We start from the raw sequence: 72,089 nt of genomic DNA, 5'->3' as shown, positions 1-72,089 counted from the left end.
ATTGTGCTTGATCCTAGAGCAGTTGCACAGTGGAGTAAGGTGCAAGAAGTCTTTCTCCCTTCATGTATCCTATGCAAGGAGAAAGTAAATTAATAGTCTCAGGCAAGCACAGGGGTTGATTTCTCCTTGAACCCAAAGGGATGCATATTACACACAAGGGAGCAGCGAAGCTGGGCCATGGCCCCAGTCCCCCTCATCTGAGACCACCCAGTATGTGCATGCTCCCCACGCACCAGGAAACAAAGAGAGAGAGATTGTGTCTCCTGAAGCATGATCCCTCCCTGAACTCTCATGGTGCATCGTGGCTCTGATCATCCCTAGCCTTGTCTGTGCCTATCTGGCAGAATCTGATCCTTTATGAGTATGCTGATTCCCCTTCTCTTTCTTTAATCACATTCTAAGAAACAGTGCAGGGAGCTGACCTTCTGAGTCATGCAAATGTTAAACATAAAATGTTTAGTTATATACCACAGAAAAGAGCACTCAGCCATGTGTGTGTATGTGTGTGTCTAAGTTATACCTTGCTGCCACAGTGAGGGCCCTTATCCAGCAAGGCAAAGGAGATTTACCCCAACTAAGGGCAGACTGTGTTTCCACAACAGAAACAAGGTGTAATAATGTTTTACAAATGAGAAATCTTTCCCTCTTTTCATTTGAAGTACACACAAAAGATTGAGTATACATCCCTGTATTAACATGAGCAAATGAACAGACAGGCTTTAAAGGGCTTAATCTGACAATAAAATGCTCTGGTTAATTCCAAAATGGGTTTAACTGTTTGATTTGCTGCACTTCAACCCGCCCCCCCCCCCCCCGCCCTGGAAATTACATCGTCATGCATCATGACATCACTGTCCAGGATCACATTATATATTTGTAGGAGATAAACATTTTTAATCTTGGCCCATCTTAAATTGTTTCATTTGGTATAAAAAATCGTAGGTGTAAGAATTTTTAGTCAAAAGTTAGCTCTGGATATGAGGATATGCTTCATTTTATATTTGAGCCTGAATACCCTTGAAAATGTTTTTTTCTCCTGAGCTGTCAGAGAAAAATATCAATCCTATTTGTAATAGGATCAGAATAAGTATAAAATACAAGCAACGACCCCTGTGTTCTACCACTTTTGAGCTGGAGTCCTTTGAAACCTTGCGTTTCCCTATTATCCAAGAAGAGCTAATCAAACATTTGTTGGGCCCTTACAACCCAGACCAAATGTTATTACAGAATGTCTCATGTTCCCTACTTTGCTACCTCTCATTGGCTGACCCAGAAGACATTGACTATGGACCAAATTCAGACCAAATGTACATGTTCAAGAGAGCTGTAACCTGCTTACATGAGGGCTGGATTTTGCCCTAAAATTCCAAGACAATTTACCTGATTAGATTTCAGCCACAGTCCACTTATTTGGCGAGAAAAAGGTGGAAACGTGGGCCTGGTCTACATTTAAAACTTATCTTGGCATATCTACATCCGTCATAAGTGTGACCCAGTGACATATCTATGCCAACAAAACTCCCAGGAGAGATGCATCTGTGGAGACAGAAGAGGGCTTCTGGTGGCAAAGCTAATGTTGTCTGGGGAGCTGGTGTTCCTATACTGGCAGGAAAAACTCATGGTAGTATACACTGCATGTATGCTGGGAGACACAGGCTCTGTCATGTAGACATAGCCTTGGAAGGTGATGAAATGACAGCTCCAGGAGTATGAACTACAGGGCACTACACAAGAGCTTCGCTTGCTTTTATACTTTCCTTTAGGCTCCAGCTGTTCAAGACCCCAGTGAGGGAGTGAGCAATGGGCTATGCAGGAGCTGCAGAAAATATTCCTGATGTCTTAGGAGATAGTGTGAAATCTCTTCATAGAAGGTTTCATTTATTTATTTCAAACTTTTTGTTCTGGGCCCATAAATCCCCAAATAGGCCACTCAAGAAGTCAAAGTGTTGAGGTATAGGTACACTGTCCAGATACCAGACTCAGACTGGTGGGACAAGGGCACTCCCGGAGAATGGCTTTAAAGAATTTTTCTCCATCTGATCCTTATGAGGGGTCAGATTATGTATCTAAACACATCCAGATTCTGTATCAAAAATCTAATGACAAATATTAACCTCAGTGTGTAGCCCTCGTCTGACCTTACCAAAGGTAATGAGGATCAGATATCTCAAAAAAGCCCAACTCATCTGGCTATTTGTCATTTCATATTATTCATGGTTCCATTGAGAATTGGCTCTTCTGGCTGTTATGCTTTGACTGGCTAATACCATGATGAAGTCCAGGTCTGTTGCTTGGCCTCAGGTTGGGCATTATCTGGCCCACCAGGTGACAGGCAATCTTGTGGAGGGGGAAGAATTTGTCATATCCCAACAAATGTCTATTTTATAACAGAGAAAAACTAGTTGGAAAAAAAAATAGTAAGGGAGAGAGAAAACAATTTTTGCTGCCCCACTCTCCTACTCACTGTCCATTTCTCTCTCTCTCTCTCTCCAGTTGTATCTTTTTTTTTTAATAAGCTCAGTTCTTTGGAGTAGGGACCGTCTTTGATGTGAAGTGCCTGGAACAACAAATCTCAGGCCCTCTTGAGGCCTCTAGGCACTGCTTGTAATATACATAATAAATAATATTTCCCTTCATGAATGGCTGTGAAGTAGTTTGAGATCCTTGCATGCTATTTAAGTTAATAGGCTTCTGCCTTAATTATTAGGCTTCTGCACCCTTGTTTTAAGCATGAAGAACTAGCCTTATTTAGAGTAACTAAAATTGTCCAGCTTTGCTAATATTACCATTTTGTGCTTGTGTGGTCATGTTCAAGGGTAAATGTACGGTATTTATATTGTGTGTGGGAGGGGTGACTGGGTGGAATATAACTTATCCCAGCTCCTTTATGAACTTATTTTGGTAAAGTATATCATATCCTGATACAGAAAGTTGCTCATTAACCAGACTTGTGACTACAAGGTACTTTAATTGCTTTTATTAGGCTTTCTTTATAGCCAGAGGCCTTTTCTTTGTATTAATAAACATTACATTAATTTTCCATTGTTCCTGGCCTAAACATACCATTGGTCAAGCTAGAGTTTCATTGATCCCACTGGAAAACAAGACCAAACAAAAATGCCATGTCTCATCGGGAAGTGACGACAGCAGCTGGAGTTTTGCTTCCAAACTTCTATGTTTAACTTGACTTGTGAAGCTGTTTTCCTGTGTGAACCCATAGGCGTGATGCTTGTGCGAATGACTGAGGACAAACATCTTGCAGTTTTACTGACTATCAATGCATCATTCTTTGACAGACTATTAACAATCTGTTGACCTACGTAAAAATTGGAGTTTCAGGGAAAAAGAAAGCATCCCATGTCTGCTTATCGATAAAATGCTCACGCTGCATAGATACATGAGTATATTGGATTGAGCTGCTCGTGGTTAACACATTCAAGAGCCAACTTATTGTCAATATCTGACCCAAAACCAATGATTCATGTTCCAAAGAAAATGCTGCTTTTATATTTTTCCACCAGCCCAGTCTCCCACCACAGACCCGAGTTATTCCCCCAACTACTGCTCTACATCTGGGTGACATGAGAGATAATTGCAGGACGCTTACAGTCCTGATAAACTATGGTTTCCCCTGCTCTGCAGTCCTTTGAAGTTTCAGACAGTTTCATGATAATTGATAATCTAATCTCTTCCCAGCCTGTGTTTGGAGGGTTGTTTTTTTAAAGGCTGCTCTGAAACAGCAAGAAGGGGAAATATTACAGCATAAGTATTGATTGCTGCATGCAGAGGTCACTGTGTGGGGATTACACTTTTATCACAAGGTTCTTGTGAAAGGTGAAGTGTTGGCAAGATCCTAATAATAACTACAGAGTGCTTGTTAAATATGGGTAGGAGGGGTGGGGGGGGGAAAGGAAAACAATTTTTTATTCTTAGTACCTCAAGGGTATACATGGCAATTACTATTGTGGAGGCAATAAAGAAGTTGTTAATTACAGTTTTTATACCCGTGTAGCCCAAAGTAGGAACGAAAGGACTAAAGGTTACAAAGTGGTCCTGAAGAAAAGAAAGAAAGAAAGAAAGAAAGAAAGAAAGAAAGAAAGAAAGAAAGAAAGAAAAAGAAATTTTTTTGTGTGTGTGTCTGGTGGTGTTTTTTCTCTGTAGTGGAACAAGATACTGCAGTACAGGCGGTTTTGGCCTGATGAATGAAAACATGTATGAAATCTTGCTTAGAGAAATTAAACAGATCCACAGCCTATCATTTGCCTTATGTTCTGTAAGGAGTCACCATATTTTGGTTTTAATTAAAATTATCATCTGACAGCCTCTAGACTCACTAATACTGTCCTCTGGGACAAAGTTGTTGCATTATGACATCATATGAGATTTATTTTGTAATGTTGCCACAGTGTGGTGTGTGCCAGCCCTAAATATGTTTTGGAATTGTTTTAATGTCCTATATGCTGTACAATGGTCTTGCCAAAAGCATGGACTTTCCCTTGAAATACAGCCATGGTGATGACCCTACCAAATGTGCCTTGCAAGCAAGATGTACAATGATAATCAAACACAATTATATATATATATATATATATACACACACACACACACACTATTTTATATATATAATTTAGCAGAGGTAATTTGTTTGAAAATACCCCTTTGTTGGAAAGGGCCAGAAGTTCTTTCCTTGGTGATAAGTGATATTCACAAGACTTTATAGCACTGTCCAATGTGTTAACTAAGGGGCATATAATTGTCTGTCACCTGACAAGGAGAAATACACACACACACAAAAAACCCCCTCACACATACTTAATGAGCGCATAATTAAAGTCTTTTGAAATGATGCTGATTAAAACTCAACAGACCCATACAACTATGAGTTTAATTCAACTGTCTCGTAAAACACCTTCAGGATTGAGTCTTTAAAAAGGCAGTAGAAGGAATATACACACCAGTTTCTCACTACCAACATTTAGAAACACCGGGCTAAATACTCAGATGTGTCAGATTAGAATTTAGTGCAGCTGGTGAGGGGGAGGTAACGACCCTAATACACCTTTCCTCCCCCGCCTTTTCTATCCTGAGTGGGAGCCAGTGCAAATTAGAGCACCCTAAAGACCACTCTAACTTGCGCCAGATTATAATGCCATTACTCTGGGAAGGCTTGCCAGATTGCAATGAATTCTGACCCCAGCCTTTCCCATCCCAGCAAGATCTCTACACTTGGGAGTTGAGCCAGAAGGGGCTAGCATAGAACTGGCTACACTGGCTTTATATCAGCTGAGGATTCCCCTTCACTAAATCTTTTACTGTCCATTGGGGATTTAGGCCATTATTTTCAATATGGATGTTTACAAAATGTGATGTACCCTTTCTCTTTATGTTTATTTGCAAAAGTCGCATGCATCATCTCAAATCTAAGGCCAGATCTATACTTAAAATTTTGCTGGTGTAGTAATATCAGCTATAATAATATCAGCATGATTTTAATGACATTTTTACAACACCCTACAATAGATGCATTTTTACCAACATAAAAGTGCTTTTGGTGATCTAGAGAATTTGTTTGTGGAACTAGTACAAACTGCATCAATAGGGGGCGTTTGCTAGTATAAGCTGGTTCGTCTCTAGGAGGGCTTGGCACTATACCTAGATGAGGCCACAGTTTAATGGAGATTGGTACCCCTGGGGAAGCCATCCCTGTAAATTTTCTTGGAAAGCAGATACAATTGGGAACTACTTCCCTTTAGTTCCTCTTTCTGTGTTCTCTTCTTCCTCTCCTCTTCAACATCCATCAGTTTGGCCTGCTACAGGAGATTAGTTGATTTGAGCCTTTCATGCCCACTGTTTTTGCACCTCAAAATGAGCTTTTCTGAAAACAGCACTTCCAGCCTGTAACTGGGGAGAGGTGCTGATTTTGATAGAGTAAAGAACATTTATAATTCTTATCTATTGCAGGCTCATCCCAATGGTTTCTAATCACCTCACCATGGTATTCCTCCCCTCCGCTTTCAGTTTTGACATCATCTTGATTTCCCTTGCTGCTTCTTCCCACTGATTCCACCTTTGTTTTGTTCTCTGGTTTTCTTTCACTTTCTCATCCCTTTTATTCTTCTGCTGGCTGCACCCTCTTAGGATTGTCAGCCATCCCAAATGACATGGCAGCTCTGATTTTAGTGGGCTGCTGACATGTTATATTATGCAAGGGCAGGTGGAAGAATGCAACAAATTCTTAAAATAGATGAGGGAAGAAATTTCTGCCTGATGATGCAATATCATGGTAAACCACGAGGTCACTTTTTTTGTAACACAGGATAATTTTCTCCTCTGCTGCACTGAACTCTCTCACTCGTCCTTCCTCTTGCTCACCTCTTTTCCCTCTGTGTAGTCTTCTACTGTCCCACCACACTTTTTCTTCTCTTCTTCCTCCCTCATCCCAAATCTAAAACATAGCTTTCGTGCAAGGATAAACATAATAACAAAGTGGGCTTGCTGATTGACCCCTATTAGCCACTAAAAACACATCACTGCAGTGCCTCCTGCTGCAGAGATAGGTGTTACCATGGAAGTTGGAGACACTTCTGTGGCCAAGGTCAATGATGGGTCAGGAAGCATGTTCAAGCTTTATATAGATATTATATAGATTAAAACCTTAAGTACTTCTACATGTAAGAGATTGTTTTCCCAAGGCAAGTTGGTAGGAGAAGGATTCCCTATGCCAGAGACTGAAGATGTTGCAGGTCTTCCTGGGATTATCTGATTTTTCATATTTTGCCTTATGGGGGAGAAATCAATAACATTTGAATTGGAAATCCCATACACTAGTAATATTAGCACACAGTTTTCCCCATCAAATTGAGTTTTTGTTCTTACAGTTTTTCTGCTTGTCTGTGCTCAGTTGTGGCCTTTGACTATACCCGGGTGGGTGAAGAGGTACACTGCATTCAGTTATTTATTTGGCATATGAAATCCAGGCAAGCCAAGCCACATTGTTCTTATCAATGCTGTTCAAGGCACTGTATTCAGTAAGGCACACATAATAGGAGTCTCTATAAGATAAGAGGCAGAGGGAATTGTTTTTTTCCCACCCCCTCCCACCTCTTTCAAGATGAACCTATGGATGCTTTTATTGCTGGGAGGGACTTCTTAATTTATTGTGCAGTTGATTCCTGATTTTTCAGCACAGTTCTGCTTTTGCGTTCTGTGTTTCTCATAATTATTGCCTTCTTCACTGGCTTGTTTATTTTTCCCAGTTGCGGTTCTGTGTCCGCCCATAAGCAAAAGAGTTCCTTCTGATGGGCTCTGGTTCTTTTGTGACATCTGCATATATGTGTGACAGTGCCTTTTATTTTATCATTTTTGCAGGCAAATAAGGTAATGTTATTTACCAGGACAGGAGGATTCTTTTGAATTTCCTCTGCTTTTCTGAAGAAGTTTGATGCCACTTCCCCCACTATGTAATCTGTTAACATTTTCTGTAGATTTCCTTTAGTCTCAGACAGATGTACAAGGTTACAGTTTCACCTGGGCTGAGACCTGGACTTACTTTTGGAGGGTACAAATTGCAACCACATTTTAAATCTGCATTTTGGTGTCTGTAAAATGAATTACATGCAGAAATCTGAGAAGAGTTACCTACTAACTAACCTGAGTTGTGGATGTTAATCACATAAGGGTGTAACCAGTGTCAGATTTGTACTCACAACTGAACTTTGGGTTCAAAAGCATAGTGAGTGAATGTTTTGCTGGCACAAAATAATGCCACCCTTTTGAAAATTTGACCCATAGTGTGGCTGGAATATGTCTAATTACAGGTCCATAAAATGCATGTTAGATATTTGTAGGTCAATCTATTTTAAAACAGCTGTGTTAAAGTAATATTAAAGATCTGGTATGAACTGACAAAGGAAAAAGAATTCACAGTCCAAGCTAACATTCTGTACTTAACTAATCCTTTTGTGTCTAGGTATTACAGCTCATATGGTGTGGAAGATCTGAGACCCCAGCAACAGTTAGGGCATAACAGGATGAGCTGTCTCAGTAATGCTGCTGATTCAATACTGCTGATTTCTTCTCTTTTGGTTTAAATCAAATCCTTACCACCAAATGACATCCCTACCTACCTACTTGTAACACCCGTGGGCTTCAATGGGAATTGCGTGCATATAAAGGCAGAACTTTATTTTAAACAGAGTTTAAAGTACCGAATAGTTACATAACCCCCTATATTTTTAAATTAAAAGTACTCACTTAAAAATTATTCCATTGGGATCACTGGCTGAGGTCACGGAGTGCAAATGATAGAGGCACTTCAAGCTCCTTTCACATCATTTTTGCACTCTACCAGAGCAGCTTTCTCATATCCGGGCTGTAGCTCATTCAAGTGTAAAAAGAGGCTGCTTGCTGATGAGGTTGGAGTATATTTCCAGATACTGTAGTTTAAATGAACGATTATGCACCCAATTTGCCCGGACAATTACTGCTTATGCAGGCACATGCAGCAAATTAGCTATTTTCCCAAGCAATTGCCTACTTTGTATGGAGGAACATGCAAATGGATTATGCATTTTGCAATGCACATGCATGCTTAAATTGTCTGAATTGGGTACTTTTGTACATGCCAGAAAAATAGGCACGGTTTTGTAGGCAAGGAAGTGTGGACTCCTAGTCAGACAACTTTCTGCTCATATTCCCACATCAGTCATCATGGCTGTCCTGTACATTCTTTTCGTGTAGCTGCTCTGCTGGCAAAGCTGTTGTGGAAAACTTTCTGTGGTCTTAGATGAAGTTTGATGTTACTGTGGGGTTTTCTGTGTGTTTTTTGTTTGTTTGTTTGTTGAGTATGCACATTCACATTCATGCTCAGAGACTGTTGTGATAACAGGCACCTTAGAAATATCAGAGAGAGAGAGAGAGAGAGAGAGAGGGAGAAGAGAGAGAGAGAGAGAGAGAATTTGGCTCATTCTCTAATTCTATAGGTGAATTCATCTGGGTCAAAACCAATTTCCTAACTCGCATCACTCCTAAATCAGGGCTTCTCAAACTTAAAAATATATTAAAAGATTGATAATGTTGTAGATTACCCAAACTCCTGTTCTTGATCACACAGCCTTCTCCCGAGCCCATCACAACATACCTGTAGCAGCAATTGCTGTTGTTAACACAGAAGAGTATTGCCAGGAACAGATTTGTATTTAACTGCCTAACAACACAAGTGTTCTGTCCTTTTTGAATGTGTTGATCACAGTGATTGTCTTAATTCTTCATGACATTTTCCCCATCCCATCTATTCCAATCTTTTCTCTTACCCTTCTCCCTTGCCCATGTTTCTGCTCCTTCTCCCATGCATGCCTATATTGAAGGCAGATAGGCTGGCATCCCAGGGATCCAGACTCTTCTTTGTAATGAAAGTCTGGATGTTTGCAGAAAGTGGAGGAAGAGGAGCCAGCCCCTGTAGGAACAGTTCTCTGCAGCAAGTGCACTGTGGCCAATAGCTTGAGAATGAGTGTCCTAAACTGTTACTCGTATACCAAATTATTTTTAGATTATATCTTGTCTCTTAAATAAATAGTTAAGACTTGATGCCATTTAAAAGGCAGATTATTAGTTAAGAATGATCTACTTATAGACACATTCTTTAAACAAAATTGTATTTTGTTCATTAGGTACAGTACAAATCAATTCGGGGGAACACGGACCTCCTGGTTTTTTCGCTCTCTGTCACCAAGGCGAATCTTAAGATAGGTGTGTAATATATACATATATCAATCAATTTGTAACCATGCTAGATTGAAAGCAACATAGGCTGCAGTCTTCTGCCTCTCTACCGAACACATACAGCTTGGGCAACAGTAATGCAGGGCCACAATGCTGACCTGGACGTTAGTGAGGAGTGGTTCATTCTTTAGAGCCCTTCAGTCCTAAGCATCTTTGCTGCCCCTTCTGCCCACAAGTGGGTACCAAATGTGACTGTGGCTTTTGTGTTGTGGACACTTGTCTCCGAGGAACTGGGCCAAATCCATCAGTTAGTTTCAAACAGAAAACAAAGCTTGATCAGCATTAAACCAGATATATTTTTATTAGGCAGGCACTGACAATGTTTTTTGGGGTGCACATGATTCAAAATAAGCCCTGGTGCTTGAGGAGTTCACAATCTGAAAGGCAGACATGGATCAGCTAACGATGCACTGGATGCCCAGAGGATAGCAACTTAGAAACTTTTAGGTATATCAGGGAGAGTATTTTGTATTGATGGGGGTTAGAGTTTTAAGGACTAATGTGAGAAGAGTGTTTTCAAGCAGGATTTGAATGAAGAGAGGATGGGAATCTGCTATTCTGAGATAGAGGGAGCATGAAGAAAAGAATGGGAGAAGGAAATAAAAGAAGTGATGGTACTGGTCTGTCCTTGGCAAAGCAAAGGGGATGAAATAGGACATGAGAGGTAGGCCAATGTGGCATTTTGCAGGCTCTACAAGATGGGGACAAGAATCTTAAGCTTGATTCCATACATCGGGGCCAGGGCAGAGGTTAAAACACAATATTGTGGTTTGAATGGCAGATGAGATAGCTTTTGAACCAGTCACACAGAAGTGGAAAACTTTGTATCATATTACAAATTGAATGTCCTGAGACGCTGCCGGGTACTACGGTTGACATGTTTCTGGCTACCAAAAGTATGGATATTTTAATATTAATCTATTTTTTTACTAGAAATGTATATTCAAAAGTGCAAACATCCTAGAATACAGAGATGATGGATGGCTCAGGGGACTGGTGATGTAATACACAGTTTTTCACTTCCAGGTCACCAGTGTGAATCCAGTCCAGGTCAGTAGTGACCAAAAGTTTTTACCATCTGATGGTTTTTGTGTGGCTTTCATGAAATGAGTTTGGTGGGCTCAGTCCAGTTCTTAGTAGATGCAGATAGCCACATCACTAAAAATCCCAATCCCACAGTTAGCACTTAGTGCATCTCTGTGAACAATCTCAGCACAGGGGCCTGACCCTCTCTATGAGCATGGAGACCAAACTCTTCTCTCACTACTGATACACTCTGTCTTCTGCACTTTTGGTTGGATAGTGTATGGAAGTCTGAAAAACTGCTGACTGTACTGTGCCTCTGTGGATAAACAGAAGACTTTAGAGCCATCAATCCAGCAATTCACCAGCATTGTTTTAAATAAGAAGCAGAATATAAGAATTCTGACACCTACTATTGGCATTGGAGTCACAAGCAAATACTTGTGATCACAGTTGAGAGAGATACTGCTGGTTACTATACAGGAAGATGAACTAAACTGATATACTGAGCAGTATCAAATATCCCAAAAAAGGAAGCATTGATTATGGGGCATCAGCTCATCTTTATCTTATCTGTCAGTAGTGAAACACACAAGGCTTGCCCTTTTGTAATGTAAACAGAAAATTATGCCTCCAATACAAACCCGAGCCATTAAAAAAAAGCAGCTTTTATTCTTTCTCATAATGTTCCACAACATAAGGCAGTAGCACTGATGTGACTTCACAGCTGTTGCCAGGGGAAAGTAGGAATGTTGCCTGCCACATCTGGGGTGACATCTTTGAACAGGCTCTTAATCTGCAGTGCTGAGGTATGCTAAGCCTCTTTGCTTTTCTTTCCCAGTTCTCAAGTTAATGCTACTCCTGGAGAGCAATGCTGATTTCAAGTCAATGGGTAAGATGAAAGAACAATTAAGGACAGTGATACTCAGATGCATTGTGGAAAATATAAAGGCAGGACAATAGCCTAATTCCTTGATCAGTCCAGCAGAAGATTTGCTTTGCCACACTTTAAAGTTGTAGGATCCCTGTTTCTAAAAACAAAAACAGGATTTTTTAATCAGTGTGTATATGTGTGTGTGTGTGCATGTGCGTACATTTGTGAACTGAAGGACGTCTTAAAATAGTGGAAAAGAAAAGGTATCCGTCTGCTATTGAATCAGTGTGTTTCTATTGGATCAAAGCCATTTTTTCTCTGTAGCTCTTCAGAAACAATTTGCAACTGTTGTTAGTCAGACATTACACAGAGAGATATCAGATAAAGAAATCAAAAAGATTTAGAAAGTGAGAATGCCTTTTATGGAAATACCTGATTTCCAAGAATTGAAAGTCTTAGAAGCCAGAACTTCTTGGATATACTGCTAGAAGATTTTAAGGGGCAGATTCCAACCTCAGATGTGTATGCACAATTTCCCACTGATTTTGCAGTGTAGAGGTAGAATTTGGCCTTTTGAAAGCACAAGACAAGGCTAAGTTTTCAAATATGGGTACCTACGTAGGACTCCCAAACATTTGGATGCTCCAAGTAACATGGTGGTAGATAAAATGAGCATTTAGGTGGTTATTTTGAGCTAAATGCTCTAGTGTAGGACTAGGAGGTCGTATTAAGGTGCTAATGACTGAAAACTGGGGTACGCATTTCTAAAACAAATACTTTTTATATTGAGGAGAATATTTTCTAGTTCACTTTGAATGGGAGAGTCATCTTTAGCATTCAGTTATGAATTGTTGCAAGTTAAATCTGCAATAATAATTCACTCTGAGCTGAAATATACTGTAAGTAAGGCCTAACAGATATAGGAATTTTAGAAAAGGAAAAGTAACACACACATACACACACATTTTTCAAAAGTTTTCCCATTTTTTACCCTTAGTATGTATGTGTGACACTAATATTAAATGGGAGCCACTCGACGTACAAGTATTATTGAGAGAAATGATTGGTGAGAATTGTTTAAAAGAGTAGAGATGAATAGGATCTAAAACCCTAGACCTGAACACCTCTTAACTTTGAGGAAGTGCAGATCTGGATGCTTAATTTGTTGTATCTTAAAAAGATGTTCTAAAAAAAAATCTTTCCTGCTCATTTAACTCAAAAAAGTCATTCTTCTTAAGGCAGAAATTCTTAAGGCATTAATCCTTAATATAGTCTAGTCATTGTGCCTGTTTTGGGGGCGGAGGGTGTGAGGAAGGGGAAAGGACATGGAGACAGACAAAGAGATTGGAAATTGAAAACAAGTCACTGAAAGTGCGTGATAAATCTTGGATTGTCAACAGGGGTCAAAAGATGTTTTAATGCACATGGACACATCCATGTATTTCATGAGCACTGTTCTAACCTGGTTATTTGGAGAGGAAACATAGTGCCGTGAATGGAAGAAGTTTGGGGTTCTTTTCCCACTCTACTTCTGACTAGTTGTGTGACTTCGAGCAAGACTCCCATTGACTTCAGTGGCCTTTGGATAGGGTCTTTAGGTCTTGAGTGTAAGAAATGTTTCCACTGCCTTCAGTGATCTCCCAGCACATTTGAAAGCCAAGCTCTTAATCTCTCTGTGTCTCAGTGTCCCCATCTATAAAAGCACTGGGATCTATGGAGAAAAATGTGAAACATAATATTAATTTTAACCAGAGAATAAAAAAATGTAGCTACCAAAATCACTGAATATTATTTTTGGTCCCTCAAGTGGAAATTCCAGTAGGTTCCATTAGACACCTTTAACTAGTCTCTATTGGGTTCTGCGGGCTTGAATTGGAAGACCAAAATAACGGTGGGAACCAGCAGAACATTAGATGTATTTGTTCTGTTCAAAAATCTAGCTGGCAACTAGAAGGCATAGAAACCAACTGACATTTTTCAAGTGGATTTTCCACTAAAATTGAACGATGTTTAATTGTCATGCCAAACAATCAATACATAACATTTTTATGTGTATGGGATAGGAAAACTGCAGAGCAGGGGTTGGGAAAGGCTGCCCCAAAGACACAAATGGCTTTTGTTGGCTATGTACCAGGCCAAATCCTAGCTCCAGTCCCAGTCTGTTTGTGATAGCTAACTGTGCGTGTGGCACACTGCCACTTTAAAAATCGGTGTACAGGTGCTGTTTTTGTAGGGACAAATTCTTTTCAATAATTACCCATATTCTTTTAAAGAAAAGATTCCCAGGAGTCCCTCAGATGATAACAGAGTAGAATGAATCACACAACAACAGCATTCCCCTCCCCACAAGCAGCCATTGAGGTGAGGTGAGTGAAAGCTGGCCTAGCCACAGGTAGCATGGAGCATTCTCTTGCCTGAAGTGCAGATGTCAGAATGAATATCTGTTTTTTCCCCCACCCCTTTTTCAAACTATCATGCAATCCCACTGCTCTGTGCATGCCGGCTTGCCCAGCTATACCCTTTTATGCCTCTGATAATCAAAAATACAAAAGCTCTGTGCGCATTAGTTCTGCCTCCAAATTGTGCACATTCCCATTTAAAAAAAAAATAGATTCACAAATATCCTGACTGGCAACAAACGAGCTGTTGAGCTACAAGCAAACGCAGGGAATTACACAGGCAAAAAAGAGACTAATATCCTAAAAAGATGTGGGGGTTTGAGTTTCAGAACATTGGTACCGCTATTACTAACACAGCCAATATAATTCCATCAGCCTCAGTGGTGTTACTCTCGATTTACACTGGTATAAAGGAGATTATAAATGAGATCAGAATCTGGCCCTTTGCTTTACACTTCCTCATCCAAATGTCTGTAGACATACTGTACACACACACACACACACACACACACACACACACACACTCCTTTGATGCTCAAGGTTTCAACTTTATTAGTTCTGTGTAACAGCCATGGCCAGTAAAGCAATAAATAGCAATGTTAAATATGAGCAAACTAAAGCTAACACAACATTTTATGCCTTCCCAGAAAGACAAACAAGCCTGGAAATGTTTCTGAAAGTGCAAGTGTAAACATGACTTCGACTCCGAATAGTCACAGCATTTGCAAATGGGTCCTTAGTGACCTTTCTCACTCCAGCATGAGATTAACCACATGAGCTAAATGGCACTAAATGTAGGGTGTTCTGAAACAGATATTAAGGTAATTTCCAGCATGTTGATTCTTTTCCAGTTGTCTAATTCTTCTTCTTTTTCTTCTCAGACAAAGAGGTGTAGGACAGAGGGACAGATTACATGCTTCTCAGACATACTTTATTGGGTGGGGATGGGGGGTGAGGGAGGGAATCCTTAAAGCTTTTTTTTTATTTACACAAAGATTCTTATTTTCGCCTGGTCAAAATCTCAAATCTCCCAATAGCTGAAGCCGGTGCTCCTGAGGATAATTGCCTAAGAAGTGGTAAGATCTCAGTAATGCAAGAAAATAAAAACTAAATAAATTAAATAATTTGGCAATGAATTTCCAAATTATGGTGTCAAATTTTGTGGTGGGTAGGTGAACCAGTATTTTTGAAATGTCATCTTTGCACTCCAACCTCTGAACGATCATTAAAAGAAACAAGGCCTTTAGCCCTTATAGTTGTAAAAATAACCTCCAAATTATGAACTGATGCCTGCCAGAGTGTGCAGACAGCCTGAAATAATAATGCTGAAATAATGACTATTCACCTCAATGTGCTGTTAACCCTGAAGCTTAATAATGACCATTTACATGTAAACTAGTTCACTACTGATCCAAGTATAATGCATGATTATTCATCATGGCTCTCTGTCTCCATCTAATGGCTGGATCACGGAGAGGTTTATGGGTCTGTATAGTCTTTGAGGGAACAAGCCTTTTAATTCAGGCAGTTGAGGCTTGCTCTTTTAGATCCAGGGTCCAATCTGCGCTGCTGCTGAACAATCCAGAACATTGTGTTACATAAACATGCAAGAAATGAAAAATAATCAGCTGATGTTACTGCATACTGAACATAAAAGAACATAGAGGAACCACTAGACTGTATGATCCAATATCTCATTTTAACATCTCAAGTAGGTGGGTCTTGGCTTGTGGGCAGAAACACTCCCTCTTTTTCTCCAGTTCAACCCCTGCCTATGTGCACATGCATGTGAGAAAGCGAAAGAGAGATGTAGCCTTTTGCTACAATTAAAGGTATCCACATGGGCTAGCAGCAGTGGATTCCTGCCCCCAATCAAGAACTGCTCATTGGACCCATCACCCTCATCTCTCGGTCCAGGGATTCCATGAAGTCCTCACTTCTGGACCTCTCTTTAATTCCCCTACCCTCACCAGGTACTAAAGGCTGCTGTGATTTCTGAGGCAGGCACCAGAGTTGGAAGTTGTAGAACTGCAAAGAGTATGTGTTACTACCAGAGCCTTAAAACCTTTGACAAGTTGTCAATGTAACCCCTGGTATTATTCCCAAGGCCTACAAGGGAACATATATTAATCAAATAAAGATTGTGATCCTCCAGTGACAAGGCTTAAAAAACCCCAGTCTGTTTACAAATGTTCACAGCAAGGCCATTAACTGTTAGCAAGCAGAACAGAAGGCTGCCGTCTTACCTAAATCCCGGCTCAAATTTCAGTTAGCAATAAATAAGGCATTGTGAGTTATTTGCTTTTAACAATAAAGTAAATGTTACATTGTAGACTACCAAACCCTGAAGTAGGATGAGGGCTTGAAACAGCTATAATTCAGGAAGTGGGAGTTATCCAATGAAATAAAAACTAAAAAGATACTTTATCATGCATTTGTACTTAGAAACTGGTGAAACCAGTTGGAGAAAGTTCAGATAGCCACTTATATTGTTTGCATTTATCTGGGTATGTTTGTGCTATTTGTGCATCATTTACCAGATGCTGTCAGGTCAGGTAGGTGAACTCCCTTCAGAACCTAAGGCAACATCCTTGTAAGGGAGTAATGCTGATTCTGATAAAGGGACCAATGTTCATCTGAAGATGCCTTTTGCTCATCACTTGTCCTTATGGTGCCTGCTTTTTGCCACCATTGTCATGTCACCTTGCAGCCATTTGCGAACCATCTCGTGATTATAGTCCATTGAGTATAGATGCTCACCAGAATAAATACAAGGGGATAGCATAGAAGGACAGAATTTGGCCCCATATCTTTAATACTGCTAATTAAAAAAAGAAAAATTAGATGCACAGGTGACTTGTGGGATGAATGCACTAAAGACTCTTGTGCAACATTACAAACATTACATTTCCACCAGGCCATGTGGTGTCCACTAGTGTTTTTTTGGTAATATGCTAAATCCAGTGCAGAAACAAAAAACATGTCCATGGACAAGGAATGAAACAGGTGCATCTTGCAAGTGACACACATTAGTTCTTTGACAGTAAAATGTTTGGAACTGTGTTCTTTATGTCATGCTTTGTACTCTAGCAAGACCAACACACCGCAGACAAGGAATGATCAGCTTTTAGGACTTTTATATGCTCTCTGCATATTGTCTGCCAAGGATAAAAGAAAGTTAAGGAATCAGAGAAGTTAGTGATGGAAGAGAGCTATTAGGACTTCTGATCTTTTTCTTCTCTTTCCGTTGCAGGACCGTTCCCTACAGTATATTCTTGAGCAGGATGGTTCCCTACAGTATATTCTTGAAGACTTTGGACAATCTAGTTTTGGCTTCAGCCACTTGTCTTGGAGACTATTCCACAGTGAAATAAACTATCAGAAAATTTTCCAATATTACACAGCCTATAATATTTCCCCTTTTTGAAATTCATCCCATTATACCTAGTAAGTTGAATCATCCTAAATAATACCTCTCAGTTGCTGTGTCTCCCACTCTCTCATCTGAACAAAATAAAACTCTTCCTTTTCCTTCCCTCAGCCTTCTACCTCATGAAGTATTGGAATACAGGAATTGCCATACTGGATCAGACCAGAGGGCCATCTAGTCCACTATGCCATCTCTGATAGTGGCCAACACCGGAAGGAAGGTATAAGAACACAGAGGGTTTTTGGCTGCTGCAGTAGGCAAATGTGAAACAATGTGCCCTCTACAATAGGTCTCATCCTAGTTTGTAATAGTTAAAGATTGGCTTAAACTCTCAAGCACAAGGTTTCACATTCCTTCTAGAATTTTTGTTAACAACAATTATAACTGTGGATGTTCCTGTTATCCATATAAATGTTCATTCCCTTTGGAACTTACTAAATTCTTCGACTCAATGACTTCCTATGGCAATGAGTTCCACAGTCTGATTATACATTGTTTGAAAAAAAGGTATTTCCTTTAATTAGTTTGAAATTTGCCACCTTTCAATTTCATTGAATGTCCTGTTGTTCTTGTGTTATGAGACAGGGAGAACAGAAGCTCCTGATGGGGAGAAATATGAGCTCTTCCCTCTTGGAATGGGGCCAAGAGTCTCATGCTGCCTTCCCAGCTCCTCTCAGCCATCAGCCTTCATCCTGGCTCTCATCTATTGTCTTATCCATTTCTTACTTACCTCTGGTCTAAAATCCTCACTGTTTTACCTTCCTTCTTCTGGTTCCTGCCCTGAAAAAGAGGTTGGGAACCAGAAGAGGAGTAGAATCATTGGAGTGGAAGGGAAGTCTGCTAAGTCCAGTCCCTTGCACTCAAGGCAGGACGAAGTATTATCTAGACCATACCTGAGAGGTGTTTGTCTAGCCTGCTCTTAAAAATCTCTAATGCCAGAGATTCCACAGCCTCCCTAAGCAATTTATTCCAGTGCCTAACTACCCTGACAGGAAGTTTTTCCTAATGTCTAAACTAAATCACTCTTGCTGCAGTTGAAACCCATTGCTTCTTGTCCAGTCCTCAGAGGTTAAGAAAAACAAGTTTTCTCCCTCCTCCTTGTAACAAGCTTATGGTCATATCAGAATGCCAAAGGACAGTTGTTCCTGGCAAGAGGAGATGGGTCAGATCAGAAATGGCTGCAGCAGCCAAAAACCCTCTATCATACAGCACTCATTCGTGGCTCCCTAGTTCAGAACTGCCAATACGATGACAAGGGTCTCACCCCAAATTGATTCTCTTTAGCCTGTGACAAACCCCATGTGTTCCGGCAAAAAGTAAGGGATTTGGGCATATATTTATTCTCCATGATCTCTCTCACTCCCAAAATCTTTTTGCTATATGCTTTAAACAGAGATGGAGGCAGCACAACAAAGCAAACAAACATCTATTAAGGTGCATTTTATTGAAAATATTTATACTTTTCCCCAGTAAAAATATATTTAGTATAGAACTGCATAACAGTGTGCACCTTCTATTGTTTGAAGAGGAAACTCGGGTCCAAGGATAAAGACCTTTTAGGGTGCCGGAGGTTGTTCTTGTCAAAGAAGTTTTTTTAAATAGCCACCTTTTGGTCCATACCAATGGTGATAAAATTGGCCTTTGAAAGTATTTTATGAGTCCCAGGGAAATCATCTTTGGCAGTGATGACACTGTCCAGAATGGGGGTGCATTCCATAAAAAGCAGTGAAAACATTCCAACCTCCCATCAGTTTGGTGGCTGCATTTTAACAAAAGGCTCCTTGGAACCCCAAAAAACCTTCTGTAGCACATCAGTGGGCTCTCCACTAAATCCTGGAAACTAGCCAGTCTCCAGGTGACAAGTACTGGGTAATAATAAGTTTCTTAATGATTAAAAACTCTCATACTTCCTGCAAATACTTGACAGCGAAACCTGAAAGGTAGTGGGGCAGGATTGTGCCATCCTGTCATAATTTTCTTTGCAAACTGGACAGGAATAGCTTACACAAGAACTGGTTTCTCTGTAGAAGACAATCTTTCAATTGAAAGTATATTTTGTGAGAAGTAAAGAAAAGTAGGGTATGTGTGAACAAACTGCTGTGGCAACAAAACACCACCACACAGCTCACGACAGTTTTCTCACACAAGTCTCACACAACATTGCAAATATGTACCAGACACCCTCTAATAAAGCCCTTCCTTTTAGGAAGCAACTCAAGTACGTGGACTGCTCTTCCTCAGAAATAAAGCTAGTTCCCCTCTCTGTCCCCTAATTTGACTCAGTCACTGGGTATCTTGCTTCAAATTATCTTTTGGTAGCTGGGTAACTTCCATACTTTGGAGAGAAAAAATTGCAAAAAAAAAAAAAAAAAAAGGATTAAATACTATATCCATCAATAATCTATAATAGACTATACAAGATTATATTGGGTTTGAGGAAATGCCTTTTGAAACACTGACGAATTTAAGGCCTTAGTAAAAATTAAATCCTAGCATTGTTGCTGTTTCAGTTTGTGTGAGAACTTCCTGTTTCGTTTTGGCTGGTATGAGAGTGAGGGTGAACTGTTGATATTCCTGTTCTTCTGATAGACTATCACATGATATGTTTAAAAATAAGCTTGCCTCCTTTGTGTATGAGCAAGCCTTGGTGAACAATGTCTTGTAATGCAGCTATGTTTGTATTTGGCACAAAAAACAACCTGTTAAGGAGGTAGTGTGAAAAGAAAAGTGATTTTCATAAGCTTATTTCAAAACAGTATCCAGAAAGGATGTGGGAATCGATATAACATTGGTATCTGGTAAATAAAGTATCCTTTTAAAAATGGTATGATTGAGACTTTTCATAGTAGCTTTAAGAATAAGTGCTTCTAAGCTCATTTCAAACTGTATACCACTGTCAGGACTTTCAGTTGTGGCTCTAACACACACCATGGTGTTGTGCTACCCTTGGTTAAGCGAGACTTTGTCTTGAGTGCGCCATACATGGAAACGGTGCCCTATATCTAATTTGTGTGACTACTGTAACCTCATACTCTATGTCCTCACTTATATACCTATTGATCCCCTCCAGTCTTTTATTTAGATTGATAGATTTTTAAGGCCAGAAGGGACCATTATGATCCTTTTTGATGACCCCCTGCATTTCACCCAGTAATTCCTGCATCAAACCCATAATTTCTCACTGAGTCAGAGTGTTTCTTTTAGAACGGTACCCACACCTGATTTAAAAACTCCAAGTGATGGAAAATCCACCATGTCCCTAGGTAAATTGTTCCACTGTTAAAAATTTGCACATTATTTCTCGTCTGATTTTTTTAGCTTCCATCTGTTAGATATTGTGATGCCTTTGTCTGTTAGATTAAGGAACCCTCTCTATCAGAAATCTTCCTGGCTGTGCAAATGACAGCTGCTAAAATGCTCTTCCTTGACGATTAATCAGACCACATCACTCTCCCTGCCTACCTTAGCAAACTGAAACCTCCCTTACCTTCATGGCATTTACAGCTTGGATCTCATTTCTTATGTCCCATCCCCATCCCTTCTACCAAATACACCATTCTCAGCATATCCTCTTGTGTGATCTCCTCCCACTCCTGGCTTGATGTCTTTTTCACGCTGCTGCTATGCATGGAACATACTCCCAATCTCAGTGTGGCAAGTCTTTATTCTCTCCTCACTATACTCTTTCCCTATAGTGTCACTTCTTCTGCAAGACCCACGAATGCTAATCCAATCAGCCTACTCCCCATTCTACCACAAAGAAACTTCTTGAACTAACTCCCAGCCCTCAGTTTCTGAGAGCATCATCTCTCTTTTTTTTTAAGACTAAGTTTCATGACACAGCAGCTGTCTCTGTGTGTGCCTTGTACAGCACTGAGTGTAACATTGTAGCTGAACAAATAATAAATAAGAGTGTTTATGTCTGTACAGTGAGTGTATGAACTGTACAGCCTATGTGTACATACCAGACAGTGTGTTGAAATAGTAGGTCAGATTCTGGCCCCTGCTTTGGCCACACAAAGCAACGAGAAAACTTTCAGGCTGCTTTAGCTCAGACCAGGGACTAGACTTGTCCCTTGTCAGCCCCAGGACCCAGAGATCACAAAGGTGGCATATAACCTCATGCCTCACAGCCCCGGTGCTGCACACAACTCAGATGGAGCAGAAAATCTGGTCCAGTATTTGCAGGTAAAATTTTAGCTGCTGATCACTCAGAACACAAATGACAGAAAAGCTGAATCCAGTGAGACCTGGGAGGAACTAAAATTTGACTAAGCCAAAAAGCAAATGGAACATGTGACTTTCTCTCTCCTCATCACACAAATTGCCTCCTTAAGCACTTTCATACTGAGGGTTTTTTATATTTCTCTCTGTATACACTGAGGAAAAAAGTACATAGCCATTTTTACGAGAATGTTGACTGAGGGTGGTCACCATCTGTGCAAGCTGCCTGAAATTGTGACTTCCTCTTTGCCTTCTGCTCAGCCAAAGAGGAAACCTCACTTTACAGATAATCCAAGGAATATCAATCTCTTCCACCACCCTCCCCCAACCTCAAACGATTGGCATTTTCCAGTCAAAACAAGTTTATACCTTGCCTGACAGGGCTTCTTTAATGAAATAGATAGATATCCTGTTTAATGTTTGAGGAGGTGACAAGTTAGCACCAGCAGCTCTGGCGTGCTTGTTTGGGTTATTGGAACAGAGAGGTCTGAAAGCTGTTGTTCTTTCAGAACAGAAAAGAATTGACCTCCAAACTTTTATCCACAGAATAAAGAATCTGCAACAAAATTTAGTCCTTTCCTGTCGAATCCCAGAGAAGGAATTTAGGCCTTGACTATACAAGAAATCTTGCACTGGTTTAACTAAATATAATTTAATCAATCTAATTAAACCAGTGCAAACCTCTAATGTAAACATACTTAAATTGGTTTAGCCTTTAAATCAGTTTAGCTTATATTGTTAAAATACTGAATTAAGCTAAACCAATTTAAGCAAAGGTTAAACTGGTTTAGGTGTGTAAATTAGAGGTCTGCAGCAATTTAACTAGATCCATTTATAGTTTTCTAACACAGACAAGGCCCTGTTATATCCTGCAGATCTCTCTATTACAGTGTGTTGTCTCTGCAAGGATGTTGCAGGTTTTTGTAAGGAAGGACTTGAATTTATTTTCACTTTTTTTTGTTTTGCTAACTTCATGATGTCTTACACAGCTTTGAAAATAATGCCATCATCACTTCAGACTTTTGTGGTATCTTACATACACCCAAAAGTGCTTTACAACCATTGAACCTCACAATACCCCTAGAATGTAGGTAAGTGTGGTTATGCCCATTTTAAAGATGGATAAAATGAGGGTAAGCAACTTTCCCGACTTCACACAGCAAGTCAATGGCAGAACAGGGAAAAGGTCCACTAGAATAAACTGCCTCCCAAGAAATTTTCCCCAAGATTTCATTGAAGTTTGGGCCTTGAAAAGACGAATATAACAAGACAACATATGCAAATGACATTACATGAGAGCTGCTCAAAATGGGGAATTTCCGGGGGGGGGGGGGGAGTAGAATGTTTTGAATTTTTTTTTGGTAGAAAATAGTTCTGTCAAAATTTTGAAAATTCAAGGAATTTTGATCAACTCTAATTCACAAAGTTTTTGGGGATAGCCTCCATTAAAACAAAACAAACAGAAATATATTGTATTAAGGATTCCAAATGCTGCCATGGAATTATTGCAAGCTATTGTGTTTTAGGGCAAGGAGGCATTGCTATAAAATATTGTAATGTGTATGTACAGATACGCACACACACTTTGGAAGGCAAAGCCACAACATCTCACAGCTTAAAATCTTTGAGTCATGCCCTGCATCCCAGTGAAGTCAATGGAACAAAGATTTAATTTTTAAAGACCAAACAATGGCCTAGATTCATCCCTATACTAGCCCCTGAACAGGACTGAGAGGAGATGATTTATGCATCTCCTGTTCTGGGGCTTTGGGGGCTGGTCTGGAGCATTGTGGAAGTTAGCATAGGCCTGGAACTGCTCTAATCTGTATTCCCCATTGTTATAGTCCCCATGGAGTTCATGGCAGAGAGATACAGGTCTGTCCCAGCAATGCTTCCTCCCACCCCTGATGCACTGCCTGTCTCCTGTGACCTGTTTTCCTGCAGTCTCTGCTCTGTGTCTCGGGCTGCTGGGAACTGGCTCTGTGATGGAAGGGGTGTCTGGCCACGGTGATTTCTTTGGGGGGAGAAGAGGAAGTGTGTGGCCTTTGTGGTGTGACTATGCTTGCACAAAGTGTCTGCAACACAGTTTTGAATTCACAAGCTTGGGCATCTGCGATAAGGCCATTGTCATCCCTTGTGGTAGGAATAGCAGATTACTGATGTGTCAGCTCTTGAATTTTCTTTAAACTTTCTTATGTGCCATTAAGAAGGAGATGGGTTCTCCGCTGAGACAAGTAATTCTCTTTTTTTATTTTCAATTTTTTTCTTCTAATTTTTGCTTAGCAGTTACCAACATAGGAAGCAGTATGATCTAGTGAACAGAGCACTGGACTGGGATGCTGGAGACCTGAGTTTTAATCCTTGCTCTGCTGGTGGCTTGCTTGGTGACCTTGAGCAAGTCACTTCGCCCCCCTGTAGCCCATTTTCTCCATCTGTAAAATGGTACTTAGCTCCTTTGTAAAGCACTTTGAGACCTAAGGATGAAGAACACTAGATAAGAGCTAGGTGTTATTATGTTTTCAGTATTTAAAAAAATTTAGGTTTAAGATTCACAGGCTTAAACTATACAATAAGGTATTTGGAACAGGTGGTTGATACAGCATCTGTTGTCATCCTTATGTTCTCAACAGGTGTGAACATTTATGAAGAACTAGAAAACAAATGTGTGCACTGTAATTGCTCTCTTTCCAAGCCACCATAAGGTTTCCCTCAGTCATCTTGCTCGTGGTAAACTACAACTCGAGCACTACTGTAATAATTCCTGTCACCCCTTTTGTGGAGCATGCATCTGTTTTGATTAGGGTTAATTAGAGGCTCTTCTCACCATAGGTAAGGCTTGTAGGGAGTGCCTGTACAAAGGCTAGAAATCTAAATGCTAGGTAAACCTGAGTGCTTGGAATTAAATGAGGATATTGATAAAATAGGCATCACAGAAACTTGGTGGAACAATGATAATCAATAGGACACAGTAATAGCAGGGTACAAAATATACAGGAATCACAGAGTATGTCTTGCTTGTAGGGAGGTAGCACTATATGTGATAGAGGCAGAGTCAAATATAGTAAAAATCTTAAATGAATCAAACTATCAATCAAAATAGATATTCCATGCTTAAATAATAATAGTATGGCAGTAGGAATATGCTACCAACTGCTTTACCAGGGTGTTGACAGTTATTGTGAAATGCTCAGGGAGATTAGAGAGGCTACTAACCAGAAAACCCATTAAAATGGGGGATTTCAGCTCAGGACAAGATGCAGAGATAAAATATGTCGACACTATTAATGATTGCTTCTTGGAGCAGCTAGTTCTGGAACCCACAAATGGAGAGGCAATTCTTGATTTAGTCCTAAGCAGAACACAGGATCTGGTCCAAAAGAGGAACCACTCAGTAACAGCAACCATAATGTAATTACATTTAACATGCTTCTAGAGGGGAAAACACCAAAGAAACTAACCATTAACTTCAAAAGAGGAAACTACATAAAAATGAGGAAGCTAGTTAAACAGAAATTAAAAGGAACAGTCACAAGAGTGAAATGCCTGCAACCTGCATGGAAACTATTTTAAAACACCATAATGGAGGCTCAAACTAAAAGTATACCCCAAATGAAAAAAAAAATCAATAAGAGGACCAACAAAGTGCCACCATGGCTAACCTACAGAGTAAAAAGAGATGGTTAGAGGCAAAAAGGCATCCTTTAAAAACTGGAAGTCAAATCCTACTGAGGAAAATAGAAAGGAGCATAAACTCTTGTAAGTGAAGTGTAAAAGTATAGTAAGACAGGCCAAAAAAGAATTTGAAGAGCAACTAGCAAAAGACACAAAAACTAAAAGCAATCTTTTTAAGTACTTCAGAAGCAGGAAGCTTGACAAATAATCAGTGGGGCCCCTGGACAATCATAGAATATCAGGGTTGGAAGGGACCTCAGGAGGTCATCTAGGCCAACCCCCTGCTCAAAGCAGGACCAATCCCCAATTTTTGCCCCAGATCCCTAAACGGCCCCCTTAAGGATTGAACTCACAACCCTGGGTTTAGCAGGCCAGTGCTCAAACCACTGAGCTATCGAGGTGTAAAAGGACTACTCACGTAAGACAAAGACACTGCAGAGAAGTTAAATGAATTAAGTGAGATAACACAACTTTTGTAATAGGAAATGTTGCCTCACCAATCTATTAAAGTTCCTTGAGGGGGTCAACAAGCACATGGACAAGTGTGATTCAGTTGATATAGCATACTTGGACTTTCAGAAAGCCTTTGACAAGGTCTCGCACCAAAGGCTCTTAAGCTAACTAAGCAGTCATATGTTAAGAGGGAAGGTCCTCTTATGCATTAGTAAGTGGTTAAAAGATATGAAACAAAGGGTAGGAATAAATGATCAGTTTTCACAATAGAAACTGGTAAATAGTGGTGTCCCCCAAGGATCTGTGCTGCCACGTGAGCTGTTCAACATATTCATAAGTGATCTGGACAAAGGGGTAAGCAGTGAGGTGGCTAGTTTGCAGACAATACTAAATTACTCAAAGTAGGTAAGTCCCAAGCTGACAACAAAGAATTACAAAGGGATCTCACAGAACCTGGTGACTGGGAAGCAAAATGGGAGACGAAAAGAAGTGGACAGAATGTTAGGAACCACTAGGAAAAGGATAGATAATAAGACAGAAAATATAATGCCACTATATAAATCCATGCTATCCCTACATCTCGAATATTGCATGCAGTTCTGATTGCCCCATCTCAAAAAAGATAAGTCAGAACTGGAAAAGGTACAGTTTCTATTTTTAAGGTCAGGCTTGACAAAGCCCTGGCTGGGATGATTTAGTTGGGGATTGGTCCTGCTTTGAGGAGGGGGTTGGACTAGATGACCTCCTGAGGTCCCTTCCAACCCTAAGATTCTATGATTCTACAGAGAGAGACAGCAAAAATGATTAGGGGTATGGAACAGCTTCCATATAAGAAAAGATTAAAAATACTGGGACTGTACAGCTTGGAAAAAAGACATCGGGGGAGGGAGGATATTATAGAGGTCTGTAAAATTATGAATGGTATAGCAAAAGTGAATAGGGATGTGTTATCTACCCTTCCATATAACATAAGAACCAGGGGTCACCCAATGAAATTAATAGGCAGCAAAATTAAAACAAACAAAAGGAAGTACTTCATACAACACACAGTCAACCTGTGGAACTCATTGCACGGGGATGTTGTAAAGATGAAAACTATAACTGGATTCAAAAAATCATTGGATAAGTTCATGGAGGATAGGTCTATCAATGACTATTAGCCAAGATGGTCAGGAACACAACCCCATGCTCTGGGTGTCTCTAAGCCTCTGATGCTGGGACTGGAAAATGGGATGGATTACTTGATAATTTCCCTGTTCTGTTCATTCTCTTTGAAGCACCTGGCATTGGCCACTGTCAGAAGACGGGATACTGGGCTAGATGCATCATTGGTCTGATCTGGTGTGCCCATTCTTCTTTTTTATGACACAGTGGGCTTGGTTACACTAATGTAAATCAGGATAAAATCAACAAAAGTAAATGGATTTCCACTGATGTAAAACTGGGGTAAGTGAGATCAGAATCAGGCTCAGTGAGTTAATTCATGTGCCTCTGAGAAGACTTCTGATAACAGGGAGCCATCTGGTTGTACATTTCATCAGAATTAATCTTTAACCACTTGCTTGCTACACAAACAGATTTAATACTGATTAGCCTATCATCTCTGCACATATGACACTGACTTGAATCTTAACTGTATATTGTAACATTTTGTGAGTACAGTCATAGTTTCTAACACACCACTTAAACTAGTTAAACTGTTACTACACTATGTTATAAAAGTGACAAAGGGGAAAAAACAAAACAAAACATTTACCAAATGCATGCATGACATCGCATAGCTGGTGGGGTGGGATCTATTCAAAATTACAGGAGATGAACTTTTATTTTACAAGTCATGGTTCATAAAATAGATACAGTCCTTGTCACATGCACACTTGCCTGTTGAATTTCTCTCAGGACAGATGAGATTGGTATCTCTCAAAGTTCTCAGTTACATACCACCCTGAAACCATATTGTTATCTTCTGCAGAAACAAACAAACAATTTAGCCTGACCTACAGTTTATTGTGTAAAAAAAGAAAGAGAGAGATGGTCAATGGCCAGTGCCCCACTGTAGTAATAAAATGTCTAGACAGTAATTAACATCCATTTCCCCTAAGAATGCAACTGTGTCATCAGCAAATCTTTACTACTTTGCAAGGGACCAATCTAAATATGTTTAATCATTAATCAATTTCCAAAATCTGAGCAGGATTTGATTTTCATGGGCTTTATCTTAAAAACTGCAGCCTCTTTATGAGAAAAAACAAACCTGGGGGAATTATTTTGGTCCCAGTCCAGTGGGCAACTCTATTCAGAAGAGCACTGGTATGACTTATTTGGGAATACTGCACATCTTTGGCATGTATTAACACTTTCAATTACCTCGATTCCTTTACGTTTCTCTCCTTTTTTTTGTTTTGTTTTTGGTGTTCGTAGCAAACAGCAGAGACTGAGAGCATTCAGCAGGATTCAGAACAAATACTGTTCCTACAGTGGTTGGTTATTGTAGTGTCCTCTGACCTCACTTTAAGAAGTACCCTTAACCCACTCTCCACTTCTCCAGCAGGACTCTTTCCCCCAGGAGTTATTCTCTCACCTTGTGGGTGGAGACTTTTTTACATCAGTGGTTACTGGAGATGCTTGAGATCACCCTACACTTGCTGTCAAGTTGAGTGAAAAAGGAATTACTCTTTAGCTTCCTTCAACAAATTCTAATAGAAAAAAATTCACCTGACTCCCACAGCTGATACAGCTACCCAAGAGGTTTTGAACAGAGGGGAGAGAATATTCTATGATGCACAAGGAAGGAGAGAACCAATAAGGCCTGATTCTGATCTAAGAACATAAGTATGGTCATACTGGGTCAGACCAATGATGCTGCTGGAGGAGGAGTGTGGGTTAAGGGTACTAAAACACCAATATCCTGTCTTCTGACAGTGGCTAATGCCAGATGCTTCAAAGGGAATGAACAGAACAGGGAAACCATCGAGTGACCTATCCCCTGTCATCCTGTACCAGCGTCTGGCAGTCGGGGTTTAGAGATAGTCAGAGCATGGGGTTACATCCCTCACCATCTTGGCTCATAGCCAGTTATGGACCTATCATCCATTAACTTATCTAATTTTTTTTCAAATCTAGTTATAGTTTTCTCTTTCACAATAAGCCCTCACAATGAATTCCACAGATTCACTGTGCATTATGTGAAGAAGTACTTCCTTTTGTTTGTTTTAAACCTGCTGCCTATTAATTTCATTGGGTACCCCCTGGTTCTTGTGTTATGTGAAGGGGTAAATAACACTTCCTTATCCACTTTCTCCACACCATTCATGATTTTATAGACCTCTATTATCCTCCCCCCCCCACACCCAGGTATCTCTTTTCCAGGTGGAATAGACCCACTCTTTTAAATCTCTCCTCATATGGAAGCTGTTCCATACCTCTAATAATTTTTGTTGTCCTTCTCTGTACCTTTTCCAATTCTAATATATCCTTTCTGAGCTAGGGCAACCAGAACTGCATGCAGTATTCAAGTTGTGGGCATAGCATGGATTTACAGTGGCATTATGATATTCACTATCTTATTATCTATCCCTTTTCTAATGGTTCCTAACATTCTGTTTGCTTTTTTGACTGCCCCTGTATATTGAGCAGATGTTTTCAGAGAACTATCGACAATGACTCCAAGTTCCCTTTCTTGAGTGGTAATGGCTAATTTAGACCCAATCATTTTGTACGTATAGTTGGGATTATGTTTTCCAATATCCATTACTTTGCATTTATCAACATTGAATTTCATCTGACATTCTGTTTCCCAGTCACCTGGTTCTGTGAGATCCCTTTTAATTCTTTGAAGTCAGCTTTGGACTTAATGTCAGTAATTTAGTATTACTAAATGCAAACTTTGCTGCTTCACTGTTTACCCCTTTTTCCAGATTATTTATGAATATGTGAACAGCACTGATTCCAGCACAGAGCCCTTGGGGACCCTGCTATTTACCTCTCTCCATTACGAAAATTTATTCCTACCTTTTGTTTCCTACCTTTTAGTCCGTTACCTTTCCAACAGAGGACATTCCCTTTTATCCCATGACTGCTTACTTTGCTTAAGAGCCTTTGGTGTGAGACCTTGTCAAAGGCTTTCTGAAAGTTCAAGTACACTATATCCACTAGATGACTCTTGTCCACATATTTTTTGACCCCCTCAAAGAATTCTAGTAAGTTGGTGAGGCATGATTTCACTTTGCAAACAATAAACAAATCTCCCAACAAATCATGTTCATTTATGTGTCTGATATTTCTGTTCTTTAGTTATGGTTTCAATCAATTTGCCTGGTACTGAGGCTGGGCTTATTGGCCTGTAATTGCTAGGATTGCCTCTGAAGACTTTTAAAAAAAATCGTGTCACATTAGCTATCCTCCAGTCATCGGGTACAGAGGTTGAATTAAGTGATAGATTACATACTACAATTAGTAATTCTACAATTTTATATTGGAGTTCTTCAGAACTCTTGGGTGAACACCATCTGGTTCTGGTGACTTATTATTGTTTATTTGTTCCGAAACCTTCTCTACTGACACCTCAATCTGGAACAGTTCCTCAGATTTGTTACCTAAATCTCATGTGTGGGAATCTTCCTCATATCCTGTGCAGTGAAGACAGATGCAAAGAATTCATTTAGCATCTCAATGGCCTTATCTTCCTTGAGTGCTCTTTTAGCCCCCCAATTGTCCAGTGGCCCCACTGTTTGTTTGGTTTCTGATGTTAATTTTTTTTTGCTGCTAGTTGTTGTGTCTTTTGCTAGTTGCTCTTCAAATTCTTTTTAGTCTGCCTAATTATACTTTTACACTTGACATATCAGAATTTATGCTCCTTTCTATTTTCCTCAGTAGGATTTGACTTCCAAGTTTTAAAAGATGCCTTTTTGCCTCTAACTTCTTCTTTTACTCTGTTGTGTAGCCATGATGGCATTTTTTTTTACTATTCTTTTTAACTTGGGGTATACATTAAATCTAAACCTTTATTATGGGTGTTTTAAATAGTTTCCATGCAGCTTGTAGGCATTTCACTCTTATAACTGTTCCTTTTAATTTTTGTTTAATTATCTTCCTCATTTTTGTATAGTTCCCCTTTCTGAAGTTAAATGCTACTGTGATGGGCTTCTTTGGTATTTTCCCCTACACAAGGATGTTAAATTTAATTACATTGTGATTGCTGTTACAGAATGGTTCAGTTATAGTCCCCTTTTGGACCAGATCCTGTGTTCTACTTAGGACTAAATCAAGAATTGCCTCTCCCCTTGTGGGTTTCAGGACTAGCTGCTCCAAGAAGCAGTCATTACTGGTGTCTAGAAACTTTATTTCTGCATCCTGTCCTGAGGTTAATATGGGGATAGTAAATAATGGAGGATTTCAACTGAGTTTTCTGTTGTTATAGCTTTTCTAATCTTCCTGAGAGTTTTACAGTCATGATCACCATTCTGGTCAGGTGCTCAGTACTATGTTCCTATTGATATACTCATTATTCAAGCATGAAATTTCTATCATAGAGATTGTATGGTACAGTTTGATGCATTTAAGATTTTTACTATATTTGACTCGATGCTTTCTTTCACAGATAGTGCCACTCCCCCACCAGTGTGCCCTATTCTGTCATTCCTACATATTTTGTACCCTGGTATTACTGTATCCCATACAAGCAATACAAAGCAAAAACAAGCAATGCACATACAAGCAATAATGTACACACATCAACTTTCTTTAAAAATCGTCACCAAGTTTATGAATAAAGAAAACAGTTTTGATTGATACACACACTATATACACAGTATTGCACACACATGGTATATTATGAAGGGCCAACTAATCCTGGTCCTTGTGCACTGTGTGAGTAAATGGGCCGTGTGCGAACGAGCTATGCAGGAAATAGGGAATGGGGGATGGGAACCTCTACAGCGGGATGGACAGGAGCAACAGATCCACTCCGCAGATACAGCTCTCCTTATACAAATGTGCGGCTTAGCCCATGGATTGTAATCAAAGATCACTGCACCTCCCCCAAATCCTCTCAGTGCTCAGCAAGAAGGACACCTTATAAACATTCTACATGGTGAACTTTCACCAGTTCCTGGACCAGTACACACCCTCTGTGAAGGAGCAGGAGAGAGAGAATGGGGCTTGGGTAACTTCACACTGTTCACAGAATACGGTGGTCCGCTATCAAGTGAACTGGAATTCACACTCTCTGTTTGTATAAAGTCACCCGTCACCCTGGCATTGGAGCACCTTGAAACAATTTTAAACTTTCCCTCACAGGGTTTCTCTCTGTACAGAAGTTCAGTGTAAATGGGTTCCATTGTGTATATGTGCATGCGCACAAGCCTGAGCACACAATAGCCCAGCACTTTTGTACAGGAAATGCAGTGGTCATTGGACAAAAGCTCAAGGAGCTCTCTGTTTTCCTTTCCTCTTTGTGCTTTACGTTTCATTGTTAAATGCCAACCGTTTATTTAGTTATTTAGTTATTTTGCAAAGGACTTCACCTCCTTAAAGTTCTTTGAAAAATTTGCATAATTGTCCATTATCCTGGTCCCTCATTCTCTGTCTTTCCATGTTTGCTCCTATTAACATTTCACAATATATCAATCACTGATCCCTGGCACTGGTACAATTCATTTTCTGCAAGATGTTATTGAGATTGTAAAGAAATGCCACAGCATCAAGGGGCAGACAAGACGGAGCCTGTCAGATCTGGAAGTCGGCAGCAAAGTTATAATTACAGCAGAGTGGTGTGAGGTGAGTTCCTTACATCCATAGATTTAATTGTCATCAGCTGCTGGGGAAGTTGGGGCAGAGACGGAAGATGGAGAGTGACAGGGGTAAGGAGTGTTAGTTAACACTCTCAAATAGGCTGTTTTTGCAATTCCAATTACTTGGTTTGTTAATAAGCCACCAGCAGAATAGTAAGAGGCCCCCATGCTTAAATGGCAGCATTTTCACAAAGATCTATTATACGGTAAGTATTTTCATTGTACAAATTCTAAAATTACAAAATCATGTGAGGTTTCAGAGTAGCAGCCGTGTTAGTCTGTATCTGCAAAAAGAAAAGGAGGACTTGTAGCACCTTAGAGACTAACAAATATATTCGAGCATAAGCTTTTGTGAGCTTCAGCTCACTTCATCGGATGCATGCAGTGGAAAATACAGTGGGGAGATTTCATATACACAGAGAACATGAAACAATGGGTGTTACCATACACACTGTAATGAGAGTGATCAGGTAAGGTGAGCTATTACCAGCAGGAGAGCGGCGGTGGGCAGGACCTTTTGTAGTGATAATCAAGGTGGGCCATTTCCAGCAGTTGACAGGAACGTGTGAGGAACAGGGGGCGGGCGGAGGGGAGAGGAAATAAACATGGAGAAATAGTTTTGCTTTGTGTAATGACACATCCACTCCCAGTCTTTATTCAAGCCTAAGTTAATTATATCCAGTTTGCAAATTAATTCCATTTCAGCAGTCTCTTGTTGGAGTCTGTTTTTGAAGTTTCTTTTATGAAGAATTGCCACTTTTAGATCTGTAATCGAGTGACCAAAGAGATTGAAGTGTTCTCTGACTGGTTTTTGAATGTTATAATTCTTGACGTCTAATTTGTGTCCATTTATTCTTTTACGTAGAGACTGTCCAGTTTGACCAATGTACAGGGCAGAGGGGCATTGCTGGCACATGATGGCATATATCACATTGGTAGATGTGCAGGTGAACAAGCCTCTGATAGTGTGGCTGATGTGATTAGGCCCTATGATGGTGTCCCCTGAATAGATATGTGGACACAGTTGGCAATGGGCTTTGTTGCAAGGATAGGTTCCTGGGTTAGTGTTTTTGTCGTGTGGTGTGTGTTTGCTGCTGAGTATTTGCTTCAGGTTGGGAGGTTGTCTGTAAGCAAGAACTGGCCTGTCTCCCAAGATCTGTGAGAGTGATGGGTCATCCTTCAGGATAGGTTGTAGATCCTTGATGTTGGAGAGGTTTTAGTTGGGGGCTGAAGGTGATGGCTAGTGGTGTTCTGTTCTTTTCTTTGTTGGGCCGGTCCTGTAGTAGGTGACTTCTGGGTACTCTTCTGGCTCTGTCAATCTGTTTCTTCACTTCAGCAGGTGGGAATTGTAGTTGTAAGAATGCTTGATAGATATCTTGTAGGTGTTTGTCTCTGTCTGAGGGGTTGGAGCAAATGTGGTTGTATCGTAGAGCTTGGCCGTAGACAATGGATCGTGTGGTGTGGTCTGGATGAAAGCTGGAGGCATGTAGGTAAGCATAGCGGTCAGTAGGTTTCCAGTATAGGGTGGTGTTTGTGTGACCATCACTTATTAGCACCATAGTGCCCAGGAAGTGGATCTCTTGTGTGGACTGGTCCAGGCTGGGGTTGATGGTGGGATGGAAATTGTTGAAATCATGGTGGAATTCCTCAAGGGCTTCTTTTTCATGGGTCCAGATGATGAAGATGTCATCAATGTAGCACAAGTAGAGAAGGGGCATTAGGGGATGAGAGCTGAGGAAGCGTTGTTCTAAGTCAGCCATAAAAATGTTGGCATACTGTGGGGCCATGTGGGTACCCATAGCAGTGCTGCTGATTTGAAGGTATACGTTGTCCCCAAATGTGAAATAGTTATGGGTGAGGACAAAATCACAAAGTTCAGCCACCAGGTTTGCCATGACATTATCAGGGATACTGTTCCTGACGGCTTGTAGTCCTTCTTTGTGTGGAATGTTGGTGTAGAGGGCTTCTACATCCATAGTGGCCAGGATGGTGTTATCAGGAAGATCACCGATGGATTGTAGTTTCCTCAGGAAGTCAGTGGTATCTCAAAGGTAGCTGGGAGTGCTGGTAGCATAGGGCCTGAGGAGGGAGTCTACATAGCCAGACAATCCTGCTGTCAGGGGGCCAATGCCTGAGATGGTGGGGCGTCCAGGATTTCCAAGTTTATGGGTCTTGGGTAGCAGATAGAATACCCCAGGTCGGGGTTCTAGGGGTGTGTCTGTGCGGATTTGTTCTTGTGCTTTTTCAGGGAGTTTCTTAAGCAGATGGTGTAGTTTCTTTTGGTAACCCTCAGTGGGATCAGAGGGTAATGGCTTGTAGAAAGCGGTGTTGGAGAGCTGCCTAGCAGCCTTTTGTTCATATTCTGACCTAGAGCTGAGCTGAAGTAAAATAAAAACATAATGGGGCAAATTTTCAAAGGGGCAACCCCTTGGCCTCCAAAATTGTGCAGATTTGGTTTGGGTGCCAAACCGTTTACTCTTACAATTCTTTATGTCCTTTCATTTGTACGTCCAGATTATGACAGCCCTGATTTGTCAATCCAAATGTAAATGGCGTTGTACTTCCTTATGTGAGTACTTCAGTGGGATTGCTCAAGGAGGTAAATGCTTCTCAAAGTGAATAAAAGTTACAGAATCAAGCTTTAGGCGATTTGCAAATACTTTTGCAAGCACCATCATTTGCATACATAAATGAGGCCATGTTTTGAAAATGTGGCCTTGTTTGCCTTTTATTTAGCAAAAAACCTAGATGATAGCTCATTACATTGGGGGAGAAAGAGGAAGTAATTTGCAACAATGAAACCAATTATTTGTTCATCCTATGAATCATAAAATTTAGATTCAGATAATGTTCTGAATCTTGACTTCCTCAAATCCAGAAAGGTTTGGATTCAGGATTCTGATTTAGGCATATTATAAGGATAGGCTGGAGTAGCAACACTCAGATCTGGATCCAGGCATTTCCACTATTTGGAAAGTTTTGGATCTGGGCTTCAAATAGAGTCCATCTCTAATTAACTCAAATAACATCAGAGGTAGAGATGGTTGAAGAATTTCCATCAAAATGGGACTGGCACAAAAATAGCAGGGGGAAATTCCAGTGAAAATGTTTTCTGTTTTCCAGCCAGCTCTACCCAGACACCCTGTTTTACATGTCTATTTTATGTGTCACTTGTGCAAGCTTATTGTAACCAAATGGACATAGAAAGAAAGCAGCTCATCTGACCCCCTTGCTCATTTAGAATACCCTTTCACACATTGAACATTCTTTGGTGCTCAAGTGCAGTAGATAGTGACAGTAATGCTATGGATGATGGATACCAGGTTTAAATGTAAACAAAGTGAAAAACCCCCAAACAAAAATGAACAGCCAGTGTGATAATAATTATAGTGTAAATATAAGTGTACCATGGAACGTTATTAATTATTCTCTATACTCTAGAGACTTGACCTTGCAAGTCTGTGTGGTATGTAACAGGGGGTGCAAGTGTAAGAAGCTACACACGGGAGCTGGTAAGGTTAAGCAGTAAGATACAGTCTTCTCCATAGAAGATACAACACAAGCCCTTTGCATGCCCATTCCCTCGTGCTGAAGAGAGTGGGGTAAAAGAAGGAGAAAGGTGTGGGAGAAGACTGCGAATATCTGAGGAGACAGACATGAATGAAGTGATTATTTATAGCTTCTTTGTAGGCTTCTTCCTGGTCCCTGGACAGGAGTAATTGGGTGGCTATGAAGTGTTACTCTCAATGCAGTATTCCAATATACTCATCCCCTTTTACCTTGATGTTATGTGTGCAGCACTATGTGTCTGCACTGCGTAGGATCCAGCCTCTGTGGTATCAGTCAGGAATGGCTTTCTGGGAATACATCCAGAAGGAAGAAGTTACACATTTTGACTGATCACAACAGAAGCCTAACAGACTAAAATGAACAGTTACTTCTTTCAGGCTTAAAAGAGAAAAATCTCCCTTTTCAGTCGACTTCTTCTATGGAGTTGTCAGAAATGGTGCACTGCTCTTTGATGCTCTTTCAAAGACAAGGTGAAATTTCAGCAAATAAATACACACTGTACCTGTAGTGCAGGATTCATTTCTGTCAAGAGTTTAAGACTGAGAGGTGCCCAAAAATAGTCAGTGCTTTTGTTAATTGGACCAAATTTATCAATGGTACAAGTGGGCATAACACCATTGAAACCAATTGGACTTGTGCCCACCTGCATTACTATGGAATCTAGCTCAATATCTGTAGGTTTTAATCACAATGCGTTAAGTTTCAGTTTCATCAAGAGTTAACCATTACCGTGAAAGGCAGATGCTCTTCTGATGTCTGAGGTACGAAACAAACATTGACACTTTTTTAACAGTCAGCCCTGCAGGAAGAGTGCTGAAGTTTTTGTTACTTCACAGTAAATCCTAACAAATTAGTGTAACCTGCCTTATTCCTCTATCTTCCTGCTGTGTCAAGAAACCACTCTGGCGATCTTGACACTATACCTCTCTGTACACATGAATTCCCAGAAAAATGGTGCATAGCCGCAGACATAGGGACTTTGTATTCACAATATACATGACATGCATGAATGCATATGCATAGACACACACTCATGCCAGTATACCATTAATCACTAGTCAATTTATTAAAGCTATTTTACAGACTACTCCTATTACCCCTGTCTGATGGGTTGTTTACACATCACTGTGGGAATTCCATTCTTTTGACAGTAGGGAAGCCATGCACAGTGCAATTTTTATTTTGAAATATTCACCATTCAACACTTCTGTTTGTTTTTAGAGTGCTGGTGGCTGTCACTGTACTGTGTTTTGGAACTGTGGGCTTTGCCAGCCCGGTAATTGTAAATCCTGCAGCTCCATAGTGCTACTTACAACTTTTGCAGAGCTCAATGGGTTTGTTGTACTGCCCCAACTCTAAACAGATTCCACTGTGTGATGGGATCTGACAAATTCCCTTTCAGAGGTCCAAGTATGAAGACAGAACTTAATGAGAAAAAAGTTTATGCTCTTAAACAGTCAAAGAAGCATGTTTCATAGCACTGGAGGAATTAGAAATGGAAAAGACCTATTAGGTCATTTAGTGTATCCCCCTGGCAGTAGAGGATTGTTTTCTATAATAAATCTGTGTATTTTTAAATTTTACAGGATAAACTCTCTGGAATATATAGAGCTGGCCCAAGGACAAATATTCCATTTTGCAGCAAATTTCAAGGTTTCAGAGCACAGTTTTCAATCCAGATCACACTGAATTTGGCAAAGTAGGGACTTGAAAGTGGGTTTCCCACATTCCAGGCCAGAGCTCAATAACCAGTTGAAAGAGCCTGTCCCTTCTTCCTGAAAATTTTGTCAAAACTGATACATCTCCACAAAGCATTCTGGTTCCAGCCACCTCTAATAATCTATTTCCAGTTCCTAAAAACAAGAAGTGTAATTGTCTGTGAGGCATTCAGATATTATGGTCCTGAGCGCTGATTTGTACCTCAGGCAAATCCTGTCAAGTGTTGACCACCTGCAAGTCCCATTGATGTTAATGGGACCCTCTCAGAACTTGCCTCTAGTCAGGTAAATGGATGAATGAAGACAAAAACAAAGTAGTCTTGTTATGTATGTGATTATACTAAGCTTTTAGGTCGCAAAAAATTATATTTCAACAGCCAAAAAAAGGGAAAGGAGAGAATACGAAGTGTCTAAAACATTATATGATATTTAAATAAAGAGGTGGTTAAGAAACTTAAGCAGCAATGCATGAAACAGATCCTCACAGCAATTATCAGAAAGTTCATTCACAAAGTCTGTGAGACTGCATCACCCACTCATAGACTTTGCTCCCCAAGGATGATTATTCTTTCAGTCGTAAGTATTGCACATAGAAATCAGTGGTATTTTAACAGATTGTAAAACAAACAAACAAACAAACAAAACACGAGTCCTACCAGTGATCATAAAGAAAGGTTCGCCCTTCCTGTGACAAATAAACATATCCTCTCCCCTAATCAGCAGAAATTGCCAACTGAGATGCTGGAGTCTCTGCACTCATGATTTCATTTAACACAATTCTGGAAAAACTGTATTTAAAAAGTAAAAAAAGAGTGTAAGTTAATTCTGAAAGTGACTTTGCAGTTTTGTTTTTGATTCCATCAGGTTCCACTTAAGTGAGCTGAATGTGCTTAGAGTTGTTATTGTGACTTTATGGAATTTTCAATACTTGTACTGAAAAAACAAACAAACTTCTTAGGCTGTAACTTCATTTTCCCGCAGATGCAGTTCAAAGTTCTCGGTCAGAAACTGTGAAGAGGACACATTTTAATTTTAAAAAGTGTACATATGCCCTGATCATTCACGGGATTTTGCTATGATTAAGAAGAGAATCCAGGTCTGTCTAAGTAGAAATATTACTAGGTATCTGACTTCTTCTTTTCTAGAAGACCCCAATGCCTGTGATCTCTGATGCATTAATATTGTGGAAATTCAAGCTCAATCTGAAGACTGGGGAGTTTATGTAACACAACAGGACTGTGGACCATTATATCCCTTTCTGAAAGGACTGTAGTTCCTTGAGACCTTTATGAAAAAAAGTCCTGCAGAATTTAATAAGCATGGAACCCATAAAGTGTTATAGACTATGAATAGAATTCTACAAAATTTACTAAAACACTAATTGAATTTAATAGACAGTACTATCCTTTCTAAATAATTTTAAAACCATTCTATGGTATTCAATAGAGAATGATATCCGAGCTATAACATTCTGTAGGTTGCTTTAAAAGTTGTAATGAAAGGTTTTCATTCTCCATTAAATACTCTAGGACTTTTCCATACTGGAAGGGGAAACAAACAAACAAACAAACAAAATAGATAACAAGACATCAGTAATCTTCAACATCTTTAATGCTTCCTGTCCCACGTCTACTGATGCACTATGTAATTTCAGAGGGGCAGCATAAAGAAATTAGGAATTATTTGAAGATGGATTTCAACTTCTTTAGATACAATACATGCTGTTGTTTTCTTGTTAGTGACAAAAGAGGAATAGTCTTAATAATCCTGTGGAAGATTTCCTTAAACAGTTCCATAATTTACATGGAGGAGATGTAAACAAGTAGCTGACATACATAAGTCTCACAGAGTATTCTCTCAGGATGAAATTCACGCAAGTCTGTAGGCGATGCACAAGGCCCTCTTCATTACTTTAGCTCTCTGTGTGAAGCAGGGTGAGCAGCCAGGCAGGAGGTCTTCTTCCCTCACCCCTTTCCTTGCACATTGGCCTCAACTAGACTGGGGATGGAGCTAATGGATTTGTACTTACACCGATCAAATGGCCTGAAATCCCAGCATCTCCTGTAGGCTGTGTAGGAGAAGAGGCCACTGTTCCAAGATACAGACTGGAATAGCAGCCATGGAGAGGCTGAATTGCAGCCTGCCTACAGGTTGGGTGAGGTGAATTCAGTCTGTGGGACTCCCTGCAGAAAGTCAGATGACCAGAGCTTTGAACTTTCATTCTTAGAAACCAAGAAAGGAACCTCCTTGATATCCCTGTTTCTAGGGTTTCCCCTTTTGGCAAGTAAGCAATAGTCTGATCTTAGCTATCACCCTGGGGAATACAACCTGAAACCTCTATCTGTAAAAACTGCAGGGCTTTCCTTTTTAACTTACATTTTCCATACTAAACTATAGTTTAAGAGAAAATCTACACAGAAGAGGTGGGGAAAAGTCAGGCTACTCAAATTAATCTAACGTATTTTGTTTCTTGTTTTGTTTTGTTTGTAAGGTACCTGTGCTCACTAGGCTTTCATAGCAATGGCAGAGACTGATGTATATCTGTGTATAGTACAGAGACAGGCGTGAACCAAAATCTTGGATGGAAATACCCTCAAACTTTGGGAAAGTTCAGATCCAGATGGATAGAAATGTTGCAGCTGAGGGCTGGTATGTAGCATTAGAATAACATATTCTCTTTAATCCATATTTGAGAGGAACAGGCAGAAGAGAGAACTTTTTGCCCTTTTCATCTAGCATATTTCAAGGCAGCACAAGAAGCTGGCTAGTGGCTTAGAAGAATCTCTCTGAGAAGCAGAAGGTGGATCCAGATTGCAACACCAGTTCCAAACCTACTCAGATTTTGGGGAAGTTTGGATCTGAATTGGGATTTTGGAGCCAGGCCCATCTCTACTGGACAGTCTGGGATTGTGGGCTCTGACGATACACAGACAAACTAAGAAATGAATATAGGGGTTTAATCCACTCCAGGGTGAACCTCTTATGAGCAGACATTCATTTTCCCTAAACCAGAGGCTCTCAACTTTTTTCTTTCTGAGCCTCCCCCCGCCAACATGCTACAAAAACTGCATGGCCCCGCTATGCCACAACAACTGTTTTTCTGAATATAAAAGCCAGGGCCAGCATTAGGGGGTAGCAAGCAGGGCAATTGCACGGGGCCCTACACCACAGGGGGCACCCCAAAGCTAAGTTGCTCAGGCTTCGGCTTCAGCCCCTAGTGATGGGACTTCGGGCCCCAAGCTACAGTCCCATGTGGCAGGGCTTTGGTTTTTTGCCCTAGGCTGTAGTGAGTCTGATGCCAGCCATGTTTGGTGGACCCCCTGAAATCTGCTCGTGGCCCACCGGAGTGCCCCTGGTTGAGAACCACTGCCCTAAACAGCACCTTTTCACACAGTTGCAGTATTTATTGACTACACCCTTTGCACCGCCAGTATATAATATTCCGTTGCTACTGTAAAGGTTTAAGTCTGGGACATCAATGCAAAACTGTCACTTAGGGAAAACACCAGGTCCAGTGTGACAAAGATGCCATAGCATTTTCTTCTCAATAGCTGCTAAGGCTCCCTCTGGCTGTAGAGGGCAAAGAGCATGAGGCATACTGAAAAGACTACATATGCTGTGATCCCTCCCCTTTTAAGATTAGGCACATGCTGGCTGCTGACTGATGCACCCTTCTGATGTGAAGTAACCAGGGTCACAGCAAATACCTGAGATAGGGTAGAGACGGTACTAGCCATAACCCATCCTCCTTTTCTGCCTTGGTTGGCCAATAGAAGTGGGAGGGAGACTTCACTGTGCTGGACTGGGTAGGGATGTGGCGTGCAGACTGCACACAATCTCATAGTGCAGCTGCTGCTGTTTGTTTAAGAGCAGTCAGGGCCAGAATCAGATAGGTGAAGAAGCTACAAGGCGTCGCAAGCACCAGGAAGCAGCTCGCAATCCTGGCTCTCTGCCCTACAAGTGCTCCCTCCTGGTCCTGAGTCTCTTAGCTCTCTCTGGCAATGTGCCTCCCGCCCTGGTTCTGAACTTGGCGACTCCATAGACCCTTTCAAGCTCAGAGCCCAGATCAGCAGATTCTTGGATCCTGTGTTAATCCAGCCCTGAGAGTGACTCTGCATTCCAGCTTTGGAAGACATGCTACGCTTCTATGCACCTCAGGATGCCTTAGACTGCATTTTCACCCCACAATATTCAGACCTTGTGCAAGTTTGCTCATGAAAAGAGGAAAAGCAGCAGTGCATTTGAATCTGAAATTTAGTTGTAATAATTTGCATTTGACCTGAAAACACAATACATAATTTAGATTTCATGGGGAAACATGGCAGAGTGGGTAGAGCAGTAGCTTTACAACTGAGCTCTTATATATAGGCTTGGTGGTCAGCTCCTGCTTGCTACTGAATCTTTATTCATCTGACACCCTTTACTCCAATGAGCTACGTGGCTTGAATAATAGGGTTGTTGTAGGACACTGAAGTGCCACAATTGTGGTGGAAGTCTGTCGAATGCCTGACTCAAGTCAGTGCTGTTAGCCTTTTCTTTTCATGAAAACTACATTCATTTCACATAAAAAATTAAAAAAAAGATTTCAGCTCTGTTACCTGGTTAAACACACACACATAGACACATGATCATGTACACACTAACACACACATCTTATATATATTATATATATATAAATCAGAATGGGTCCCATATTGAAATACCCAACATCCTGACTGTCCTTAACTATCTCGTCCTGTTATAGGCCAGGGTGTATTGAACAAAAGAGACAGTCATTTGTTAAGCTGCTTCAGTAAATAGTGCTTGCAAGTCGTAGTACTCCTATGCAAGCATGATGCCATTATATTATCCAGTTAGTATTAGCTGATGCTCTGAGGCCCTTGTTGGAAATGATGCTTTGTCTTGATGGGGTTTTTTTTTTGGAAATAACTTTAAGTACCAGTGCTCTGACCAGTCATTCAGATCAACTTCTGAAAATCCTTACCTACTTACATTCCTCATAACGTCTTTGAAGGCTCTCACAATTCATTGAACCAGTTCAGCCTAGTTCTCAGTCTCAATAGACATGAGGCAGTCTTGTCTCTTTATTCAACTCTTGTACACAAAAATACCAAAACAAGATTGTGGGAGCTACTTAAGAGATCAGTGCCATTTACAGCAGCAGAAAATAGAATAAAATATTGGGCATGCTCCCAGAACAAACTTGTAGAACACACACACACAAAAAGAAGGCATCTAACAATCATTTAGGCATTTCTTTAAGAGTCCTGTCTATCTAGGCCACCCATGAGCTATTTGCCTAGCATTCAGACAGCTGGCCTAAAAAAGGATCTGGCTTCTGCTTATATTTATTAAATCTGCAGGAAGGATCCATCAATCACAACAATGGGTTTTAAATGTTTGCTGGGTGAGGGGAGTCCCATAAGCACTCTTTGAAGTGTCTTTTGCTGAAGGTAAACATCTGAAGAACATAAATAGCTGCTCTTCTTTCCAATGAGTAACCTCCTCAAAGTGGATAGAATAGAAGGGATGGGGGAGGGGTGCCATCATGAAAAGGAAAAGCAATAAAAGATTCCTTATGACAGCAATTTACACATTTACTGCTCTTTGATATGTTAACTAGATTTTGCAAAATGGAATTCTTTGTGGTTTAGAGGTCTTTGGTCAGTGATAGCTCACAGTCAGAACAATGTTTTGCAATAGACATAATGCATCTTCTAATTAATAGGGTAACTTGGGCAACCTTTGTAAATCAGTGACATCATTATAGTAAGATACAAGTGAATAGTTGTTCATAAGGAAGGAAAGCTCCTCGTAACACCAGTATCATTATTTACTGTGTGCACTGACTAAAATGAATTGGATTAAATACAAGGGGATCAATAGGTTATGGGCCCTATTCACTAAACTTTTACAAGGCCTTTGATTCTAGAAAACAGAGCTTTTCCATTCAGAAAATTAGTGATGCAGTACTGCAAATTTCCAGATTGCATATTCAGCAAAATCTAAGATCATATGATGCAAATTGTCCAAATGTATAAAGATATAAAAAATGGGGAGGTCAATATGCAAACTAAAGTGAACAATATATTAAAATGATTTTCTTATATACAGACACACTGCTATGAAATAGAATGCAATATTAGCCAGTGCACGTGGTACAGATTTTAACATAGCAGAACAAAATATGATATATCATTCAGAAATGCATTATTATATGAATGAATCTAGAGACTCCCACATCAACAGAAAATATGCTCTATCCTGAAATATGGCTAGCCGACTAACGACTCTTCCCTGGAAATATATTCAGCTACTAAATTAGGATCAATAACATAGCGATTGAATGCATTTTCATTGTGCTAGCAAACATATGCAAAGGTGGTTGCATTTCAGTGGTGTGTGAAGTGATTCATGTTGATTTGCTGGAATTATTCAGGCTGAGAGCTGCTATATAAATATAAGATATTATTATAGTTAACATTATGACATGTGGCAGTAAGAATACTAAATAGCAATTACATTTCCAATAGGTGATATTAATAGTATTTTCAGCAATTCCTTTCAAGCACCGAGGACTTTCCTATTTAAAAATGACTGATAATATTTGGGTATGGTGCAGTAATTTTTTATCAAACATTTATCTATGCCCAAAACGTTTTGTTTAACAGAAGTAGGAGCACCCAGGATCCGAGTACATGGTCATATTATGTTGTCTCTTCTTCACCACATTATTAGCCCTTTTCCCACTTATGACCTTTTCCCAGTCAAGACCCACACCTCTTATCCAGTCTTTCTTCATCCTGGCCTCTCTCATACCTTGACTTCAAACTCTTGGGTGCTCACTTTATTCCCGTGTCTCAGACATGCTTTTCCTTTCTTTCCTTCTCCTGCTTCCTTTGAAACTCCTAGTCCAGCTCCACAAATTCACCATGATCAACAACCTCAATTGCACTCACAAGGGTTGCACTGAATGGGAGTGACACACAGAATTACACATCATGCACATACATGTCCAAGGACAAAATTTGGCCCATAATGTTTTAGCATGACAATCATTAGTATCTTGAATTATTTTTGCAAGAGAATATAATCTGGAAAGAAGATAACAGAGTTACTAGACAGCCTGTTTTATTTTCCTCATCAAGGAGAAAACAGAATTTATATTTCAGAATGCAGATCCTACTAGAGTAGCTTTGATCCAGCTCCCATTCCAGTTTTTAAGAGGAGCTGGATCGGATGCATAGCTGTGTGTTTCTCCTGAATGTTCTCATATGTCATGAAACTAGCTGTAGATGTAGTATGATAAACACAGAAAAGGAAGAAGATCTGAGTGAAGGTAACATGGGCTGGTGCTGAATGAATCTCTCCAGCAACAGAATCACTTACATATTCCAGGTTTTGCCCTATAGTACAGCCCTGTTTCTCCCTATTTCTTAGAGGTTTAACCTTGACTGTTCTAATGGTCTATTTGCCAAAATTTTACAAAAGAATCCTCCACCCAGCTTCTTCAGGTTTTGATACCAGACCCATCACCATGGTATTGGTCCACCTTCCACTAGTGCTTTTATATGTGATGTGACTAACATCTATCACATATAATTCTTTCTGTCTCTCATCCTCTCCCCGAGGATAATATGAAGTGGAGGGTTTTTTTTCTCCTTTTTGACCTGTGCTAGGTATCCTCATTAGTAAAGGCAGTTTTGACAAAGTAGGTGCCTTGTACTTGGAATGAAGGAGAAATGGTGAATCTATCACTAAATTAGAGATGGACATGAACCAAAAGCCTGGATCACATCTCTACCTCTATAACTGGCTGAGCAAAAACCCTGGGATCTGAAACCCCCGCAAACTTCAAGGTGTTCAAAATCCTGACCTGCATCTGAATTTTGTGCCCCAGGGCCATCTCTAAATGTAATTCCATTTAAGTCAGATTTACACAAGTATCAATGAAAGCAAAATTTGGTTTCCCCTATCGTTGCTGTTAGCCTTTCTCAGCATTACCCAACCGTACTGAAAGGGTTGTGTTTGCGTGTACAGCAATAGGCTGAGCCCAGATTTACTCTCTAATTTACTTTTTTGCTGATTTATCACTTCACTAATGACACAATAGATTTTCCCATTAGTTTATTATTATTATTTATTATTGGTATTGGTATTATTCTGAAAGAAAATGAAAACAAAGTAGAGAAGTGACCTAGTTTCAAAGGCAGTGCATTATTTTCAAGAGTTCAGCAACACTGCACTGAATGGACAGTTTCCATTTTACCAGCATTCAATCACTGGCATTTGTCTTTTGTATCCCAGAGCAATTGCATAACTCTAATATTGACCTTAACCAGAGCCCTTTGTTTCTTACCCTAACAGCCAAAAGCATTAAAAATGCGTGTTTACTTAATTTGTCCTGGCGTGCAGTGTAATTACAAGCAGTTTGTTTTCTCTGTTGTAAAATATGGGATAGAGGAGGAATAAAGTAATGTGGAAAATGAACATTGTGATGTACTGTAGAGTGGAATAACACTAAAAACACTTAGCAGGCTTAGTACTGGAGGTGCTATTTGTGTTGTGTGCAAGAGCAATAAAAAATTAAATGCCTCTTTCTAAACTATATTTGCATGATTTTCAGCTGCAGTAAAATTAATCTGATCTGCCTCTAAGTACAAAAGAAAAAAAAATCAAAGCACCAGTGGAACAGAATAGCACTTGGGCAGGCTTTAAAGTCGCATTCTTCTATTTGTTGAATACTACAGCACTGCTTAATGAAATAAATTACAGTGAAAAACATGACCAGAGTGAACACATTCAGAGGTTCCTAAGCTCTGGCTGGAGTCCATACAAAGCTCTGCCACCATAGCATGGCCTTGCCTGTAGGACCTTTTGATGCCAGGTTAACTCGTGGTGAGGAGGAAGACTGGGTATGCTGTAGCACTGCATCTTAATAGGTTATTTCCCTTTATTGTCTGTATGGGAGCTTCTGTACCCAACTCTGTAAATCATTCCCTCTCTGTTCTAACTCTTTCTGCAAAGCATTTTCCCCTTTTCTTTGTACAGCACAGTGAGCCAAACTGTGATCCTGGTTACACTGGCGTAACTCCATATTTACATCAGAGCCACAAGCAGAATTCATCCTCCTTCTCTTTATTTTCAGTGTCATTCTCTCTGTAAGGTACTCCTCAATATTTTATATGAAGGACCTTAGATAAAGAATAAATTGTGCAACATCCTTCATCACATGTACTTATTTAAAGGGATAGAAACTTAAATATTAAAATAGATGGAAAAGAAACAACTCATCTCTACATAGTTATGTTTTTGGTTGGTTCGGGATTTTTTGTTTTGTTGTTTTACTTCAATAGAGATTCACCCCTCCTCCCCGTAAACAATATTAGTTTTTTTAAAAATTAGACCTGCTGGTTAAAATAAACATTTGGCCCTTTGTTATTACTATCAAACAATCCTTAATTAAGCCCTTCAGAGCTGTATTTCAGATAATGTTTTCAGAGTGGAAAGCTTAACTGATCAGATTCCCATAATAAAGATATGATGCTGCTCTATTTGTATGAGCCTTATCAGTAGAAATGGTATGTCTAGTCTCCTAGCTCTGGCCACTGTCCATTTTGTCATCTGACTCATCTTTATTTTTTTTAATAAGTTGAGATGAACCTGGAAGACAAGGGGGCTTTTAACAGGAGTAAAGAAAAAATCCAGACTATTCTAGTGCTAGCTGGAGGTAGGGAAGTCATTAGATTAACCTCTCTTGACAGGTCAGGCTCAGCAAATATTCTTAAAAATAACTCTTCCAGTAATTTATGACCTTTTGGGAGCATAATCAATAGTGTTAAGAGGAGAGGCAGCCAGACAGCACTTCCTGGTCGGAGAAAGTTTCTTGTCTTTGTAATGTTTGCATTCTGTCTGCTTGTATGCACTAAGACTGACTGCCAGTGATATCATACCCCTTTTACTCCATCAGTTTTGGAGACATACATTATTATTGTCAATTTACCGTCTCCTCTGTTATTTCGTACAGTATCTAATTCCAACACACGCCGGTGTGCAAATGCAATTACAAAGTGAGGAGAAACAGCATAGCGCAATTTCTGCCATGTCCGCTGTCTCCCCTTGGGATCATTTTATGGAGAATGACTTTTATGCTCCAGCACCCCAGCAAAGACCCAGGCAAAGACTTATGCATCTCCTTAATTTTATGCACTGAGAGTAGTTTCATTTACTTCAGTGGGACTACTTGTATTGCATAATTAAGCACATGCCTAACTCTTTGCAGAATCAGAATCTGGGAGAATTTCAGGCTATGATTCCGTATTTTTCCCATTCCCAATATAAAAACACCTATGCCCTACCGGTTCCTGTCCCCTCCTGATAAAACTGAGGTAGAAATGTACAATACCTTTATTGCTAGTCCAAGATCCTGCCTACAGCATAAATGGAGATAAAGCGTCCAGTCTTGACCTAATATTTTCCTTTTTCTGAGTTTTCTGAAGATGTAGATTTGGGCAATTACCAGAAATCTAGACAATTATTTGACAAAGTAAAGTAGTGTATGCCCAGTCAGGGGTATATATGTCTGTCAGAGAGAGAGAGAGAGAATGAGCTTTCTCTGCCTCGCCCTCTTGGCACATAAAGGGGAAGAGAAGAGAAATGCCTGCTCCTACCCATCCAGTTTCTTCTGAATCTGAATACCATAATACCACGGTGCATTTTTTTCAGGGAACCTCTGAAGTGCCTCGTGCATATGAATTTGAAGATTTGCTGAACTTAAATATATTTCAATTTATAAAATGGCACCATGAGTTTTTTGTGCCCTGTCATTATTTAAGCCATATCTACACCACAAAATTAAATTGACCTAACTTGTGTTGGCATATAGATGCTGCAGTCATTACATCACTTGTGTGTCCTCACCAGGAGCGCTTGTATTGATTGCATTGTGGGTCTCAGGCACTGTGGGATGGCCAGTAAAACAGTTTATGTAAGCAATGCAGCATCTGAGTCAACCTAAGTACATTGGCCTTGACTATGCCGCTCCTGGAGGTGGAGTTATAAAATTGGCATGGTGAGTCAGTTATTTGCTGGGAGAGAAATTGAAGTTTAGACACTTCCATTGTTAGGTTGACCTAAGCTGCCTTGCATTGACCTAACTCTGTTGTATATACCTGTTGTATATAGATCTTAGACACACATACAAGTTATATTGACCTCAGACAGCCTCACATATACACTCCATCCCCAATAGTGGCTAACTATAAACAAACTGCACATATTGTCGAATCAAAAAAATTAAAGGGGGTGATAAAGAAAACAAGTTGCAAATGTAAATATGAGGTTGATATTTTCACTTTTTATTCACATCATTAATTTGTTTTGTCCTGGCTAATATTTCCTCTAGCTTTTGTATTATCAAACATGCTCCCACAACAAATCAAATAAATAAAAAGGAGAGACTGAAGTCCTGGATCCTGCTCTGAGAGCCATGGGCGTGATTTCAATGTGGCTTTGCATGGACACAGAGGTGCACCCATGCGGATTGAAGTGGAGGGACCAAAGGCAGGCCTGAAAACCCAGCCCACTCCACCTTGGGAGGAGTTGATGAGACTAATATTTTTAAGGGATTTAGTGAGTCACCTTATAAAAGTGGGGGTACATTCATTATGACAAAGCACTGGGAATTACTGGGATGACAGTTGTTTTCAAAGTACTAAGGATGAACTGATTTGCAAAAGTAATAGAATAAAAATAATTTAAAAAAAACAAACATTGCTCCTTTCATAAGTCTCTGCCAAAGATTTAATGCCCGCTGTTCTTCATGTCAAATCCTAACATCTACTCTATTGCACACTGCCAGAGGCTGAGAAACCCAAGGCTTTTCCCAAGACAGGAGGCTAAGGTGAAAAAGGCCTATTCTCCTTACACTCCACCTTCATCAACATTTCATCCTCTGGAGCTGAGCAGCTGGAAAGGATTAAAGGGGTTATAAAGGGGTGATTATAGTAGGGTTCACCCTAAAATAATGTGGAGTGAAGTTAAAAACAGCCTTAGTTTACAGAGAGATTATTATAACATGGAAGCTACAATGAGAATTGGGGCCAGATCATAGCTGGCTCTGTGTGGGTGCCCAAGGGGAGGGCTGAAAGCACAAAAAATTCCCTCTTTGTACCCCTGAACAGGCACTAGACATAATAACGGCACTTGGGCTCAGGAGCACCCAATTTTCCTACCAGTTGCAGGCATGCAACTCCTCTTCACTTCAAAGGGAGTTGTGTGTGCACAAGGCATGCGATGATCTGGCCCACTGAGTGCAAGTATGGTGTAGGTTTAGCTCCAATGGGAACAGTACACTTTCCAAAATAGGCAGAGGCTAGACACAGGGGAGAGGTGTAGTCACATTCGTCTTTGCTCCTAGAGGCACAATGCCTTCTGTAGTTCCTGATGGGACAGAGCACCTCTGAGCTCCGTCTAGTGCAGCCAGGTAGTTTTACTGCCATAATCCATCCCTTTGGGTATTAGAACATGTGTAATCACTGATGAATCATAGAATGTTAGGACTGGAAGGGACCTCGAGAGGTCATCTAGTCCAATCCCCTGAATGCATGGCAGGACTAAGTATTATCTAGTATTATCTAAGTATTTTCTATGAAGGTTTGTAAAGCTTTTCCCTTGTTGGCATCTAACATGGTCTGAAGTCTTTATGTTCTGTTGGACTGGGCTGAGGAACAGAAACCCTTAAATGCAGAAAAAAGTCCCACAAGCACCAACAAAAATGGAGTGAAGAGTATATACCTTTCACTTAAGAACGCTAAGTATTCTAAAATTGCGGTATAGTTTTTCCATAATTACCTCCTGTACACAGTGCATTAACATTGAGTAATAGCTGAAGATCAGTATGCCTAAACCAATAGCACTGAGTGTGGTATAGGGTACTTTGAAATAAATGTATAGAGTTTAAGGCCAGAAGGGACCATTCTGCTTGTCTAGTAGGACTTCCTGCATAACATGTTCCCAAGAACCTTACCCAAGAATTCCTGCATCAACCCAGGTATGGTGCAAGAATTAGTCCATAACTAGATTTTTCCTGTCCACACTAGATCACGAAATGAGTCCACTCATTTTGAACTAGTAGCCATAAAAAGGATAAAAATGAGGAAAAACCTCTGCTTAAAAACATTAGCCTCAGACATTGCGCCAGCTTCAAAAAGCTCCTGAATTTTACACTCAAATTACTATTAATTCTGCAGTTTTATTTCATTTAAAAAAAACATGACTCAATGGAGCTATATATCAGGTCTTTCTTTGGCCCATTGACTTGACATAATTCTCAGCAGACTCTGCACATACTAAGGGCATAATTGTTTCTATTAGTTATTACTGCAGTATATTTAAAGGGGAAAAGTGGGGGAACATTAAACAACTAGTAAAAGTAAACTAACAAGGACAAATACAGTATTATGCTAATTACATGATGATGTAAGGCTCAGTTATGTTTTATTATCCTTCAGGAAATATTATAGAACTCAGTTGTGACGTTGCAGTCACTTAGTCATATCATCACCCTGAACATAAAGCCACAAAAGCTTTCTGGCATCCTCTTTCCCCTGCAGCTCACACCATGATATACTCTCTGTCTCATCTATTATGGCACCATTAGGGCAGTTGTTCCATCCACAGAATTCCTATTTACTTCCGTGGTTGTTCTGCAAGTGGGTCAGTTGCAGAAGCAAGTCCTAACATAGTTATTCAACAGGAATGTACAACATTTAGATATTTCTGTGCATTCTTCAAAGCATGAATATATATTTTCCCAAGAAACAAAACACATCACTTTATGTATCCTATGAAAAAAATCTTATTACCTGTTTATGCAGTGAGTAGTCTACATCATAATTTCTTATATAGTACTGATGAAATACTACACTGAACACTATAGAAGACATCCTGTCTCTCTCAAGTCAAACCGATTTCTTGGGCCTACTGTTGTCACAAGGTATTTAGAATTCTACCTAAGGCAAAAATGTACTTATCAATATTAAAACTCTCCACCTCTGTAATATACACATATGAAATGCAACCTGCACTCACAAATTTGCCTTCACGCTCAGATTTTAACATATTGAAATAGTGTCTCTTAAAAAAAATTAGAACACACTTAACTCATAAGGGTGTTTTTGAGGGGTTTGTTTTCACTCATGATCTCTTCTTCACCCTTTGAGATAATGTGGTCACTAAGTCCGGGGGGGGGGGCGGGGGGGGGCAAAAGTGTGCATGCCATCTCCCATCAAAGAGATGTAGAGTCTCCATCTGTCTGTATACAGTATGCATGGACTGTGCAAATTAACTACACCATTCCTTTCAAAGCGAAGTTTGGAGAACACTCCAATCTCTCTGGTCACGCAATCACAGACATGAAGGTCGCTATCTTAAAACAAAAAAACTTCAAATCCAGACTCCAGCGAGAAACTGCTGAATTGGAATTCATTTGCAAATTGGACACTATTAATTTAGGCTTAAATAGAGACTGGGAGTGGCTAAGTCATTATGCAAGGTAGCCTATTTCCTCTTGTTTTTTCCTACCCCCCCCCCCCCAAGATGTTCTGGTTTAACTTGGATTTAAACTTGGAGAATGGTCAGTTTGGATGAGCTATTACCAGCAGGAGAGTGAGTTTGTGTGTGTGTGGGGGTGGGTTTTTGGAGGGGGGTGAGGGAGTGAGAGAACCTGGATTTGTGCAGGAAATGGCCTAACTTCATTATCATGCACATTGTGTAAAGAGTTGTCACTTTGGATGGGCTATCACCAGCAGGAGAGTGAATTTGTGTGGGGGGGTGGAGGGTGAGAAAACCTGGATTTGTGCTGGAAATGGCCTAACCTGAAGATTACTTTAGATAAGCTATTACCAGCAGGACAGTGGGGTGGGAGGAGGTATTGTTTCATATTCTCTGTGTATATATAAAGTCTGCTGCAGTTTCCACGGTATGCATCTGATGAAGTGAGCTGTAGCTCACGAAAGCTCATGCTCAAATAAATTGGTTAGTCTCTAAGGTGCCACAAGTACTCCTTTTCTTTTTGCGAGTCCATGCAGTGTATATGAAACCATACCTACCAAATTATTTTGAAATTCAGCATTGATAAGTGGGTAATGAATGCTATTATAACTGGCTGCTTCCATGCATAGGTGAATCATAGCTTCTCTTGCATGTGATTTTGAGAAGATGAACAAGCTTGTGTCTGCAAGTGCTTGTAAATGTTTTGTGTCTATTCACCAGATGGTTGACAGAAAGTCTCCAAGCCATCCCTGCTGATGAGGTATTTCAACATTTGCTGAGGTTCCCTTTTCCTGACCATGGCAAGTCAAAGCATGTGCAGAGAGTGTGTGTGTGTGTGTGTGTGTGTGAGTGTAAGAGAGAGAGAGAGAGAGAGAGAGATGGCTATACATCTGGGAGTGAAATGAGCTTTCATGTGTAGAATGTGATTTCAGGAGGCTAATGGTTGATTCTTTGACAACAGTTAAGCTGGGCAGGCATTTCCACTGATGAACTCCAAATAGGACTTCAAGTTCTCAACAAAGGGCTTGTCTACACTTACCGGGGGATTGATGCATGGTGATCGATGCATTGGCGGGCTGATTTAGTGGGTCTAGTGAAGACCCGCTAAATCGACCTCAGGTCACTCTCCCGTCGACTGCACCTGAATGAGAAGTGCAAGGGAAGTCGACGGGAGATGCTCTCCCATCGACATCACATAGTATGGACCCCACGGTAAGTAGATCTAAGTACGTCAACTTCACCTACGTTATTCACGTAGCTGAGGTTGCGTAACTTAGATCGATCTCCCCCCGTAGTGTAGACAAGGCCAAAGAGGCAGCAGATATAAAACCCTTTTCTATTTTTCCCTCAGAAAGCCTTCATACTTCTTCCTCTCCTGCCTGCTGTTGAAGGTGATGGGAAATCCTTTCCTCCTATACTGAAATCAAACATTTACTCCCAAGAGGACCATCACAATACAAGTGATTTGATTTGAATGTCTTCATTAGAGAACAACTTGGAGGCACTTAAAATACACTTGTAAGCCTTTGATTCACAGCTGCTAAAAAGGTGTAATCTTGTATAAAACTTGGGCATCTGCTTTGTCATGTCACAGTGACAGTTGGGTATGAGGCCTGAGTGACATGGGATAACGTGATACACTCTAACCAGCTGCAAGATAACCGTTTTTAAGTGCTTCTCTTGTGTGTATAATAGTATCCAATGGAAAATGAAAAAATCTGTGGAGCCCATTAGACAGCTGTTATGTAATTCCTCTTCTCTTACTTATGCCCATAGGTGCGTAAAGCCCTGGGCTGTTTGGATTTCATGAACATTCCAAGACGTCATTTTCAAAAAAGAGATAAAAGCCTCACACAGTGGCTTCTGGAAGTTCCTATTGTTTCCCACTGTGGGGTAATGGCAAATGAGGACAGGGGCCTGGGGCGAGAGCTTTTCTTCTTTCCCTGAAATGTATGTACAGTTTCACAAGTTGTTCTCTTAAAACAAATATTTATTTGCTCTGATATAATTATAAAAGTGTTTCACCCATAAATAACCTCAAAACACATTTGAACACTATATTCATCTATGCCCTCCCCCATCCAGGGTGGTGGTGGCTTACTTTTAATACGTGAGTGGCCCCTGTCATCAGTGGGTTGGGAAGATGGCTTACTGGCATAAATAGCAGGCTGTAAATGCTTAGATTCCTTCGGACAATGGGTTCTAATTTTGCAAGGGTTGATTGATCCTTCAGAGTTAGATAACTTGACTACTCTGTAGTCAGCTCCAGGTCATTAGGATATCAAACTAAAGGAATGTCTGCATGGCATGACCATTAAAGGTCCTGTGGAAATTTAGTTAGGCTATGGCTTTGTGTTGGTATCCTTAGATTAAATTCCCCCTTCATTAAGTAATTGTGCAACATACATGTTGTCTGCTTGGTTGCCACTTTTTACCCCAGAGGCCGCTACATTTCAGTTATTTTTCTGTCTAACAAAATGCTTTGGGATCCTTCACAATTAAAGGCACAAACACCAAAATTAAATATCTCCTCCTCCTTGCCTTGTCTTTTTGTGAGATGTGCTCACAAGGCAGACTAGGGATAGGAGACAGTGGCTCGTACTGTATATAACCTAGGGACATGGATCTGCAGCTATCCTCTTAGGCTCCAGTTCAGCAAGGTCCTTAAGCACATGCATAACTTAAGCATGTGAATAGCCCTCTTTGAAAGCAACAGGACAGCTCAAGTACTTAAAGTTACACAAATGCTTAAAGAACCTTGCTACTTATCTATGGTACTTATAAAGTCCCTCAACATAGTAATATTTAAGCTCCTCACAATCTTTAATATATTTATCTTCATAACACCTCTGTGAGGAAGGGAAGTGTCACAGAGGAAGCCTATGCCAGAGCAGGGAATTGAACATTGGTTGCCCACAACCAAGGCTGCGGGGGGTTCCAGACTTGCACTGGACCATCCTTTCCCCTCACTGAAGCCTAAGATTTTGTCTCTTTAGCACATGCACAGTAACAAGCTGTAAGTGCATAAGTGTCAAGTGTTCTCCAAAGTTTAAAGACCAATCCTTTGAAATTTTGAAAATTTTAGAAAACATTTTATTGGCAAGATTAGGTGATTTTCATTCCTTTTCATATTGCTCCTTGACAACAATTGGTATTAGCAAAGAAGCTAAAACATTTCTGTCTAACCTTTAAATCAGAAAAGAGAAAAATCTCTCCTTTGAACTTCCATAAACAACTGTTTCTGGGTCAAACTACAATTCACCAATTTGCTCCCAGAGTGCTTAATGTAATTTTCCAGGAGCCAGCTTTTGTACTTTTCTGTAGCCTATATATATATTTAAAAGCACTGACATTTAGTAGGTCAGAAGTCAGCTCTGTGTTGTACCTAACATTTTTAGTATACCAAAAATCGCTTCTGTTTTTAGTAGTACTTGCACTGCTTGTTTAATGCATTTCAAACCACATTGGTGTTTCCAATATTATAATTTACCCAACATTAACAGGCCTATTCTTCTGATGTGCATGTGTAACTCTCAGCGATAACTGGATTTATGTGCATGCGTCAAGAAGAGACAAGTCTTAGGCATCTTCTATATTACAAAACCAAACCACAATTGAGTACAGCTGTTAGAATCTAGTCAAAATGGCAGGGGATGGGTGTAGTAGGTGAGGACTGAGGTACCTTAGCAGAGTTCAGAATGCTGGCTTCTGCTGTTTCAGAGTAGCAGCCGTGTTAGTCTGTTTTATGATCACCCAATTAAAATTAAACAGAATCAAGAGGTAAATTTATCCCTTCTTTGTGTAACTGGGTGCAATTCCATCAACTTCAACTGCATTTCACCCCACTACCCAGGTGATGACTCTAACCTAAAGAGATTATTTTTTGCAAAAATTTCTCTTATGAATTTTGATATACACATGTTAAACTTTGAGTTTACATAATTTATGCTCATCAAAATTTTGCTTTACACTGAAATCCCATTGTAAAGTAGCTTAGTTTCTTTATTTTGTCCTGTTTTTTACAATAGTACATGCCTCATATAAAAAGTTGAATGTACTAGCCATACAAGAATCTGTGGGACCTTATGTTGCCCCGTAGAGACTCTATAACTTGTGAAATATTGAAGGTGGCTTTCATTTTAGGAACAATATAAAAACACATGTAATTGGAGTAGGCATACATTAATTAACTTTCATAATCTATGACTATAAATATTCCAAGCTCTCTTTCTTCCTCTGCAGTACCCTGTTTGATGCCCTAAGATTAATGTTGTACGTGATCAATATTTAATAAACTGGAATGTTTCGCTATTAAACAGATTTTTTCTTTATCACTGAAATTTAATAATTGTTCATTTAAAAATAATGTTCAGCCATTTTGGTGCAATTTATACTAGGAACAGGACTAATTTTTTTAAATCTCTTCAATTTTAAATATTTAACATACTGTTAAATCCAAGATCACTAAAATAGTTTAAATTAGTGGATCACCCATATTAGTATTTATTATTTTTCAACCTCAATATATTATACTATCTCCCTCACAGAAACAGTTCAAGACATGGTCCTTGCACTGGAGAGTTTACCATCTAAAATCAATAGGACTCAAGTGAAGTTATTAATTACTTATGAAGTCACAGAAGCCAGGAAATGAGTAATTTACGTTTATTTTATAATGACCATAAGTGTTGCTTCATCAGCGATGCAGAAAGTCCAGGTCACCATGCCAAGTGCATACGATCTGAGATTTCCAGTAGAATGCTGTATGAATAGTGTTAAATTTGTACTACATCGTTCATTCTGAAAGATCCCAAAGTACGTAAGGAAATCTGTCTATTTACAGGCACAGTAACCACTTCGTCACTGAAATGCATATGCTCCTGCGGTGGATCAAGGAACAAACTAGCAGTTTAACACTGCAAATGTACAGAAATGTAATAACAGTAAGATAATAGTAACAGAACATAATAGTAACAATTGTCACTATTACAGAGTGCAGAGAGTGTACAGGTGACCCTGAATTCTGATCACTCAGATGTTAATTAGTTTGCCTTGAGAATGTTGATGGGGGTAAGTAGACAATCAGGATAGCTGGCTGAGATGAGGAGCCAATTAGCCCATCAACCCAAGGTAGATAAAGAGGCAGGAAGGAAATGCCAAAGGTGAGAGAGGGGACTAGGGCTAGCTGAGCCCAGTAACATGGAGGCCTCAAGGGTGGGAGATCTCTGTTCCGCTCAGGCCGTGGGAAGATGGCTAAAAAGCTCTGCTGGTGCTGTAAATAGACTATTGCATGGGGATTGCTGTGGAAATGGTGAAGGACACTTACATTAAAAGGGTAGGGTGAAGACATCACCACTGGAGTGCATGCAATTTCTGCAGGGAAGAAGGCGGGAGAGGAAACACACCCCATGACCGTCTTAGTTTTATATATAAATATAAACTGCAATAAATATAAACAGCAATTTGGGTAGCTACATTCTCTCTCTCTCTCTCTCTCTCTCATATATTTATTTAGTTTATTTATTTATATACTACATTCTCCATATATATATATATATATACCCTTTTATATATAAAAGGAGAATGTAGTATATAAATAAATAAAGGAGAATGTATATAAATAAAAGGAGAAAATGTAGTTACCCAAATTGCAGCGTGGATGGAACACTGGGCTAAGATTCTTGCTCTTGCAAAAAATCTTGAACACATGCAAGTGACATGGATGGACCTTGATTTTGCATCTCATTCAAAAATTAATGTCCCCAACTGTGTCCAGGTAACACCCTTCTGGGACACTCGGTCTAGCTCAATACTAAGTGAATGGGATTGAGCAGTAGGGTCTCCCAATTGCATTAGTTACAGAGGCAGCAATGGGAGCTCTTATCTATACTGTGGAATGATCCACACCAGTAGGAAGTCTAAGTCAGCCCTGCTGGTTTTACCCCTTGCTCTGGTCCTTTATGTCCTCCTGGATTGCATCCATAGTCCATTTGTGCTGTGGCATATACAGTACTCAGATTTTGGCCAAAGGGGAAAGTGGCTCAGCTTTCTTGGAACCCACAACGTTCAAGAACCTTTCTCCCCAAATCATTCACTAGGATGAAAAAATTCAATGCAAACACAATAACTTAAGTGATAACACCTGCAGCTATTCAGGATTTTGTGTGGCCTGGGTACAGGAATCTTAAAATTAGTGCAGAAGCCTGATAATTTGTGTAGGTGCTTGTGTAACTCACTGTCAATTCCTTATAGGACAAAGCCTTATAACTACAGTGGGCTGTGTCTTAACATTCCTTTGAAAACACTGCAGAGAGTAGGTCTTGTGTAGCTCTTAAAGTATAGCTTGGCTAAAAAGAAATATAAATGCTTATAAAAGTGGCGATAAAGACCTTTTTTCATGGGTAGTACAGGGTTGATTCACCTTTGGGTATAATTTGCAACCCCTCTGCCCTTGAAGACAGCTCAGCAATGGATGGCCTCACACTCACTAGAGGGCAGATTTAAGAGTCAGTCGGCCTCCATAGGAATACCACTGGTGAAGGCTGAATCAGTGCATCTGCCAGGTAGGTGACCTTCCTCCCCCTCCCCCACATCATGGATAGCAATGGCCAACTTCAGACTCCCTTTCAGAGTAGGGGTTGCTGGTGGCTTGTGCCATTCTCCCCTTCAAACTCTCCCCCAATTAGAAGCTGATGCATGCGTCCCTCAGGATCCCGCTGGTAGAACCCAATGGATTAATTGGATCCTGTGTGTGTAACTGGAGACATTGTCAAAAATCTGAATAGCAAGGTTTGTTTTCCCTCTTTGCCCTAGCCAGACCTATATATATATAGGGGTCAGTTAAAATATTACTCAAGGCTCAAATCATTTGATGATCCATAATGAAAGTTAACATGGTGAAACATGGTCCATAAACCCAGGCCTTAAAGAACTTTAGTTTTGAAACATTTTCTAAATCATAGATCATCACAGAACTGAAACTGAAAAAGGACAGAATTGAGACATTACGCATTGCAAATAGAAGACCAAATCCTGTAACAGCCCAGAGCAAGGAAGTGGTGCCAGTGTACAAAGCAAGATCCATTCCCTAGCAGGAGGCACCCCATCATTACTTATTTTATTACTATAAAAACATGTACATAGAAGCAAAGGTTTATAGATTCATAGATATTTAGGTCAGAAGGGACCATTATGATCATCTAGTCTGACCTCCTGCACAACGCAGGCCACAGACTTTCACCCACCACTCCTACAGAAAAAACCTCACACCTATATCTGTGCTATTGAAGTCCTCAAATCGTAGTTTAAAGACTTCAAGGAGCAGAGAATCCTCCAGCAAGTGACCCGTGCCCCATGCTACAGAGGTGTTTCACAAACAGATAATTCATATTCCTTCCCTAGAAAAGTTTATAATTTCATCCTGTTTATACCCAGCTGGATCAGGTTATCTCCAGTGATTCTGGAGATATAATGACAAGATTTTGTTAATACTGGCTGCTACAAACTGGAGATTGTGGACCAGGATTGAGTGCAGAGAGGTCCCGCTCTTGTGTACCATCACCTATATGCACCATACCCCTCCTCCTCCTTATGCATCAAGGCACACACTTGATGGGACAGGTTAGAGGAATACATAAAGCATGGGAATGCAGGATGAGAAGTCCATACCTGCAGGTCCATACTCTGCTCTCTCATGCACATGTACAGGATGATGCAGGATTAGCCTAGAACTGGACAAACATGTCAAAATGCTGTGGCAAAGTGGTTTAAAGCTAATGTGCTTATAGCCCTCCAGTGTTGCTGCTAGTGCAGGGAAGGCTGATGAGAAAAGAAAAATCGTAATGGAATTGTGAGATTTTGTTACATCAGTAACTTGGTTACTAACTTTGACTTATGTCAGCATAAATCTTTTGCTTCAGATTTAGGAATATGTATGACCTAGAATAGAGGTAAGGCACTGAACACAACAACATCCTGAGAAAGAACGGAATAAACATTTGTCTCATAAAAAGACCATTTAAAGAAGATTTTGTAAAGTAACTGCCCTTTAAAATGAGAATGAACACTTCTCTTAGGGGAACCATTTGAAACTATACAGAATCCCATAATTCAACAGGTATTTTTTAGGCAAGGGCAGGTCTTCTGTTCTCCAGAGACTAAAATTGTGATGAAGCATGAACAGTGCTTTAATGTAAACAGTGTAGATTTTCAGAATTGCTCATGTGAAATTCCAAATGCAGAAATATTTACTCATATTTTCTGTGCACAATTACCATGACTGTGTACACAATTCTGGTAACTGTACCTGAAATGATCAATCGTTATTTATACTCTGATAGTCTTGAAAGGCCCCCAGCCAGGATTGGGGTCCCGTGATGCTAGGCACTATGAACACATAGACTAGATGGCAGTCCAGGCTTCAGAGAGCTTATCATCTTAAAGACAAGACAATCAGAAATCAACAGGAGCAATTTTCCAGGAGTACAGCTGTTGTAAATTACAGTCCAATTTCTTTCCAGTTTTCCCTTAGATTCCTCAAGATTTTCCCAGTTAGGCATCCAACTACTCATTTACAGGTGCATTTATTGTCACTGTACATGCAGTCATGGTGACAGTATTTGAAAAATTCTGAAAATCTGGACCAGTAAACTTAGGTAGTGAAGCAGAAAGTGGTCATTTCCATTACACTAGAGGACAGAGTTGATTTAAAACGGATGCAAGACCCAGCAACTGAACAAAACACTAAAGTATTCAAGCAGCTTTCATAATTTTGTTAGGCTTGCTATTATTCTCTTTATTATTCTATGGAAATAAATAATTAATAAAATGATAATGGAAACAATGTGGGAGGAACCATGTGATGACTCAAAGCTCCAAAGTCACGGACAGAAATTGACTATTAAAGAAAAAGTGGTATTCTACATAATTTTCTCCATTACAAAGTACCATGTTAAAACAAGATGATAGATAAGCAACACCTGAGATGCAAAAGCAGTCCAGTATATGGAATGGAGAGGCCAGATAAAGTCAATGGGCAGGAGGATATAGCTGACACTAAAACATCTCATGGATGAACTTCTAAATATTTGCAACTAATGTCTACATTACCCACTAAGCCCAGGTTCTGACTCAGATTTGAGCCCAAGCTTCCCTTCTGTCCACACACAAATCAGTCTGATGTCAGCAAGCATTCCAAGACCTGGATCCTAGGACCCTGCTGTGTCTGTGTGTGGGGGTGGATCAGTAACTGAATCCAGCTCTTACTTGGGTCCAAGCCCTGCCATTTTGTAGTGTGACTACAGCTGAAGATGCAGATACGCATGTCAGAAGGTCTGCGTAGTGCAGTATAGATGTGTTAGCATGGCTTTCAGACCGGGTGATTGTAAGACCAGGTTTACAATGCTATGTGGATACTCAAATGCAGACTTGGAAACACCATGTCCACAAACCTGGTCCCACAGAGCTGGGTTACAGCACAGCATTGACATACTGTAACTAGCTAACTTGGGTGATGAGGCATATCAAAAGAAAAAGAAATCCCAGACAAAATCAGAAGAGAAAGGATGACATTTAAAGGGGACTCAAGAGTTCCCCAGGAAACCCCAGATATTTAGGGCATCCCAATGGATAGTCACTTCTGCACTGGCTCCATAGGCAGCCTCGTGGAAGCTGGACACTACCCCTACTCATAGCCAGTATCATGTCTAGAGGAGCTTTCAGTGTCTAGGGAAAAATAACTGTGTTGTGTTCTTGCTCAATGACTACAATACAAATGAAAGGGTAAATACCGTAAATTAAGAGCTATGACAGTTGCTAAAGCTATAAGAGATCAGATGAAAGGAGTAATAGCAAATGTAAGTCAGTAAGAAAAACCAAAATACATCCTGTGAATGTAAACAGATACATTCGATCAATCATTTATGGTGCCGCTTGGTCTTACTGAGGTTGTGGTTCTGGCAAGGTCAACAATTAGATCCAAGGGCCTTGATCACGAATGTTAGGTGTCCCTTTTCAGTGCAGTACATCCAATGTGTATTATGCAACACAATATTCTGGATTTAGAAACTATCCTAAACTATTGTTGTTGATCTCTATAGGAGGTAGTCCAAACCCCTTAATCTTAGATTTGATTCTTCATTGGGTGCAGTGGTTAGTGAAATGAATCCAATTTTTGTGTATGCAACACCTCACTTTAGAGTTTTTTTATATTTACTCTAGCTATACTGTGATCCTATCCTTAACAATAAGCATCTGTGCCTCTTAAAAATGCTGCCCTGATGAAGTTATTCTCCCTTACAAAAAGACACTATGTATTCCTTTACTCAAGCAAAACTCTCACTGGTTGGTTTCAAAGAGTTGTGCCTGAGGAAGAGAATGCAGAACCAGTCCTTATATTAATATGGCTGATACAACACTAGAGAGATCTCTATGCCATAGATAATCTTTGAATAGCTGGTTACCAGGCTAATTACATGTATACAGCTACAAAACAACATAGGGCCAGACAGAAGACCAGAACATTTCAGGTCTAAGATGATTTTATAACAACTTTGCCATTTGCATTCTATGTAGTGATACATCTTTTTTAAAATGGAAAAAAAATCTTAATTATTTGGTTAGACGGCTCTTTGTGCTAATTTGGACAAGCCATTGAAAACAAATGTTTGAGAGCACCATTACATTGGATGTGATGCTCTAGTTATATAATCTGCAGAGAATCTACTAGTAAATCTCCCCCAGAACATAGATTATCAGGGTTGGAAGGGACCTCAGGAGATCATCTAGTCCAACCCCCTGCTCAAAGCAGGACCAAACCCCAATTTTTGCCCCAGATCCCTAAATGGCCCCCTCAGGGATTGAACTCACAACCCTGGGTTTAGCAGGCCAATGCCCAAACCACTGAGCTATCCCTCCCCCTATAATTATTTAGAAACAAAATAAAACTTAGTAGAAAAGGTTTCTCAGTTCAGTTTCAAATTTTAAAACCAGTCCAAGTTTTGGGGCCGGGGGGGAGGGGGGGAGCCTATGAAATTTCATGTTTTCACCCAAAAGTAGGATCATTTTGAATAAAAGTAGGCTCATTTGCTAAAAATAAACTCTGGTTTTCAGCAAAACCTGCAGTTGTGTTTTAGTGTTGAATTTTAAAGTAAAATCTCTTTTTTGGTGAAAATCAATCCATAAAAAGAAGCAAAATTTTAAACATTATATGGTTTTGACATGAAAATGGTATTTCAGGGGCATTTTGTAGAAGTACATTCGTGGCCATGAAATAGCCAGGAATAAAATGACTAAACTTGTCATGTGAAATTTCATGAGAGACTGTCCATCACTTTTGCACAGATCTACTAATTATGTTTCCCATTAATCAAGTTAAAGAGTTAACAGCCACAAATTTCTGGTTGACTAAACAAGGAAAAGCATCCATTTATTGTCGCAAGGACCATGGACAGTTCCATTGCTACAGAAGAAAATGGAGATTGGAGACGTCCGACTATAGAGCATGAAAGAGTAATCCCGAAGGCTATGGGCACAACAACTTTCAGCTAGAATAACTGGGAATCCCCATAAACCCCCACTCAAACATTCATGTGTCATTTGTTACAGATTTACTTTCAAGCTTTCCTATTTGCTAATTAACCATAAAAACCTTACTATTTCTGCCTGGCTTTTTTCTTTTTATTGTCCTCTCCATTTTTTATCTCCTTCTGTTGTCTTGGCGTCTTTTTCAGTATCTGTTCTTTCCTTCTTTCTCCTTCCACCCTCCTTCTATTCTTGGGTGGTGTTCTCTCCCTGCTTTCCCTGCACATGTAGGTCTGTATTTTGCCTTCTTCTCCCTGACATTCTCTCCCTTTCCTTTATCCTCCACTTCTTCTAACACAATGTATACATTTAAATATAGTCAGCCTTCCTCTACTCACACTCGCTAATACATTCAGCCACACCATCAATATAATTACCCCTCTTCTCTACCCCCCCCAAAATGTTTATCCTCCCCCACTCAACCACTCAGCACATTCACCCCCCACACCCCACTCTCACACAGTCCATAAATAAAAACAATAATGTTATAAACAAAAAGATTATTGATACTATTATAAAGTCAGCACCGGGGTAGCCTGTCTCTGTGGCAGCACTGGTGGTGTTGCTTTGGATGAGAGTGCCGCAGATCCTGGGATGACAGTCACATAAGAAAAGCTGGGAGGATGTGGAATGAGAATGCCCAAGTCTTGCAGCTGAGGTGAAGGAGCTGTAGTAAAAGGCTGGGGACACACAGTCCTTCTCAAGTCCTCGGAGGGGCTTGATTGTACCTTGTAGGCACAGCACTAGGTTAGGGAGAGTGCAGAGCTCAGCCACCTCAGAGGGAATATGAGGATGTATTTTGCTTCAGGGAGGTCCTAGTGGGCAGGACCTAACACACCCTGCTGCTGCTCTGGACTGGGCTCACATCCTTTCTTATGGCCAGCCAGTTCTTCAGGGAGAGGGTGGACACATAAAGCTGGGTGGACTAGAGACAGAACAGCCCCTCTACTCCAGTTTCCAAGGACTGCAATAATGCCTGGCCCTATGCTGTGCCATACAAAGGTAGGAAGTGGAAAGAGGAAGGGGGAGGCTCTTTGCTTTTTGTCTCCTCTCAACCCTGGTAAAGGCCAGCAACTATGGTTATTCCACATTAAGTGAGTTTGGAAACACAGTATGGCTGCAAGTGGTTCCCATTCAGCAAAGCATTTAAGCATATGCCTAAAGTTACATACATGCTTTGCTGAAACAGGGCCAGAGGGTCATACAGTACTGAGAAATGTGATATACAGCATAATTCGTACAACATGTATTTAACAAATGAGTTAACTGTGGGCCTGATTCTACTGTCTTTACACACAGGCAAAACTCCAACGGATGTTGATGGACATTTTGCCTGTGCTAAAGATGCCAGAAATGGATCCTGTATCTCGGGTCATATTGGAAAGGTCTTTGAAGTTGCACAGATTGAACGCATGTGTTAGTAACTACCCTTGCTTTCTTGCAAAGACACTCTAGTCTTTTCTTTTGGAAATAAAATCTGTAATAAATTAGCTATTTTGTACATGGCATGATTTTATAGTGACTTTGTTTGTTTCTGATTATGGAAAATATTCACATTGTAATAAAGTTCTAAAAGTTCTAAAGTTTTCCCAGGAATAAAGTGCAAGTTTTGATAGGCCGGATGAATATATTACCTCAATATTGGGTTTTTATAAATGTTATTTCATGGAGACATCTCATAAAGATGTAGTAGTTATTCTAAAAGTACGTTAAAATACATTTTAACAGAGCAAGTAAATATTTAATAGTACAATTAAGTCTTTATGCATCATCATTTATTTTTCATGATAAAAGTTCACAAGAATTTTCATCCTGGCTTTCTTAATTAGCCAATGGGCTTGCTGCCATAATCATACATTTTCATAAACATTTCATGATTTATTTTAGTTCAAACTTTTTATCCAAAATTCAAAAGAGAAACCTTTACAAAGCATAATATACTGATAACTTAATAGAGGGTCAGATTGTGGTTGGCCCTGGTGGGTATGCAAGCCTGCAATATGTTCTTCCCTCTATTTCTTGCCCTGGCACAACAGTGAGAGGACAGCACCCGTGTAGTACTGTCCTAGTCTGCCAAATAGGTTGGGGAGGTGGGCTCAGGGAAGGGCTTTGTCTCCACCACATCAACTAGCAGTGTTGAGTCTGTGTCAGAAAGAACACATGCTATACATGGTGATAAGTCTCTGTGACAGGGTGCTAGCCGCAGCACCCTGATCACTGACATTGCTGCAGCCTGAAGAAGACTGCAGGCCCAGCTGAGGGCAATTACACACTTTCTGGTGGAGTTCACACTGATAACAATGGAAGATTTGTATGAACAGCAGAGTGGCCACTGATTTTAGGTCCTAATTGTGCACAGGTGTTGAGCTCTTTCAAATCATGTTGTCTTCACCTCGCATTGAGCGATGCATAGCCCTTCTGCAAATCAGGACCAAGCTGGGTCACCCAAAAACTAAGAAATCCAAAATAAGTGGACAGGTTAAAAAGTTTTGTCCTAAACTTTTAGTTAGCGAGTTGCAGCATCGCTCAGGGAGATACAGGTAAAGGAGGAGGACATAATAGAGGGCTCTTTTTGGACCACTGTCCTTCATTTATTGGGCCATTTGTACATATGGTTACTCAGTTGGTGCACACAAATGCACACTTAAAGCATTTGAAAATTCTTCCAGCTTTGCCACCAGTGGTGGCAAACACCTTATTCTGGAGCTGTTGACAACTTGAGTTTACAAGTGATACTAAGCTTTGATAGTAGAGCTCAGAAGCCCAATTGGTGTGCACTTAATCAACGACACATGTACAGCATGGGGAGCACATCTACGTTTAAGCACTTGTAGATCTAATGAAGGTATTTTACTTCACATGTCTGTGTGCAATTCTGAAAATAATCACAACTTTGTTAAATCAAATACATTTTTTTCCAAACCAAAGAAAGAGGCTAGTCTGAAGCAAGAATTATATCTCTGTCATGCTGTCAAATTTAGCCATCCTCGCTGCAGTCAGGCTCATTGAAAAGGTGGTTAGAATATTTTTTTTTTTAACAATGGGCCAAGGGTATTTTTTCCCTATTCTCCCATTATTCAAAAATTTTGCTCAAACATTATGTGACAATGGGATTTTAAGACCAGACCAAATATGGATCACTTCAGCCCCAAAGAATGATCTTTAATTATTTTTAGAAACATCATAAGATGTTTACAGTGGAAACTCCTTTGCAGCCTTTCCTATAGCAGTCACTATTAGTGATCATCATAAAGAGATATTTAAATTAAAATTTTTACCATTAAACAATTTTTTATGGGTCTCATCCATCACACATTGAAATCAATGGGATCTTTTCGATCTGTTTCAATGGGCATCAGATCAGATTCTACATATGGAAAATGGTTTAATCCTCATGCTTTTTTGGAAGACCAGTTAAAATACTACTTTGCTTTAAGCCCCATAATTGCACGTATTTGACTTTAATTTTAACTTTAAATTCTCTAACTTTTCGTTATAGTATTATTTTTAAATTAAGTGTCTATGTTAATGGGGAGAAAGTAGGAGAAAAGAAAAAATATAACCATGCCTGAAAAATATCAAGGGAAGACTAATCCATGTTCTCAAATAATTACATTAATTCAGGTGCTGGGACTTAAAGAAAAAAACAGCAAATATCACAGGACTTGCGATAAAATCACAGGAGTTGGCAACATTCCAGTGCAGCTGTATATATGCTGGGCATTAGTCCTGCTTTCGGAGACAGTAGTAGCATTTGTTGGTAGCACTTGTGGGTACTGTACTTTATAAGTAACATGACTTGGGAGTGAAAATGTACTCTTTCATGGCCTGGGCGTTTCAGGGTTCCTGTTTAGATTATCTGTCTCTGTTTTGCCTGTGAAATTGTTGAGACTTATAAATAAAGAGCATCTTATTTATTTTGCCTCAAAACCAGCATACTGGATTGTTTGTAGATACTCCATATGCAGTTTTTTGAGAGATTATCAAGAACTAAGAGTTCACTTCATAAACAAAGCAAGCAGATTTTGCCCAAATATTCACTGTCTGCCAGTTCAGGAAAATTCTCTTTCAATGAGCTTAAAAACCCTAGCAGCCATGGATAACCTAGAATTATATTTTGCAGATGGTAGTGGGAAATATTCACATGTAGCACTGAATAAAACAAGAAGCATGTGGCATACAGTACAAGTTACTTAAATTACAGAGGTACACATCACTGTTACGAAAAGGATGCTGTATCTCATGTCACTTGCTAACTATCCTCCCATCAAACAATATTAGAAAACGTGGAGCTTCTCGAGCAGCAGGAGGAAAGTGAGGAAATGGCAAATGTCTGAGAAATCTGGACCCCAAAAGTTGGGTCTAGATGAGAGACAGTAAACATAAATGTCACCATTTTAGTACAGCAACAAATGGCTCTGACAAGTGCTCGTTCATCCTGGGGGTATGAAACCATGAAAAGTTGGTAGCATTCAAGAAAGTGATAGTGATACAACTTCTCAGTTTAGGAAATAAACACAGTTATCGTCTGATTCAGTCAGTTGGTACCTACAACTATGTTTCCATAAAAGAGCAATGCAAACATTACATTAGGTCTTTTTGGATGTTGTATCTAGAAACGTACCCTTAGTATGTTTTTATACAGTTGGGTAAAACTCAGCTGTTTGTGTCCACATGGCTTCAATCTTCCTTCCTGGAGGAGAGCAAGGGACAAGGATGGTCAGTCACAATTCTCTGGTCTGTGGGCTGGCAGGCACCAAAAAGAATTAACCAGAGGCTTTACAACACCAAGAAACTGTGCTGACTCTCTGTGTCATGTCTGGGTCACCTACCAATTTTGGAACCATAAGTGCCTCTGTGTGCTTCTTGCTCCTGCTTGCACTGTGGAAGAGTTGCAGGGCTGTAACCCCCTTTCCACCCTTCCCTCCTTGGAAGGCTAGTCCATTAGAGCTGATAACATTAAGGCTTTCATTTTTCATCAGGACTTGTGAACCTAACTCCCTTAGGCTCCTTTGAAAATGCCACTCTAAATTTGTGTGTATAAAATGAATTTAAAGTAATATTACATGTGATTTAATTCAGAAAAACAAGTAGACTGAGGGTGCCACATCACCATTAAATATCTTATTTTCATTTCTTCATTAAAAACAATACAAAATTAAACTGCATTAACAGTGAGACACAAACCAAATGCATTCTGAGAACACACCCCAATTCTATCTCAATTGCACTCTGCAGCACATATGGCTCTTTACCCAAATATCCCACAACCCTGGACGACGTTATATCTTTACAAAGAGATTATACTATAATCGCAAAATATACTTGTAGGCCATCTTGGCAAAACAAACATACCCCTCCTAGTAGTACGTAACATTGCCCAGTGTTGGGGGACTATGTGATAAAAGAATATATGCTGCATATTTTCTTGCTGACCACATCACAAAGTTTACCAAGTACATCTGGCTTCTGTCAAATCTTGGAAAACAGAAGCCTAGATTTTCTGAGACTGAACTAAGGAACACGAAAATCAACTTTGTTGATTTTAGTTACGAGAAAAAACCAGGTTGATTTCCATTTTTGCAGCACGGAACCACCTCATAATAATCTCAATACATTGTTTAATTTCTGTAGCTGTCTCAAGAATAATGGAAATACTCAGACTGGAAATAAGGAGTAAATTTTTAACAGTGAGAGTAATTAACCATTGGTACAATTTATTAACGGTCGTGGTGGGTTCACCATCACTGGCAATTTTTTAAATCAAGACTGGATGTTTTTCTAAAGATGTACTCTTGGAATTATTTTGGGGAAATTTTGTGGCTTGTGTTATACAGGAGGTCAGACTAGATGATCACAATGGTCCATTGAAATCTATAAATCTATGAATACAAAGAGAAATAAGAGCTCTCTCAGTAAGATCAGGCCTGCCTTCATCTGCATGAAGGCAACTATGGATATCATCTTTGTTTCCTCCTCTTTCCTGGAAGTTCTCTATTTCTGAAAGGGCAGTGGGGAAAAGACGTACAGCGCATGCTGGAATGAACAGGAGATTGGCTAGCAACCCTGATTACATCAGTCCCACTGAAACTGTTCAAATTGGAAACCAACCAGCTCTTTGTGGGGAGATTTAAGGGAAAGCATGCAAGTAGTTATAAGCTGAAGAGGAAAATCAGTGGGTAGTTTTTCAGTGAGTGGCTCTCCAGAGCTCTGCCCTTCATTGACACCTATAATTATCTGGGTGTATTTTGCTATTGGAATGTCAGGTGTCACTGGTGGAACCTGAAACCATGAATAGACTGAAGAGCTCTTCATGCAGTTTGATTCCTTCTACCTGATCTACTCTGCTGTGTTATTATTTCATGACTTCTTTTCTACTCCAGTACTTAGACAAATTCATGGAGCAAGTTAAACCCTACATAGCTCAGTAAAATATTAATGCTTGATTTGAAGTGGTATGAGAGGCATTTGAGTGTATTAACATTTTCAGAGAAAGGTTATGTAATATACCTTAGCCTATCTGAAACAGCAGTGTGTAGGAATACACGGTGCTAGTGTAATGGATGACAGAAACTACAAGGAAACCTTATATGATTGTCCTATTTGAGGGGAACAGTATTGAAGATCATAACTCAAAATGAAGATGAAAATCATCATATATAATGTAACTCTCTCACAGTTAAGCCATTCCCAACTCTCTCCCCCCTGCCCCTGGACAGTCACATAGGGCAAAGTCATATGAGTTCTTCCATGTGTGATTTTTTGCTGGGCTGGGGTTTTTCTGACTCTCCTCTGTTGTCTAGAGGTTGAGTCCAAACTGTCCAACTGCATTTTCCTGCTCTCTGAGAGTCTACCAGCCAGTCCTCTTCCAACCAGCATCTCCCTCTCTGTGAGGGAAGAAACAAGTTATATGTTATCCTTCTTGAACCTATCCTGGTTGGCTGTGAGAGTAGGGAGCTCTGCTCTGTCCTACACTACTATGGCTCCTGGTCCTGAACCCAAAACAGACCAGTAGCCTGTTTTTTTCCCCAGACACCAAATATCACCTCAGGACCACTTCCCCACAGCCTCTGGCTCCGTCACCCACAAAACTCTTGGAACTGGTAGCCTGACACCTGAGACTTTCCCCACTGGTTATGAAGGGTAATATACTTCATTACAATCCACATGACCCAAAATTTTGGGTTTCACACAAAGGTAGCAGTGACCATTCTTTAGGGCTGAGATGGTGACTCAAGTGTCCACTTCCATTCTGTTTTTAGCCTCTTTTCTGGACTCTACCAACAAGGGTGACAACTAATACCAGTTGTGATGGAGGTTTTCTGATGTGGACATATGTTTGCAGGAACTGGACTGCCAACATGTTTCACACAGGTCACTGGACAACAATCAACAAGTAATGACTTTGGGTCACTTTAGCTCAGAACTAGATTCAAACCACTGACCAAGAGGTAAAAGGCTCCCCATTGAATTACCAATCTTCTGAGTCATTCAGCCCCTCTTTTAAATTGTCCATTTATGCTGTTATGGATTGAGACGTGACCAACAGCATTCTATCATTTCATGTTTCTGGACTCATTACCTGTGAAGACTAACAGAGCAGTTCATTTGCAAAATAGGTCTAATACATTTTTGATGAAAAATGTATTGGGCATGCACAATAACCTGTTTTTTAAATGAAATAACTCTGTTCTTTTAAATTCTTTTTCCCAGCCAAGGCATAACAGGGGTTAGTGCACAGTATAGACCTAATTGCCTACATAATTTCAATTTATGAAACAAAGGCCTTTAAAAATTATAGGGTTACATAAAAGCATCAGAAACCTCTAAGTTAGCTTTGTTTTTCACTCATACAATAGAGTCAGTGGGTTTAGACATAAAGTGAACTGTAAACATTTTTATGGGGAAAAATATTTCAGAACTTGGTGACAGGGTCCTACCCTTATGCTTGATTATGTATTTCCTGGTGATATTGTAATGTCTGCTTTAGATCCTCTGTCATGTTCCTCTGCAATAGGTATT

This window comes from Eretmochelys imbricata, chromosome 2 (genome assembly GCF_965152235.1).
Source record: "Eretmochelys imbricata isolate rEreImb1 chromosome 2, rEreImb1.hap1, whole genome shotgun sequence".
Classification (NCBI taxonomy): domain Eukaryota; kingdom Metazoa; phylum Chordata; order Testudines; family Cheloniidae; genus Eretmochelys; species Eretmochelys imbricata.
The sequence above is the reverse complement of the archived record's forward strand: the minus strand, read 5'-3'. Positions refer to the sequence as shown.